This window comes from Carassius auratus, linkage group LG28B (genome assembly GCF_003368295.1).
Source record: "Carassius auratus strain Wakin linkage group LG28B, ASM336829v1, whole genome shotgun sequence".
In the NCBI taxonomy this organism is placed as follows: Eukaryota; Metazoa; Chordata; class Actinopteri; order Cypriniformes; family Cyprinidae; genus Carassius; species Carassius auratus.
The window spans coordinates 2,929,637-3,001,725 of NC_039293.1; the positions used below are offsets into that span (position 1 = coordinate 2,929,637).

Sequence of the window (72,089 nt, forward strand, 5' to 3'; positions counted from 1 at the left end):
AAACTTTGTTCCGAAGTGCAAAATCCTTAAGAGGTTCTCAGTGATTTAATGATCTATAAATTATTAGTTAGTTTTGGTGTTATCTGATCACATGGCAGTTCTTGCCGAAGACTGGCAAGTTAAAAACACCTCGAAGGCAGTTCTTCTTGAAGTATTTCATTCGTAAGAATTGCAACGAACACCTACAATAAGTACAATTTACTAGCCTCTAATGAAACTCGCATACACAGAAATGCACAAATGACAGATTCAGCAATTTGTTGCAGCATGTGTGCACTTCAGCTTCATGTGTTTGTTTTCTGGGTCTCTCTTGTATTCACGTTTAACGGGCACGGCTGGCATTATTAAACCACTGGCAACAGCACTGGAAATAAACAAAGCACAGCTTGAGTGAACTAAATAAACCCAGTTTCTCCGTCTTTGTCTTCTGAGCGGCTGCTATCAGTGTTTATCCGTCTCTCTCTATCTGCTGTGCAGTATCTGGGTGTGTTTTCGGAAGAGTGCATGATAAGGTCACCATGTGTGCAGCTTGTGTGCGTTTATGGACATCACCTCAGCTGTCTGCCATGGAGGTCCGACACACAAACACCACATGTCCTCCGTCCCGTCGTCTCTGTCCTATCCTTGCATTCCTGTCTTCTCTCTCTAAAGCAGACTGGATTGGTCACCTGAGCACGACGTGCGGACTTGTCAAGTGTTTATCATAGCTGGATGCACACGCCAAGACATCGGGCCCCATATAGCGATCATCGCTGAGGGCTGCTGAGTTCATACCTCGAAGAAACCACAAACATCAGGCGGCTCATCTCATTCCACACATACCACACAACACTGAGAGAAGCAGCAGATCTCATCCCAACACTGGTGTGCTCAGACTGGATTTGATGAGCCAGATTTACTAAACAGAGCAAATTAGCGTTAGAGTGCAATTCCATGAGTACTGTCAAACGATTAATCGTGATTAATCGCATTCAAAATAAAGGTATTTGTTACATAATATCTATGTACTGTCAATCTGGCCCTAAGGCATCAAAAATGAAATTCACATCCCATGTTCACAATGATACTGAATCTGTGGTGTGTGTGTTTTTTTTTCAAGCTAGATGCCGTGACGTGATAAGTGTGCTAATGTGTGATAAATTCAGCATGCTAAAATTATCCATGAATACAATGAGCCATTATCAGCGCATGAATCAAGCTCTGTCACTGTTCATTTATCACCTTTAATTGTTGCATGCACATTCCTTAAACTATCTGATGTATGCATCCCTAAACTTGGCAGATGAGTTCATTCAATTAAAAATACTTGCGTGCCAATGTTGGGGTTTGTAAGATTTTTTTAAAATGCTTTTGAAAGAAGTCTCTTCTGCTCACCGAGGCTGCATTGGTTTGATGAAAAAACAGTAATATTGTGAAATTTATTTAAAAAAATTAAATCGCTGTTTTCTATATGGATAATATAAAAATATAATATATGTCTTTTTTAGAGTTTTATATCAGAGCAGTGTATTGTTAGTTTAGAAACATACTGTACTCTATTCATGTGAAACTCTACTGAAATCAGATGAGTCAAGTTTTCTGTGTGCATCATGTTATTTGAGTTCCTGGGGGCCACACAAAAGAGGTGCTCGACGCCGCCCCCTGTGTGTGCCAGTCAACATGTGCGGTGACTGAGAGCCACTGAAATGAAGAAACAAGCGGAGAGATTCCCAGCCTCTCCCATGGGAACGGACCACTCTTCTCTCTCTCTGGTAACATGACATAACTCTTCTGACTGTCATCACAGCGGTTCCCACTCAAATTCTCTCCCGTTCCTTCACACTAGTCCTATCCACATGGATAAAGGGCTTTCTCTCTGTGAGGCTAATTTCATTTTTCATATTTTTGCAGAATGCCTATTTTTAGGAACATTTTTTGCATTGTGAGTTTAATAAAATTAAAACAATTAATTAAAAAGTTAATTATAACAATTGACTAAAATTAATTAATGAATACATACTGTATATGAGGAGTTTTCTTTTTTTTATAAAAAAGGAACATTAAAAGATAAAATATATTTAGCAAAAAGCCTATTTTTCATAGGAATTGTTTCACATTGGGACATTATTTTCATGATAATTATGTGCACTTTCCACCAAATTCTCAGCTTTAAATAAAAAAACTAAAAAATGTAAATTACAAATTACATTTAAAGGATCTGTCGTGGCATGCTTAAATCATAAGAAATAGATCAGCTATATTTTGTAGAAAGCATATTTTTAGGAACAATATGTACGTTTTTAAAGCATTTTAAAGCAAGTAAATGTACACAGCAATAGTAGAATGTGCAAGTACAGTATGTAAAGCAAATAAACTGACAAATAATTAAACAGTTAGTTAAAACATTTGTTTGGTAACATTTAAAAATGAATAAAACAACTGTTAGATATTTAAAATGAATGAATACACATGCATTCATCAGGAATTTATAAACAGGAAAATATATTTAGCAGAAAGCACATTGTTTATGAATATTTTCTTATTGTGACATTATTTTCATGATTAATTTAATTTTCTCTCCCAATTTTCAATATTGCATTGCAAAAAAATATATTATTTAAATCATAAAATACATTAAAGTACAGTTTTCCTTTTTGATGTACAGAATGTATGCACATTTTAATCAAAATACACTGCGCCATTTATTTTTTTATTTCATTAGGATAATGTGAATTTGAGGAGGAAACTGTCATGCAATAAAATCTTAAATGCTCCAAAATATTTGACTTTTTCTTTATACATTTCAAGTCATTTTGATTTTGGGGATGAAATCCAGCCAGCTTTTTTTCACGAGATTCTCCCATTTGCAAGCATTAACAGGAGTCTCTAGAAGGACTGTGGGAACCCTGAGTAGGTGACATCTCATGACATCTGACACATCCCAGGCCAAAGCGTGGTGTTGATTCAGTGGGCTCTGGTTAGGGGTCAGGGTCTATCAGCAGGAGCGTCTGCCTCTGTTTAAACCACTTCTTCTTTAACCATCAGCACTTAGCAGGCTTTCCTCAAGCTCTCTATCTCTGTCTGAACTCTTTATTTCTCATTTATCAATGAATACGCCACAGGAAGAATCGCCAACAATTGAGCGTGTCATTATATGAGCAGAGAGGACCAGGTGGAAACGTCATTATGGGAGTCAGTTCTATAAATACTGACGCACTGTCATCTTCACTTGAGCGGGTGCGAGACAGGAGTTTGGCATCTGGACATTTTTACACTACACTGCTCTGGGCCAAGCACACTTGGAGCTGTAATGTTGAGTCAGCCTATGGCCGTAAAAAACCCAATGAATTTCTGTCGCTCATGCTAATGGCCATCTCTAAAAACACTAAATGTGTTTCACCACTTCCAAACTTTCAAAGCCTCAGACTGACTCTGAAGAACCAGGATAAACTAATACATTTAGATATTTTACTATAGATAGCTTTGTTAAGATACAGTTAGTAAGTAAAGCATGCAAAGCAAGTAACCACAGCAAATAAGTATGTGAGTAAAGCAAATAGAAATAATAGGGAAAAAAAGCATGCAAGTATGCAAGTTAAAGTTCTAGAAAGTGCTAAATTTAGACAAAGTCTAATTTTAATATATATTAATACATTAATTGTTAGAAATCTAAAACAATAGAAAAAATGTGGAAATTTAAAACCGGGAAAGAAAAGAAAAGGAAGAAAAGAAAATGTATGTTTTCATCGTTGCACTAAAATTCTTTGTAAACAAACAAATACATATTACAGAAGCAAAATTAAAAAGGAAGTACAAAAGATGTTATAAAAATATAATGCAAATATTTTTGGTTTTATTATTGCATTGTTTTTATTTTTAGATTTTTATTAAACAAACAATTCAATAAATAAACAAAAAGAAAAGTTTATTTGATTTGATTGTTGTTTTGTATTTTGTGTTTTTAATGCGTTTTTCATCTTTGAAAGGAAATTCCTTAAATAAATAAATAAATTTTACAGTGACAATTAAAAAAGAAGAAAAAAAAAATCTAATGGAATATGTTTTTGCATATGCAAATATTGTTTGTTTATTTTTTTTGCACTTTTTTATGAAATAAATGAATAAATAAATGAGGAACTTAAAAATAAAATAAAATAAAAAAAATAAAAGCCTGCTTGCATACTGCAAGTAGTTTTGCACAGTTTTATTTGTATTTTTGTATGCAAATTCTTTGGCAATACAAATGTTTAAAATGCAAAAAAAAAAAAAAAAAATTGTTATGCCAAAGAACTGAAGCTAAGAGAAGCTGAAGAACAGAGACTGAGAAAATGATGTCTAGGACTATAGCACTGGTGCATGATGAAGAAACCTCAAATGTTTATTTTAGTGATGAGTAATGACAGACGAGTGTTTGGATGTGAACGTGGAAACAACACACACACACACACACACACTTGCATACTGAGCTGATAAACACATGAAGTGTTCCTCGGTCCCGCTGACACCTGTCACATACTGAATCCTTCAGAACCATCAACAGTCTGTCTCTACAGTCTAAACTTCCCCTGTTCTTACGAGATTTACTGCACCTAAAACCCAAACCAGCGAGCGCAGTGGTCTTTCATCTGAGCCCTGGAGACATAAACACACCTTACACTGAACGACAGATCCATCATCAGTGACATCAGATGGATATGTGCCGCATAATGCACAATATAAACTGCATAATATATACTTCTGTCAAAAAATAGCATGCACCATTTCAGAAACCACCAGTTGTGTACAGTATGTTTAATTTAAACAGTCACAGAAATACCATGCACTCTATACTTTGAACTAGTGGAGGTATGGTAGCTCTAAACAGCCAAAGAGAGATGCTATGTTCTCCTGATAAACTGCATGAGAAGGATTTATCTTGTGTGAGCAAACACAGTTTAGCCTGGTATCGTCTGCACATCGGATCTGCACTAAACACGCATGAAATCATTTATCTGTTCCTGCCGTTCAATGTAATGTGTTACAGATGTGCTGTCTACTTGTGCGCTTCATATACTGCAAATACACATCACAGAAAGGATATATGGGATGGATGAAATACTACTGGGAAGCTGACATGCTAAAACTTGGCTGAATTGCATTTTGCTATTTCATCATTATGCATGCAGCTTGTATGTTTGAATGAAAGAGAACATTTGTAGTCTTAAAAACTAAATATAACAAGGAAGCAGTCTCATCACTGTGATGCAGGTCTCAATAGAGTCAGTGTTACTATTTTAAACTGTTCGCAAGCACACGGCAGCTGGTGGTTTATAGTTCAGTTACTGGACCATCAAGAGCTGCGAGGGAAGATTTCAGCATGAGAATCACGTCTTGAGAGCAGCTTTCTGTGGTTTCGGGTTCATAACACATGCCCTTAGATGCACTGACTGTAATAGAGACTGCAGGACTTCAACAAGCTCATTTAAATCCATTCACAAGTAACTAAGAGATATCTGCTGATTCTATTAAGAACCAGAAACTACTGAACTTCTGAATGATAGAATGAAAGACAGACAGACAGACAGACAGATAGAGACAGACAGACAGACAGATAGAGACAGACAGACAGAGACAGACAGACAGACAGACAGATAGACAGATAGAGACAGACAGATAGAGACAGACAGACAGACAGACAGATAGAGACAGACAGACAGACAGACAGAAACACAGATAGAGACAGACAGACAGACAGATAGAGACAGACAGACAGACAGACAGATAGACAGACAGATAGAGACAGACAGACAGAAAGACAGATAGACAGACAGATAGAGACAGACAGACAGAAAGACAGATAGACAGACAGACAGACAGACAGACAGACAGACAGATAGACAGACAGATAGAGACAGACAGACAGAAAGACAGATAGAGACAGACAGACAGACAGATAGACAGACAGATAGAGACAGACAGACAGAAAGACAGATAGACAGACAGACAGACAGACAGACAGACAGACAGATAGACAGACAGATAGAGACAGACAGACAGAAAGACAGATAGAGACAGACAGACAGACAGATAGAGACAGACAGACAGAAAGACAGATAGAGACAGACAGACAGACAGATAGACAGACAGATAGAGACAGACAGACAGAAAGACAGATAGAGACAGACAGACAGACAGACAGATAGATAGATAGATAGATAGACAGATAGATAGATAGATAGATAGATAGATAGATAGATAGATAGATAGATAGATAGATAGATAGATAGATAGATAGATAGATAGATAGATAGATAGATAGATGTAGGACACACTACAATTAAGTAAATTAAAGGTATGCATAAGCACTAATATCGTGTGTCTGCGAATGAATAGCCTATACTGAAAGCCTTTAAATAATGTGGTATATTTTTACTACAGTGATGTAAATGAAGGCTATGCAAAAGCAGAAATGTCAGCGCGTGTGTCTGCGCATACCGGTCCAGCGAGTTGAAATGCAAAAAAAAAAAAAAAACCCGCCGGGAGCGCGTCCATAAGCGTCGCCTCGTTTGACGCGCTCGCGCGCTCCCGCCGCTCCTCCCAGAGTGAAGTTAAAGCGCGAGGCGAGCGCAGCTCTCCGGAGTCTCTCCGCGGACACTCGGACTGAACTTTCCAAAGGGACTCTCTATCAAAACCACTGCATATCAGCTCCACTCGAGCATACATGAGGCGTATTTCATATTGTTCGGAAAGAAACGCGAGTTGTTGGATAAATAAACGCAGGACAGACGGAACGCGCTCGGTGCGTTTACCTCCAATGCGCCGCTGATGCGCTCGAGCTGGTGAGTCAAACTCAAGTTTAAAGAGTGGAAATGACGAGAAATAACACTTCAGTTTTGTGTTAACACAATGGATGTTGATTTCACAGTGTTAGTGTGAACATTCCTACATTACCGATCTCACATTAATGTGTAGACGAACCCTTATGTAGCCTATTACAGCTCGTGTTTACATTATGCATATAGATTCATTTAGCTGGAAAATGAGCAATAGCCCTATTGCTTTTTATAAACAAGAAATGCTCTCTGAGAGTTATCTTAGATGCGCTGCAATAAAGTTTTAAAGTTAGACTGAAACTTGAATCGTCCGTTCACGGTTTTACAAACACTGCATTGGTTCAGAGCGTTTCAGAAGGTTTGATGCTAGTGCACTTGAATGTAAAGTGTGCATTCTTTTTTTGTGCATATTACCAGCAATGTGCACAAGCATAAAAACTACTATTCAGCAAAAGTCTGTATTTAAAGGCTTTAAAGTAGGGGTCTTAATATGGAGACAAGTTCTTAATGCTTCATTGGAGGTTCTACAGGTCAGTTTTTGGGTTTTGGGTTTCTTAAGGCAATGGTTTTCTAAAGAACTAAAGAAAAATTCTTTATAGAATCTAAAACAGTTCTTCTATGGAATCCGGCTGCAAAACCCTGTTTAGTTCAAATTAGAGCCTTTATTTTTAAGACTGTATATGCCTTTTATACACTTACACACACTCTTAAATGCCATATAATCATTGTGGGATAAATGAAAAGCTCTGAACGACCAATGCAAACGCTGGTGAGTTCAAGTGTTTGACCGCAGCTGGACAAAAGCATTGCATCTGGACCGCGCCGGCTTCTATTTCTCTCAGAGAAAGCGTATTTTGGTGCTGTTTGCTTTTATTTTAGGAGTTGGTTTCACATCAAACTCTGGCAGTCGAAAAGTTCAGCAAACAAATGGCCACAAACAGGTTTATTTTGGTCCGCTCAACAGGAGTTCAAAGGTAGTGCTTCGGCTCAAACTCATTTGTTTAGTCACACGGGCGTAAAGGAGATTAAATGCTATTATTTCTGGTTTTACAGACTTTATTTCATGTTTCTAATTCTTACTCAGTGGCGTGATTAGTCCAAGAGAGGGAGGAAGCCATCAACTATCCTGTCTGGCTCATAAAACTGTCAAATAAGAAATTAAGTGATACGATTTTTATATAATACAGACCTGAGAGCAGAATCAAAGCAGATGCTCTTCTAAAAGCAAGTAATACATTTAGGTTATAAATAAAGAGAAAGACAATGTACCCATAAATCTTACAATTACATTAAATAGATTCAGATGTTAAGAAGTTTCTTTGGTGTAAAAAATAAGACTTTTAAACACAATTTCAGACCAAAAAGAGACCAAATCTTGACTTCTAACCGTGATCTTTCCATTAAAAGCCTAAAGGAAATGTGAAACACATGTCTGTTAGTATCTTGGGTATTTATCTCTGCCCGTGTAATTGTAGATTTCGGCGTTAGTTTATGATAGCAAGCTGATATGGAAAGCTGGCGCCTCGTGAGCGGTGTCGTTCAAACATGTGATAATCATCTTTGCGTGGCTCGAAACAGATGCAGAATGCCGTTTAGTCTTTAATTGCATTTCATTAAGTTCAGCGGATAGCCCGACTCTATACTCACAAGCAATAAAATCCTTCGAAAAACACAACTGAAAGCCCCATTCAAAGCTTTTTTTGTCACAGAGAAGTGTTTGTTTGAGCACCAGGCTGGACTTTGAACTTTGCTTTCCTTTTCTTGCACAAAATGAGAAGTTTTGTTTTGATTGCATCCTCTTTCCTCGCTGTAGGCTTCATGGATAATACATAAAATGTCTTAATGCATATGTGAAACCGCATAAACTAATACGAATCCGAGTCTGTGGACGGAGAGCAGAGTACCTTCCTGTGTGCGTGCAGTTCAGGGTTTCATACTTTCTAGTGGCTTCCTAAATTCCTTGGCACTTGCAAATGTCGAAGAGAGGAGATTGTGTAGACGTTGAGAAGACAAAGCGGAAGGTGAGAGGATATGAGAAAGGATGAAACTAGAGGGGAAAAGCAAATATATTTCTCTCTGTGAGACTTCATTAAAGGAACAGTTCACCAAAATGGAAAATTAGATCAAAATGTACTGTCCCTCAGGCCATCCAAGAAATTGATTTTTTTTTCTTCTTCAGGAGAACAGATTTGGAGAAATGTAGCATTTCATCACTTGTTCACCAGTGGATCCTCTGCAGTGAATGGGTGCCGTCAGAATGAGAGTCCAAACAGCTGATAAAAACAGTTTGCTTCTTTCAAACATGCAGCTTTTCACTTTACAAGACATTAATTGATAAACTGGAGTCATTTGGATTACTGTGTTTGGACTCTCATTCTGACGGCACCCATTCACTATAAAGGATCCATTGGAGAGCAAGTGGGGGTAATGCTAAATTTCACCAAATCTGATGAAGACACACACTCATCAACATCTTAGATGGTTTGAAGGCGTCTAAATGTAATTTTGAAACATAAACAACGACCACAAAACTTGCACTTCTTGTTGTAAATTGTAAATAAAAGTCTCTATAAGCTTAAAGTAACCTTCCATGAAGCAATAATGTAAAACAATAAGCTCCTGTTTTGGTATCATCTGATACATGGCTGCGTATGTGGCAGATCTAGCTCCTCGTGCCAGCTTTCTTCACAGTGTCAAAATAACATCCCTATGGTATTTCCTTACCGTCCTGTCCAAACATCATCACTCACAGCTCAGAACAGAACCACAGGCTTTCTGTGCTAAACACACACACATCTAAAAGTTCCCTTGAAGACCACCTCCTTGTGTCTGTGCTGCAGTATTTCTTAATCGTGTCATGAATGCAGGACGTAATACTTCTGTCTGTCTCTCCTTATAAGGCTCCTCATAGTCACTATTACTGTTGCGTTCATTGCCAAGTACTAAATGTCAGTATGTAACTCCTCTCGAAGAGTTTGTGGCACTGACAAATCATGCAGCTAGTTATGGAGAAGTGTGCCACTTACTAAGTAATCAGGTTTACTAGGGGCCATATCTATGGGGATAGCAGAATTGAATAGAGATTAACAAGCTAGACTTGGACGAGTACTCAGAAATATAACACAGATTCTAAAATACAAGATTCTAAAAATTCTTATATAAAATACTGAAAGGTTCTAAAAGATTCTACAGTATTAATACATAATACAGTATCTATTATGGCCCTGTTTACAAGATGTAATATAAGTCTCAGGTGTCCCCATGCAGAATGTGTCTGAAGTTTTGGCTCAAATTACCCCACAGATCATTTTGAAAACGCCTTTTTTGAGTGGACGTGGAAACAAGATGTATTAGTGCATGTCTCTTTAAATGCAAATGAGCTGCTGCTACTGCCCCCTTTACCAGCTCTTATCTCAGATCTCTACCAAAAAAAAAAACATTGGTTTGGTTTTGATCATCATGATGTCTATCGCACTGAAATCATGCATTTTAAAGCCACATCAGTTTTTATGTCTCATATATGGCTTCCTGAGCGCACACATCTGATGCATGTGCACAGAAAGAGGCAAAGTTTATGTTAAAAACACGCATAAGTTACAAAAACACAGTCAGTTATGTCTGTGGAAAAAAACTGCATGTTTATATTAAGTGACAGCAGTGTAATATACAGCACCTACTGCCGTCTAAAATTCTACAATTAAAAATGTAAACAAATATTCTACAATAAACTATTTTAAATACTTTAAAAATATATATCATAAAATATTCTATGTTAAAAGATCTTTGAAGATTTTAAAACAAAAGATTAACAAATATTCTATTTTAAAATATGATAAAAGGGTACATTAAAAGATTCTGCAATTAAATAACTGTAAATATTCTACAATAAAATAATAATAAAAAAAAATCATGTTATTCAGGTCATAAAATGATTCTACAATGATTCTACAATCAACTGTTAAAAGATTCTAATTAAAGATTCAACATTCAAACATTCTAAAAGATTATAAAATACAAGGTTCTAAATGGTTGCTTTAAATGTGCATCTAATTTATTCTCCAGTAAAAGACTAAGTACAATGCAATAATAAACCCATTATATGACAAGGCTTTATCAGTAGGGCTGGCAAAATCTGAATGTGTGTTTCAGTGTTCTTGTTCCCACATGATCGGATTTGTGGCATCTTACTGATTTTGGGTTCCCTTTTACACCAATTATCAGTCCGTTCTCTGTCGGCCCGTCCGTCACAATGCAGGATTAAGAGGTGAAAAGTCAGGCAGGAGGTGAAGGCAGTGGAGGGGGTGAAAGGCCATAAAGAGGACGGAGAGACAGAGTTATTCAAACAGCAGGCGGCTCGAAGGAGTCGACAGGGCAGAAAAAGCAATACTTGTGAAAGAATGCAAAGGGAACGCAGTGTGAGGCCAAACCTCATCTCTAATTGCACGCATGCAACATGGCATGTCTGATAGGAGCTTTTAAGCAGGAGCTTTCAGGATCTTCCAGGTGGCTTCAGCGCTCTTAAATCAATCCTCCGGCTTCAAAGAAGCCCAAAGCAGTGCTGACCGAGCAGCCCGACTCACCCGTCACCGCTGCCAAACCAAACCCAAGAAGACCTTGATGGATGGAGCCCAATGATGCGTTCTGAAGAGCCACATCACACCCCGCTATAAGTACACACACATGCGACGGTTTCAGGCCTCTCAGCTGCAGCTCAAACCCCCGAAAACTCACAAACACCGGTCCGCAGCGAATATGGCAGAAATCAGAAAAACGCCGGTTTGTCCACCAAACTATTTCTCCTCAGAAAGCTCGGGGTGGAGGGGGGACACATCCGCGCAAGCCGCCACAATTTGTCCATTTTCGCCAGGCAGTAAAAAAAGAAAATGACTGTAATTACCTCCTGACTGAACTGTAATTAGGAAATGAGCCTTGAACCGAAGACGCAGAGCAGCGGCAGCAGCAGCTCCAGCGACCGCGGCCCTGAACTATCTACGCCGGGTCACAGACGCTATCAATGGCTAATGCGAATTCAAACAAAGCGTCCGATGAACATTAACTCCCCGATAAGTGCAGAATAAGTGTTAGTTTATGATGCTCTGCTCTTGTTCAAATGTTTAGACTCGGCCGTGTGCTGCAGAAGATGTGTGTGGGTCACTGTTTGTTTGAGCGGCCGGCGTCCAGACGTGGAATGTGTCGATGAACTGTGTGTTCGCGCAAACACGCATCCAGCTAGTTTTATCCAGCTAGCCCACCTGAAGATCTATCTATCTCTATCTATATGAATTATATAATATTGAATTATGTTATGAAATTGTTTAGATCTTGTCTCAAATGCACAAAACGTGAGGTTCTCTATTTACTCTCATTGCTGTCTGGGAGAAACACAAAACTCAGATACTAAACAGACTCCAACGGGATTAGCATCTGTAAACACAAGCTAGCAAGGTTAAGTTGTTTACATCTGTAATTCGGCCATCTTGTCAGCGAATCACCACAGAACCTTCCAAACCTGAAAACTTCTGCGTCTCAGAACCAACTCCGAGTCTCTGACAGAAACAGCTAAAATCATATAGTGAGAAGCAGAACGCAGCCGCCGCACATGACCCAGTTAAAGCGATGAAGAGCGAGTGTGCCTGACGCGTGGAGTGTATTCTGGTGTCGAGTCAGACACACTTTGTGCAAATATCCAGTTTCAGGTGTTGCAGAAGTGCAAAGGCACGTCAGCGACTCATATTTAATACTAGAGGCACTGAATCACCCTCTCACACGTTACTAAGAAAACATGTTTGTGCATTAATAATCATCAAATAACAATCCTCCTTAAAATACCAGTGTATCACTGCTCTGAAATAGCCTCTGTTGAGCTGTAACATTCATTCATGAGACTTCAGACAAACATTTCACACTCGTATGTTTCATAAAACGAAGGAAGAGAATGATTTAAAAAATACTGTGGTAATACCATGTTACAGACTGTGATGAAAATCTTCTTCTTTCAAAACCCAATTTCATAAAATTAGGTGAAAATGATTCATAAAGTAATAATATTTTATTTTTAAATAATATTTTACATTTATGACTGGATGTCTTTGTTAGATTTAGCTCACTTCTGGAGACAATTCTGTAACCAAAGTCAAGTTAAGTGAGAACAATAACATTAAAACCGAAGCCACTGAACATGAAGAGCTGACGGAAACAAAATGAATACACATACTTTACTGCAGGAGAAAGACTGCGAGTGAAGCCGTCGGGCTGCATTCCTGCACTAAGTGTGTGTGTGTGTGTGTGCGCGTGTGTGTGTGTAAGATAAACATGCCGGACAGCCTGCAACGCATCACTCGACTGCATTCAACACCTCTAGAATCTGCACTAAAGACAGCTTGCTTTCTTTCCATTGCAAATACAACACTGATGTTGCCTTTACCGGCAGAATGCTACAGTTTACATACTTGACCCTGTATTACCTCAAATATCCAAATCACATTTAAATGAATGCATTTAACAGATGCATGCTTTTGGCACCAGTTTTGGGGAAAGTTACTTTTAAAAGCAATGCATTAAAATATTGCGTTACTTTATAAATGATGAAATGCGTTACTTTGTGGAACGCAATGCACTACATTACTTTCGCATTGCTTATTTGTTTTTTAATAACAAAACCCCAAAGTTATCAGTCACTTGAAAAAGTTATCTGATTATAAAACTCGCATGACTTGTAATGCAGTACACGTGCACTGTTTTGTTTGTTTCAGATAAAGATTATTGGATTACATTTTACAAGAAAATACAATTTCAGTATTTCTACTTCAAAACCTCATGTTTAATTCAGTGTTTTACTTGCCAATTCTGTCAAAACCCCATACACCATTTTTCCCCAGTGCATAAACAGTGGACTTTTTCATATGCTTTATTGTCCACAAGACAAAAATGGTCTGATCATCTAGAAAAGTTTAATGTCCATAGCACAAACTAAACCTTAACATTTAAAGAGATAGATCACCAGAAAAAGCTAATTAAACTTGGCTGAACTATCCTTTAAGGTTAGGGGTCTGTTTAAATCTAGTAATAATAATGCGAAGGAGGTGGTCATCTGTCTGCGGGACACAAGCGTGCAGACAGGCCAGTGCGTGCGCCCACCCTCTCCTCCCCCATAAAGACACTTCCTGAAGCATTCCAGCCCCGACCTACAGTCGGACAAACAGCTGCGTGACGCTTAATGAACCTTTGGCCTTCTCCTACTCTTACAGAGCCTGCAGAGAGAGAAGGACACGACGAGAGAGGAGAGATAAGACCGCGTCCCGTCACACACCCCGGTGAGTCTGACATCTACCTGTCTTGAATGCAGATGACACGTTCTGGAGCATGGAGACTATCTTAGGAGCCAGAATCGAGGAGATGCATAAACGATCTGGCACTGCAGCTTCCAAAACCACACATTTGGCTTGAGCTGTAGCGAAAAAAAACACAAAACATCCCGTCTCAATAAAATCCCATCTGAAATCAGATTGAGAGCTTAATGAAAAGGGGTCTAGTAAGTAAATGTGTGTTTGTGTGTGCAAGCTGAACCCGCGATGCTCAGCTTCGATTCCAACTCTAATCGAACACACCTGAACCAGCCAACCAGGGTCTTTGGGTTCAGTGGAAAAATACAACGCACTCACTCAATTTGCATACTTATGCTAGGTGCTAAATGTTCTTACACTGCTGGTTATGAAAGTACAGATATCTGAGCATGTAGTAACCCAAAAATGTTTTGCTAATGTTCCCATTAATTTACGACTGTTTACGAATGTTATGTTTGATATCCAGTTTGTTTTAAAGACATTTTTTTCGTAGTTATGCAAACGTTAAAGAAGACATTAAAGGAATACTCCATTTGATCTTTTTTGCAAAAATTATGGTTACTTTTGAAACAAGCAGTTAATACCATTTAAAAACGTTAGGCGAATATCAATCTAAACGTTTTTGTTTTTAAAAAAGTGCCATGAACAATGTTTGAGAGGGTTATTAAAGACAAGATAACGTTTAATGAACGTTCTATTAAAGAGCGTTTGTTCATAACGTTGAGAGAACCGTTAAGTAATGAAAACATTTTTTTTTTACGTTTTCTTTTGGTTATTAGAATGTTGGTGAAACGTTCAATTAACACTCTATTGATGTTACATAGTTCAGAATGTTGAAAGAATCTTTCCAGAACGTTAGCCAAAGTTCTGCGAAAGCTGGGAAAACCTTGTAAATACTGGGACAAACTACAATGCCATACAATTGTATTTTGATACAACAAACGTGCTGTATATACAGTAAGTGTTAACATCTAATTTCATTATTATTCATTTTTAACTTACACATTTTCAATTCATATCTGTAAATTGAAAATTTCTACTGAATTGCATTCCTTGGTAACTTTCTACAATTGAATATTAGTAAATGTTTTGTAGCTCAAAAATGTGTGCTTAGATCATAAGCGTGGCTTCAATTCACTTCGAGTCACTTCGGATCAAAGTGTCTGCCAAATGTAATTGTGAAAAGGAAAAAAAATAAATCAATGAAAATATTTAGAGAGAGCGGTCGTGGGTAATATAAGCTGAAAAGCTTGCATGTGTGATCTATTAGCACACGGTCTTCAACATGCTGTGATTGCACTGGGATGCACTGAAACTCAACTTACTCATCTACTATTGGAAACATACTGCACACAAAGTGGGATTCAGTCTAGACTTCCAGAACCAAGACTGACTAGTGAATTCTGGAGCTGTTAACAGTGAAAGCTGGCTGTAATCGGCCCTCTCTGCCTCCAGCTGTGGTTGTGTTTGTATAAAGATGAGTGAGTGTCTAGTCAAGCATAGAAGGGATTCACAGCCTGGTCGAGCCTTGAGCCCGTTTAGACGATGGGGGTTCCTGTATTGTACTGCCTGAGGTGGGACAAGGGCTAATAAAACACAACTCCCCTCACCCTGTCATGGCCTGTCCCAACAGCCCGGGGGTCACTCACTAATATGTGCCCTCCATTCCCTCTTGACCTGGACACAAGTCAAGGCTCAACTATAAAGTGTTGCATCGTATAGCATTTATTTCCAGCTATAGTGTGTTTATAAATACACACACACACACACACACACACACACACACACACACACACACACACACACACACACACACATATATATATATATATATATATAAACTGAATATATAATATTGTTGACAATATATATAAATAGAAATATATATTTTACAAAATCAATTAGAAAACTAAAATTAAATATATATTATTTTATTCTATTTTAAGCCAATATGAAACATAATAAATAAATAAAAATATAAAAAATTTAGTTTGTTGTTTGTTTAGTCAAAGTTTGTTGGATTCTATTTTAAGCACAGGCAAATGTGAAATATGATAAATAAATAAATATTTAGTTTATTGTCGACAGTATATAAAGTTTGTATATAATAAATATAATATATAATATTTTTATAAAGCAATTTTAAACTAAAATATGTATTTTTGCATTCTATTTTAAGCACAGACTGTATTCATTTTATGCAAATATTAAATAAATAACTTTATTGTTGACAGTATTTAAAATGTTTGTATAGGTATACTATATAATAATTAATACATTTGTATACAACAATTAAAAAAACAGAAGTTATAGACTGTATTCTGAAATAAATCAATACAATTAAACTAAACCAGAGAGAGATGCAGGTGTACAGCCCTGTAAGTGAAGAGAGACGGCAAAAACAAAGAGAGGGACGAAGCGATTATGTGTTGTTCATGTACAAACACTCAAACATTCCTGTAACTAAAAGGAATTCGGTCTCAAGTCGTCTGAAATTCTTTCCTTTCTGGAAGAAGCATCTGTGTCAACAGGACATATTTAGTTTAGCATAAAAGCTGAAGCGGCGTTACTCGATACTCGGGCACATAGTGACATCCTGCTCCTATTTGTTTTACACTAAGCCCCTGTGTACACGCCGTGGTGTGTTCGTGTTTGGATAAGTTGCTTGAGCAACGCTAAGAGTTTGTCTCGATGCATTACCGCCGTTTGCAGAAGAGTACAGCGAAGGTGTTGAATCAGACCAGACATACAGCACAGTGACCTAACCTAAAAACACACAACTGAGCTGTGCACGTGAACACACACCCTGCATGTACTATACGCTCCAGTGTTTACACTGTCACAGAGGAGTGTGACGGACACATGAACCCTTACACGCTGAAACAGATCGTGTTGTGCTGATGGATGAAGGGGCTCGGGGGATTGATCAAACTGAATGTTCAAAGCAGGGCAGAATGTTTATGGAGCACTTGGTTAGCTGTCTGAGGATATTGGGAAGAAAGAAACCCCTTTTCCCTTTGCACCTTTATGCTTTACTGCACACTGCAAAAATATTTTCATACTTACAGAAAAACAAGCCAAAATACAAATCATTCTTAAATCATTCACTTGAGATTGAAATGGTATAAGATATAAAGTTGTTTTCTGAATTTTAAAAAGTGTCCTGCTTTAAATATGCAAAAATATCAAATTTAAAACATTAAATATATTTTATTTTGAAAATGAAATAATACATACATAAGGCAAATTTATATAAATAAACATTTAAATTTTATAATATTTTTATTTAATATTTTTCATATAAAAATAATAGATAAGTGTATTTATAAAGAGTATAATAAATAATAAATGTCATATTATATATATATAAATATATGACATTTAAAATTTTATTTTATATATATTAAATTACATAAGAAATGTTATATAATATATATATATCATATAAATCTTAAATATATATAATATATAATATTATATAAAATTTTAAATGTCTTTATATATATATATATATATATATATATATATATATATATATATATATATATATAAATAAACTTATATGTTTATTTATTCATGTTACAGTAATGAAAATGACTCAGAATTTGTGGCTTAATTTGTTAATGTATGTATAAATATACTAAATATATAATTTTTAGATCTAAAAATTATATATTTAGTATATTTTTACATACATTAACAAATTAAGCCACAAAAGTAATTTTTTTATTACTGTAACATGAAAAAAGTGATTAATATGTAATTTTGACATTATTTATACAGTACATGATGGAAGTTGTTGAGCTGTCTTGAATGAATTAAATTAATCACTGTGAATGAGATATCTTCCAATTTTTTTCATTTGAATTAAGTTGTTCTGATGACATTATTTTTTTTACGAACATTTAGCTACTGTATTTGTACTGGAAGATGAAAATCTGTTATAGAAAGGCATTTGTTGTGCTTCTGTGGGTGTTCTTTAGGATCCCGGAGCACTAGAAAGTGTTACAGGCTGCAACATGCTGATAGTCCCGATGTCCTCGCATGGATGGAAACCACAGTCCGTAGCTGGTGGCACATCTATCATCTGTCTCTGCGCTCTGTGGGGTCTCACGTCAAACAATGCCGTCTATTGTAACCCGTGAGGATCCACACGGCATGTTTATCTTTTCCTCTATAGCTATAAGACGTTCATGTGTGTTTGTGTGAGTTCTGGAAACGGCCCCAGGGCAGCCAGACTCAAAAAAATCACCAACGGAAAAAAGAGGCAAGTCACACAAGCAGATTATCAGTGGGCAAATATCACAGTAGGCTGGAATGAGGAACAATGCAGGCCTACCGATGCTGTCAACAGTAACACATAAAGACATTCCTAGACAATTACACGATTACATGAGCTGCTGGCTTTCAAAAGACCAGCCGGTGCTCATGTGCCTAGCCTACATGCTTCTGAAGACGAGTTTTGAGTGTGGTCTTCATCAGATAACACAGATGGTGGGCTAATGATCATCTGATAGAGGAGCTGTCAGACGCCTGTGCATCTTCAGATTCCACACATTCTTTCCAACAATACGTGTGTTTGCATGTGTAAACAGGCACGCATGACATCCACGGCGAAGAATGCCAAGCGTTCGCCTGATGGCGACTTTCTACGATGTCCGTCACAAGCGACGTTACGGGCGAAGAAGAGGTGGAGGTTCTGTTTTTTTGCAACCCACGGAAGCTGCGAGTACATGAGCCGCAATTTGCTTAGTTGATCGCTATCAAAAAAACAATGGATAAATAGGAAGCGCGTGCGATGGCTTGTTTGGATGGCGGAACAGGTAGAGTCACTTCGAACTAATGTTTGGAGCTGCGAGGAAGTCACAGAGGTATGGATGAATTTAACACACAGCGGGTTACGTAAGTCGATCCTCTGTTAACCTTCTCGTTGGCCGTTATCTCTCTGTATTAAAGTCTGTGGACGTTAGAGAGAACAACATCTCTCCGGTCCACACATTAACACTTCAGACCTCAAGACTGCATGTTTAACACTGCGCCGCCTTCCTGACACTTAAAGGGACAGTTCAGCATTTTGTCATCATTTACTCACACTCATGTCGTTTCATATGTTGTTGTGTGACTTTCTTTATTACGTGGAACACAATAGAAGATTCTGAAAATGTATTAATAGTTTATTTTATGTGTCAAATCACGCAGGCTTAGGATGGACATGTAAAGAAAGGACATCAAAACGTTCATTTTTGGCATCCGCATAGTTCAAGATCGCACTGTATTATATTTAGACATCTATAACTACCAGTGGGCTAAGAAAAACAAACTTGTTTTCACTTAATCTGCTCATTTTATTTTGCTTCATTACAGTCATGTCGCCCTGTTTTCAAGACTGTCTCCGGGGCATATCATAGCTGTCAGTCGTTTAAGAAAGAAAAATAACATTGCTGGCAAACTAGATATGTGCACTTCAAAGGCGGTCACAGACCAGTGGTGTTCTTGTGTAACCTGAGTGAACCTGAAAGGTCCCGTGTTTACCTGTCATTGAGTGACTTTTGACCTTTGCAGACCAGTGGAATAAACCTGAAGCCCACTCAAATGAACACCAATCTGATTGCAGACCGTGCAAGTTATTTAGTTCATGAGTTTAATGGCAGTGTAGACACTTTCCCAAATGGATTGTAACAATCTAGATCAAGAACAATATCTAGAATGATGATTTGTGGGTCTCATAACTATTTAAACACAATTTTAGCCACAAAAGAAAACATGTTGGTAAATCATAATTATGACATTAAAATATGAGATACTAATTTATAAATATGAGATAAAAGATGAAATGATAAGATACTATGAGACACTCATAATTAAAACTTCTTATCTCATAATTATGTTTGTTGTGGTTTAGACTTTTAATCTCATATTTAACCTGGTCATAATTTAGACCTTTTTTTCTCAATCACTTTTTAATCATAATTTTGTCGATGTAGACTTTTTAACTCACAATTATGATTTTATCTCACAATTTCAATGTTGTCTTTTTTTTATATAATCTTAATTTTAAGTCTCATAATTGAGTTTGTTGTGATTTAACTCAAAATTATTCCTTTTAATTTCATAATAATTCTATTTTGTCACAATAATGTCTTTTTATCTCATAAAGACTATCTCATAATTTAGTTTTTCGTAATTTAAACTCATAATTATGCCTTTTTATCTCATGATTTATTTTTTTGTCACAATAATGTTTTTTATATCTCATAACTTTTGATCTCATAAATGAGTTTTTTGTGATTTAAACTCATAATTATTCCTTTTAATTTCAAAATAATTATATTTTGTCACAATAATGTCTTTTTATCTCATAATGACTATCTCATAATTTAGTTTTTCGTAATTTAAACTCATAATTATGCCCTTTTTATCTCATAATTTATTTTTTGTCACAATAATGTTTTTTATATCGCATAATAACTTTTTATCTCATAATTTAGTTTTTCGTAATTTAAACTCATAATTATGCCTTTTTATCTCATAATTAATTTTTTTGTTACAATAATGTTTTTTATCTCATAATAACTTTTTACCTCATAATTGAGTTTGTTGTAATTTAATCATTCTCTCATAATTATTAATTTTTAGCTCAATTTTAACTTGTATCTCATAATTCTGGCTTTTTATCTCATAACTGAGTTTGTCAATTTCAATATCTCAATTTCATTTTTTTAATCTCACAATCTCACTTTGTCATAATTATGACTTTTTATCTCATAATTAATATTTTTTTAATCATAGTATGACTTCTCACTTTTTTACTTTTTATGCGCTAATTATGACTATTTCATAATTACGATTGACCAAAGCATGACTTTTTTTTAATGAGGCAGAAAGTTAAATACATTCCATGCACAGCAGATTCTTAGCGAGCTAATCTGACTGAAGTATCTCTGTGACATGGAGGTGCGCTGACAGCAGTGCTTTGAGATCATTGATTATTCAGTGCTGATGGAGGACATCAGGGCCAGGCATGCATCAAGACCTACACAAACGTGAAATAAGAAGTGTGCGTGCCTGCTAGGAGCCTGACATCTGGCCTCAGCAGCAGACGCACTGCTTATTCCTCAGAGCGTGTGCTTGGAAATCACTTTCCTTTTGGATTGCTCGCTCTAAAGTCTAGGGCAGACATCTGAAGTCTGTCCGTCCCTTTCTTTCCGGCCGCCCACATGCAGTCTGACACGGGCCGGGGCGTCTGCGCAGGCACACGTCTGGAGCGTTGGGTTTCAGCGCAGCCCCGAGGGCGGCCGCAGGATGAAAGCACCTCATCTCTCGCCTGCAGTGAAACATCTCTCTCGAAACAAAAGGGCCTGATGAGATCCGATTACAGCCTAAACAGAGGGTCCAGACATGCCTCCAGCAGCACACAGATGAGCAGCTAATTGAACGGCGAACACTGTCGATTCTTTGTTTTGTAAATGAGTGTGTCAGGCTGAGGTTGTGGGCAGAGATGGTTATCAGCACCACCATGAAAGATCCAGGGGATCGTTTTCAGTGCAATCACTGTGATATGATCTAATCGTTAAGGGTTTATGCAACAATCTCAAAACTCTTATGAAAATGTAGCATGAATCTTTTATGTTTTGTTTAATGGTCCCTGTCCAAGCAATTATAGCTAGCCTGGGTTTAAGAGGAATAGTTCACTAAAACAAATGTAGTTATTAAATCTAAGAATATATACAGTAGTTTATTATTATAAAACTATACAAATTATTTCTTTGAAATTATATATATTTACTATTTATCATTTGAATATATGTGACTAAATATATATTTTTTATAAATAAAAATATATTTTCAAACTGCAAATAATTAAATGTTAAATAAAAATATATAATTACATATTTATTAAATGTCAAATTTTACTAAAAATCATTGTAATTGTTAAAATTATTGAATATTATATTTGTTAATAGATCATTATGTGAATGTGACAGTGTGATTAGAATAAATTAAAATTGTATTCAATACAAATTTTAATTTATTTATTAAACAGAAATATTTAATTTTGCAGAATTTGAAAATATATATAAAAAAATCTATTCATTATTAGGTTTTACTGTATTTAAATATGGGGCAAAATATAATTTTAATAACTTAAACATATATTTAAAATGTAATAATATATGTATTAAATGTGCCTATTTGGTCAAGTTTAAATTATTTAATATTATAGAATTCAATCATTCTGTATTTTAATATATATGTCTAAATAAAATGTTCATAGATTAAAACCATTAAACATATTGATTTAAAATACTTTTTTTAAGATACTGTAAAATACAGTATGTGATTTTGAATCACATAAGGACTTCATTCTGCCACACCAAGAGTGACTGTATTATTTAAAGTCTTCTAAGGTAATATCATAAAATGAATAGAGCGAATGAGTCATATGGACTAGTTTTACGGTCACTGTATAATTGTCATGGTACAGAAAATGGTAAAAACACTTGAGAAAATATCTCCTTCCACAGAAGAGAGTCAGTCATATGTGTTTGGAGCAACATGAAGTTTTGTGTACTACTCCTTTAAGTCCCCTCACAATGCAGAAAAAGAGCAGTGTTTTATTCAGACAAGTCTTTTATGTTTACAGCAGTCAGTAATGGCAGTGACGAGCTCTTATCCAGGTCACGGCTGTAAATCCTGAACCAAAAGAAAGCATTCTTCAACTAATGATAGCCACGGTTCACTAAAACATGGACAAGAGAGCAGAAGAGCGCAGGCGTTTGTATGGACGTCCTATTCATCAGTCAGTCCAGCCTTCAGCCATACCTTCAGCTTTCATGTGTGTGGTTTTGTTGTGGTCGCATGAATATATCCGAGTGAGTGTTTAACCCAATGAACTTCAACCGAAGCCTTCTTTGTCCTGTTTAAAACACGATACTCTCTTCTCGACTGAATCACTATACGTTCCACAACAAAGGGAAAAACACAACATCAGGTTTGGCAGGTATAGTCACATTACATAACACTGAAACTCTTCTCGTAAATAGTAGCTGTTTCTGTGTGAAGATGATCATTTCCCTCCTGCGTCCATGAATCAGTGTTTTATGAGTGCATGATGTCAGGATGAGGGGTGTAGTGGTGCATTGTGGGTAACGGGGTCCAGCTGACAGGAAGTCTCACAGAGAAAGGGATGTGGAAAGAATCAAGCCTTAAGTATGTAACTCTAGCAAGAGCTCAATGACTGTAAAATCCTATACAATACCTTGCACAATAATCAATTGTGACACAAAACGACACGAGATGCTGTCACAGACCAAAATAAATGTAATGGGTTGATTTCTGGTTCAAGCCTTGGGCAATAACGTCCTTATCATCAACTTTTATCAACAGATTTTCAATGGCAAATGCATTTCTTTGAATGAAACAGGCCCATGCGGGGATATGCAAAGCACCAGGCGCTCGAACGACGCGGTTGATGATGAAAAGAAGGAAAGAGATGTGCAAATTTTCAACTAGTATATTTTAGAACAGAATTATCATAGTCTCCACAAAAAAAAAAAAAAAAAAAACGAAAACAAAAAGAGGCCTTAGAAATATACATGTAATGGGAAAATGCCCCATTGCAGACCATTTGTAGAAGTGTGGTTAAAGTAAGTGGACTGGATGAGTGGAAAAGCGTGATGTAGAGCTGATAGTTGGCTGTGATGTCCCTTGAAGCCACACAGCAGGAGAGTCACTCCGAGCAGGTCTGATGATATCTGTGTGCAGGACGGGGCTTTATCAGGGATCAGACTGGCTGACTATCACTTCTTCTGATGCTCTGGATCGATGCGCACCAGGATAAACATCAGCAACAGCTTTATCTTCACGCCTGGCCTGCGTCGAGCCTCGTCTTTCTGCAGATGAGCCGCTGCTGCTTCACAAGTCTGTCCTTTAGAGATTGAGTACCAGCATCTACACTGAACAAATTGTTGCAGTTCATCATGATCGCACAACTGGAAGTTATGTGGAACCTGCAAGAAGGAGTGAAAGCGATCTTCCTCTATAGTTCAGGAAGGGAGGACTGGGACACCTCTATCAGACCCGGCAGGTCTCTCTTCACATGATGCTGTGAAACACTACGCTTCTGTCTGAAGGCCTTGTGCTCTTGAGAGACGGACGGAAGTAGACTTTGCCCTCTGACTGCAAATCCATCACAGAAAGCCTTTCATCCCTCAGTCCCTGTTTTTCTTGCTTGTATCCACTTTCCCTTCATGTTTGAAAACACCACCCTGATGTTCAGCTTCCTTATCTGTGAGTCTTCCCCTGGTTTACGCCTCGTTTTTATCACTTACACACTCAGCCTGTCGTCTTTTAGTAGTGCCTCATTCTTCTTCTTCAGAGGCAATATCTTAGTTTGGATTCTTAACATTATCTTGGTTCTTGAATACAAGTCATAACAAGTCAAAAAATAACCAGTTTATATATATATATATATATATATATATATATATATATATATATATATATATATATATATATATATATATATATATATATATATATATATATATATATATATATATATATATATAAAACAAGAACAGCAACATTAATAATAATAATACATTTTATTAATGAGATTATAATAAATATTATAAGAAAAATATTATTATTGTTAAAATAAAATAGAAAATTCTAAAATAATATTATAAATTAATAATATAATATTATACAATATTATATAAATTATATATTTATTAGAATAAATAATATTGTTATTATAAAATGCAAATAATAATATTTAAAATAATATCAATAATAATAAATAATTGTATAATACTACGACTAATAATAGTTATGCAATTTTATATTAATTATATTTGAATATATACATAACATTATTATTATTATGAATCATAATAATAATAATAATAATAATAATATTAAAACAATCAATAATATTTAAAATAAATCACAAATTACATATGGATATCATTAACCCTTAATATGAGCTGTAGCACTTCTAAAAACATTTCTGCTTTCTTCATTTATTTGGTCTACCTCTGATATCGCACAAATTCAATTGAGGACATTCCCACGGTACTCTGAAAGCCAAACACCATGGGACAGGGGTGACCTCCGACCCCCTCATGATTAACTGCCCATAAAGCACTGCGCTCCACCTGTTATCGGGGTTATCTGGAAGGTCTGCGTGTTTTTTTCCCATCACTGCCTCCAGTAAAACAACTAATCAGCTCTCACGGACTGTGAAGCACCACGCATCGCTGGACGGAGAGCTGTGGGTGAAGGAAACCCTTAGGGTGCATGTGTTACTCTTTCACTCACCCCCATTGTAAAATCTTGTAGATTCCAACAAGATAGATCACAGCTAGAAATCATTGCCACAACAACAGGTATACGGTGCCAAAACACGTCAGAGAATCAATATCGATGAACGTCATGCCCTACTGAACCTTATGTGATCTTCTTTCCAAATTCTGATATTTCAGACACATTTTTCCACTTTTGTGTCGAGAAAAAGTTTCATTAAATAGGAAAAATGCAGTCGGACTAAAACAGTGCACACATATTGTAATAAGCCGGGGATTAGTTTCAGAAAAGTATGCGTGTGCTTGGCTGCGGTCCCGAGCTTCTTTTTTTTCCTGCTTTATTTGCACTGAGCATCAACTAAAGCCAGTATCAAAAGACAGCCAGCAAGTCAATGGGACACAGCAGCATGAATGTCTGAACCTGATCCACTGCTTTTTAGACAGAGAGGGAAAAAAAATGAGAAGAGAAGCAAATCATCTCTCTCTTGGGAGGACTGTCCCAGGCTGAACTTAAGAAACCATGTGCTGCTGATGATGGTGATGTAAGGATTACAGTTTCCTCAACACAAACGAACTGCTATCGTGAGGTTTGGGGAAGTGAGTCATGTTGACTCGTCTTTGTATCACATGTACAGAAAGATAGTACCATGGTATCACTGTAAAAAAAAAAATAATATATATATATATATATATATATATATATATATATATATATATATATATATATTGAGTAATTGCGCCGTGTGATTTTTTTTATTTTATTTATTTTTTATTAGTGGTTTTGTTTGTTTGTTTTTTAATATGTCTGTATATTTTTTCATTAATTTTTGTATTTTAATTTAATTTAACGTTTAGGTTATTTTAGTGCGTTAAGTTGCCTTGGCACCTAGCTGATGTATGTATATATTTATGTGTGTGTGTGTGTGTGTGTGTGTGTGTTTTGTTTATTTAAATGTTAGGAAATAAAGGTGAAATATTATTATATTATAATAATATTGTAAATATAAAAAAAAATATTTTAAAAAATATAAAAAATGTCAAAAGCACATAAAATTACTAAAACAAAAACAAAAAGGAAAACGTAAAAATAAAAGATAATTCAAAATTAAATTATTAAAATTAATTGATAAATGCTAAATTTGTATCTGAATGAAACTAAGATAACACTACTGGTCACTGTTGTTCCTGTCACATTTAAGAACCCATTCTCATTAAAAATGCATGATTTCCTGTCGCTGTCTGCACGAATGTACCTTAAAATATAATAAACAAAAAAATATCCAGATATTATTAAAAAGATCTAGAAACTTGCACTGACCTCACAAGAAGACTAGCAACTTTCTGTTAGCCAACACATAATACAATATGCCTAAAAAAGCGAACTTGATTCTAAAATATTTCCTATTGTAAATAACTGCAGTACAACACCGGGATCAGCAACAGGGCAACAAGAGGGATGCTTCAATAATGCAGCAGGAGGGAACAAAATGATCCTACTATCTCTCTGTACTATCCAATAAAACAGAGTGAGGGAATTTCACCTCAGTATGAACTTCTAATATAAAACCCCCCACACTGTCCCAGAGAGAAACAGAAGAAGCAAAATCGTGAGGGAGAACGAAACATCTCCAACCCTCCTTTCAAGGCCAGATATGGCAGCGACTGATCTCACAGCAGATGATAAACCATTTCCCCAGCTTACTTCAGTCTCCTGGCTTCATAGCTCTTTATCTGTCTTATTCTTGCTCTCCTCCCCGACTCTCACGTTCCTCCCTAAAGGTGTCTGAGCTCATCTGATGAGCTCTGTGTCAGGCTTTCATGGTCAAACCTTTGTAAAATTTGAGACACACTTGACTGTTACTGGCACAAACCAGTGCATCCCAAGATCTCAATATAAAGCTGATGAATATGAAATGACTAAACGTTTGCAGAAAGACACAAAGTGTAAAAATCACTCCCAAAAAAACACTCTAATGTAACAATGTGCAACAGTGATTCAGTATGTGTGCTGAAAACTACGATATAACTAAATGTCCAACAAACAGCTGCGATTAGAGATGCGCCAATTCAAATATCATTCAATTTTGTTGAAAATAAATTAAAAATTAAACACTAAGAACTACAATCAACTGTAGCATTTTGAGTCCAAGATCATTCATAATTGCAGTCCCCAACTCCAAGTACCCCAACTCGAATCAATTGTTTTACATGTTCGATTAAGCATCACAGATTATGAAAAATGGAGAATAATTATTAAATCTGCTAAAGTTTACATCAAATAGCATTATTAAATTATAAAATGCATTTTTTTTTTGAAGACGAATTAAGTCAACATCACCTTTAAGTCCAGTATGAGGTTCCAGCAGACCCGTACGTCACTACCACAATCTATTGTTTGAATACAACCATGTCAAAAGACCTTGCCTTTGATCACCCTTTAAAAGCACTTTGTGTAAAGCAAGCCTTTTACTTGACCACATAAAAAGGCTGACCTCACAGACTCGGGAAAGCAGAGAAACAAACACCATGGCATGTACTGCAGTATGACTTGAATTTTGTTAAGAGAATGTTAGAAACCAAATAGTAACTTTACCAGGTTTGACAGGTTTGATCGTTGATTCATGCCATTTCTAAACTCACAGTCAAAGTTCAAAACAGGTGTATAAAGATACAATGTGAAGTAAAGTGTGCAAATGTTTACTTTGTTTTCTTGTTGCATTGCAGGCTTGAAGGGGTGAATGTAGGCAGCAACATGAAGCTCTGCCTACCTCTACTGCTGCCCCTACTCCTCTATCAACACTTGTGGTCCCCGGCATTGGCCAACTCCTGTCCGAAGGACTGTACCTGCCAAGTCCAAGACTCCATATTCTGCTTTAGCCGCAAAGAAAAGAAAATGCCCAGCGAAATACCCACAACAACCAGGAATCTCTATGTGTTCAAGAACGGCATCGAGTCCCTTTCCCAAGAGGATTTTGTTGAGCTGGACAGCCTAGAGATGCTGGATTTAAGCCAGAACAAATTGACCGAACTGCCAGATCGTGTGTTTCAACCCCTGTCCTCTCTCCAGAACCTGGACCTGTCGGCTAACCAGATTGTCCACATATCCAAGGACAGCTTTGCTGGACTGGAGTATCTGGAGAGGTTATATCTATACAGCAACCTCATAGAGAGCATCCATCCTGCTGCTTTTGATGGCCTACAGCAGCTGCTGGAGCTCAAGCTGCAAGGAAACAAACTGACAATAATGCCTGCCCTGAAATTGCCCTCTCTGCTTCTGCTAGACTTGCGGTTCAACAGCATCCCATCACCAGGGCCAAATGACCTCCAGACACCTAAGTTGGAGTCATTAAAACTGGGTGGGCTGGGGCTTAGCAGTCTGGATGAGGAACTCTTGGGGAGCTTCAAGAACCTCCATGAGCTCGACATCTCCAACAACCAGTTAACAACTTTTCCAGGGGTACTCCAGGAGGCAAGAGGCTTGGTTTCTCTGAGTTTGGCTGGGAATCCCATGGGACCTGTGAAATGGGAGGACTTTGAGAAACTCTCAGAGCTTCAGGAGCTGGATATCAGCAATCTAAGCTTGCAAGGGTTGCCGGAGACCTTAACCCTGCTTTTTCCTCACTTAAAAAGACTGAGCGTTGCAGAAAACCCTTTCAACTGCCTTTGCAATCTGGCTTGGTTTCCTAGTTGGCTGCGAATCAAGCAAATTCAGTTGAGTAGAACGGAAGAAACACGCTGCCACTTTCCTCCTTTAAATTCTGGGAAAGTGCTGGAGAGGCTCTCACACCGAGAATTCGGATGTCCAGTTACCACAACAGTTACGACTCGGACAGTAAAGACCACTGCAGTACTTCCTGGCCCGGTCACCAATTTACCAAGTACCACTCATGCCAAACCTAGTGATAATCCCTCTACAGAACCCGGTAATGATCCTCCACCTCCCACCCCAAGTTCTACTATCGACCCTGACCTAAGATCAACCGTTTGCCCACCCAATATCTGCCTAAATGGAGGAACATGTTGGATGGACAACAAAAGACGTATGGAGTGCTTTTGTCTACCTGGAACATCGGGGAGATACTGTGAAAAAGAGGAAGTCCCACTACCCCATACAGAGGACCCTACTGTACCAGAACCTGAAATAACAGCAATATTGGTAACTAGCTCCTCAATACTCTTAGACCTTCACCAGTACATAGATATGCGCCCCCAAATACGTGGCGTTAAGTTAACCTACAAGAACCTTTCTGGTCTGGATAAACGTGCCAAGCACCTCAACATCCCGGCCAATTACCCAGAATACACAATCCGTGGACTTCAGCAAAACTCTACGTATTCTGTATGTGCCAGTCCATTGGGTGAACCCGGGGATGTGGACAGAGTATGCATAGAAAGCCAGACAATCAGTCAGCAGCTAACTCTCACTGGAGCACGACTGGAGGATGAACAGAAGCTCACCACAGTGCTCATCCCTGCAGTCGCCATCCTTCTCCTGCTAGTCCTGGTAGCCGTGGCTGTTGGGGTAGCTTGCTACATGCACAAAAAGAAAACAAAGATGCACCTGGAGTTAGAATGTGATCCGTCACAGGTGGAGCTGGAGGGTCTGGAAAATGGGGAACTACCCCAAAAGCAAGAGATTATCTCCTGTCCGTCAGCAACACAGAACGGTGGCTTGGACTATGAGGCACCCCTCATGCAGGATCAATGTACTGCGAACAACAACAAGAACAGTTTGAAACCCTCATATTTCTGATAAATGCAAAAGGTTTGTGACTTGCATGCTAAAGCATGGACAATACGGCCTTACAAGGTACCACCGTGGACAGTGAGATCAGCCACCAGGTTCTTTGTATAGGGATGGTGGCATTTAGTTGATTCCTGGGGCAATCCTGTAAGGGCATTTCTGTCAAAATTACATCTTCCTAAGTGCCTTTTATCATCTGAAAGAATTTACATGCCAAACTTTCAACCAAAGATTTTGTTGCATTTTAAAATGGCTAAAAATGTAACATTTTAAAATTGTACAAAGGGCATATGGCTGACTGAAACAATGTAGGTGAAATTATGATGTGTAGCATCTGTGTGTAGCTCTTAGGAGCTGCACTAACTGTGAACTTTAAGCCCTACATGTTAGTAGGTAATTGAAGATATGGACTTAAGTCACGAGGCTGACTCTTATGATGCTTTGTGTAACTGATAAGCATTGTTTCTTTGTTTTATATTTGTACCTTTTTTGTAAATATTTTTGTACAAATATGTGACTGTTACCAGGCGGCTGCTCTTCCCCCATATCTCATGATTTAAAAAGCAGACAAAACACTAGATTAAAAACTTTGAAGATTAAAATTTACTTGTACCACCGAGTGAATCAAAGGCTCAGTTTGACAGTCCAAGCAGTTGAAAGTCTACCCAGATTTGAAACTAAATCCCTCCTCTATTTTTTAGCCCCTATCCCCCTTTGCCCTCAGAAAAAGAGACTAAACTTAGGTTGAGCAAGAAGATTGCTGATTCAGAAGCAGATTAATACACATCACGCTCTGTTGTAAACACAAATTAGTCTTGAAATATATCATTGGAAGCTACAAACTGGTGGGACCTTTTAAATTATTTATTTATATACCGAAAAAGGGGTTGTTTCCAAGACCAGTCTGCAAAATTAGCCTTTGCACTATTTAGGTTACTTGGCAGAGATTTCCAGTCACTTGCAGTCAAGACCATTTTGAATTAAGGCAGGTTTACTTAAACACTAAAGCATATGTTTGGATAGCTTTAAATATTAGCAGTCTAAAACAGCAAACATATTTAAACCAATCTAAAAACACGCACTCCAACTCCCAACTCTCCAGAGTTTACCATTCACGTGCAAGATATAATGAAAGAGCAAAAAACAACCTGGCAGTCATTGATGACTCTTTTCAACTTAAGAAGTTTAAGAATCTTAAAGTTGACCATAAAATGCCAAACTCAGAAGAGACAGTGGGAAGCTGTGCTGATTTACCTCTGTGAGGAAATGTTAGTATTTTAGCACTTGCTCTACAACCTGTCAAATCGTGTTCCCGCAAAAAAGTAAAAATAAAAATATTTAGTTAATCTGAAACCTGCTTAAAAGAAGGAAGATTTGCAATTGAACGTAGTTTTGTTGTTGTTGTAATATCCAAACTGGAAAAAAAAAAAATATCTCAGCAGTATGAAGTATTGAAAATATTTGTGAATATTTTTGATAAGATCTGCCTCTTATTTTCCCTGTTTAATTTGGGAAGCTCTTTTTTTTATACTTTTTTTCCTGCCTATATGGAGATGTGTGTATATGTATGATGTGTATTTTCAAAAAGCTAAAATAAACTACAGTTTCATATTCTGTTTCTCGCTCAAGCTAACTTGTCAATTAGATTCACTGACGTTGAATGCATTTAATGTGTTTTTGGTAATAAGATTTTATAGACGAAAACACTTTTTTTTTTTTTCTTCTCTCCAGAGAAGTTTGCACACTGAGAGCGAGCTCTAGCATCTTCAACACCATCTGCAAGCACGCCACCCAAAGCAAACTTTTATGAGGAATTTTAGGGTTTGAGTGCCAGGGAAAGGTAATAGATTTTCCCTTTCTGGAGAAAGCTTGAGGTAAACAGGAATTTTTATTAAAAACAACAATCACTTAATCCAATAGGTGCCGTTTGGCCTCCATCTACGTCACTGGACTGAAGCTAATGAGCATTGTTTGTTAATACGCACATCCTTAGACTGACCACCCACCTGTTTTACAGGTATATTTGGACGGGTTTGCAACATACACTCCCACCAGCTCCAGAATCTGCTTATCTGCAAGCATCCAGCTGCAATCTGTTGTATATTAAACCTGTTTAACAACACAAACACATAAAACAGCCCACCGCCGTCCAGCACTAATAGCATTTCCATTTGTAATGAGTGGAATCATGTCAAACAATTAAAAACAACAAAAAACTCACACAGCTAGAGAACAACAGCCAAGGCATCAGATGGAGGCAAATTTGGCCAGAAAGGGTATAAAGCGCACGTCAGTCAGAGGAACAGGCGCACGCGTGTGTGTGTGTGGATGGTGGTGGCCATCTGAATGTGTGTGTATGTGCATCTGTTTTCCAGCTTTTCAATAAAAGGCCTCCTTTATTCTGTGATTTTAAGAGAGCTGGTCCACTGGCCGCGCTCCAAAGCTAGACTCAAACTGAGCGGCTCAAAGGGACTATTGTAGACACCCAAGCTGACTTTTTCAAATTATCTTCCAAAAATTCCTCAGAAAATTACTGCTGAGTAAATATTGTTCTGCTTTTTTTTTTCTTTTTCTTTTTTAATAAGTCAAGCTGCACAGGTTTTGTTTTTCAAACTCAATTCGAGAGTGATGACGCCAGGCCTTGACACACAGGGTCGTGTGTCTTATGAAAAGACACCCCCCCCCCACCACACACACATTTTTGTCCTGGTTTATGCCTCATTCTTGCCGTTACTGTTACAGCAAACCTACAGGCACTAAAAACTCAAATGAAAAGATTGTATGCCACCTTAAGAATGTAGACATTATAATGTGCCTTATAAGACAGAGTATTTAAAATGTGCTTTAAAAAGACTGAAACTGAATTATGAAAAATAAGTCTAAAGAAATGATCTAACCTGCTAACCCTCTAACCATTTTGGGATGCAACAGTGAATTGTTAAATAGGCAGAACATTTTCATATTTACATCAAATAAACATAAAAAAAATAAAAAATAAGAATAAAATAAAACCAATATAATTTCAATATATTGTGCACACTTATTTCATCAATAACTGGCACCAGGGAGTGTTATTGTAGTATTATTTATATATGTTTTAAATTTAATTTAATTTAATTTAATTTAATTTAATTTTAATTTAATATGTTTTATAGTTTTTAGTACCATTTTTAATTTTGTAATTTACTATAAAAAATGTTTTTTTTTTTAGAAATATTAGACTAAAACTAATTTTATTTTAGATTTAATTTTAATAATTTAAGTACTACAAATTCAAGTTATTATATTTCAGTTATTGGCAGTTATTGGCTTCTTCTCAAATATTTCTATTTAGCTTTTTATTTCAGCTTTTTTGCTTGTTCTTCAAACTTAAACTTCAAACTAAATTTTTTTTTTTTTTTAGCCTTGATTTTGAATTCAGCTTTAGCTTTATTAATATCACTACTTCATATTACTACTAACGTATTGTATTTGTTATTTATTTGCCATTAGTTTTAGAAGTTTTTGCAATATTTCTATGAGCTTTATATTTATTTTATAATTTTAGTATCTTTAAGTTAAGCTTTTTTTGTTGTTGTTGTTGTTTTTTTTAAGTTTCAGGTTTTCCATTTAATATTGACATTATGATTTAGCTTTTTTTTGTTTCAAGTAAAGAAAAAATAATCTAATTACTAAACAAAAATAAGCAAATTTAATCAAAGACTGAAAAATATATTCATACTAAAAACAATGCAACTATGTGAACGCAGATTACCGCTTAGTTTAATGCAAAATAGCTCAAGTTTTATAAGAATGCATCTTGTTTTATTGACTATTTGTACTAGCTTGTAAGTTCTTTGTGACCTGAGGCAGTTGTTTGATACAGTAGCGGGAAAACAGACCGCCAACATCCCACCACATCACATGACTCACGGTTACGCTGGAGGAGATTTTGCCTTTGCTCTTATCAGATTTCCTGCAGCAAAAGCTAGTTCACCAGCAGTTCAAGCGTTTTTCAAGATATCAGAATAGAGATGTCTCTCAAGTAAAGACATTTCCCCCATATACACACCCTGCTTAGACTCTGAAAGGGGCTTGAGTTGTACAGATTGTCCTCTCGCAGGGTTTGAATCCGGCCCCGGGGCCACGGACCACAGGAATGCTGATGCTAGCATCGCTGATAGAGAAGATGGGGACTGGGAAGACTGGAATGATGAAGACAAATAGAGAAAATGAAAGAATAATGACAGAAGAATGCTGTGAACACTGAGCTCCGCATGAGGCCTGTGGATAGTATGAACCGCAAATGTGAAAGAGAAGGATGGAGGGGGATTTCACTGAACAATGGAGAGGAATAAAGGCATGAGAGGAAAACGAGCTCAAACCTCGGAGGTTCTGGATCCAGGAGATGCTTCTGAAGGGATGTCCACTTAGCAGCCTTTAAATCAACAATTGTGCTCCAGTAATTTTAGTGTTTGAGTGTTGGCCAGTAATTGTATGCATCACACAGAGAAACCATTGACCTGATTTAGTGGTATTATCATCTATCTCATCGTTACACTAAATGTTGATGTTTATTACACCAAAACTCTTCCACAAAAATCCATCAGTTTTCCTCTAAAGCCATTTCTTTTATTCAGTGCTTTGTGGTTTTATTCAATTTCATCATAAAAATGGGTGTCCAATCAAACTCATTTATTTTAGTTTATTTTAGTTAAATCTCTGACATCTTGACCATTTCCTTAAAAGAGAGAACAACTAAATTGGTAGAGCTTTACAATAAAGTTAACATTAGTAATTTAATGCGTTAGGTATCATGAAGTAACAATGAACACTGCTTTTACAGCATTTAATAATATTGGTTATTGTTAATTTCTTAATATACTAATACATTGAAATCATTTCTGTATAAATTATAAACTGCTGTATTATTATGAACAATTAAATTGTTAATTATTCACTTAACATATCATTTTTAATAAATAAGAAAATTAATCTATCAATAAATAAATACAATAAATAATACATATAATAACTGTAAATGTTAATGGATATGTAAAAATAATAGTAGATTATTATAAATTACTTTAATTATTAATTAAAGTAAATTAATATACTTATTTACTATACTTATATACGTCATTGTTCGTGATTGCAAAATTATTCACAGGCAATATGACAAAAAAAGACAAGGATGTGACAACAGAGAGCAGAGTTTTGAAACTTTTATGATACAAGCCCTCATGTTTTGCTTGTATATAGAATTGTAACTGTAATACTTAGAAGTTCTGACACATCACTGTACTTCCACTGGCTCCCTTTCACAACTGTCTTAATAACTCAGAGTATGTAAAATCTTTGAAGTGTCCCCCGTCAGCACGGAATTATGACCAATGTCTATCTAGAGTGACATAAAGTCGCAAGAATTCTGATACGAATGTTCACAGTGCAGGTGCATTGCAAAACAGACCTAAATCAGATTTGATACCACACGGAGAAGTGGCACAAATCAGAATTGAAAAGAATCATATGTGAGCAAAAAAATTTCTTGGATTTGGGCCACATTTGCCTACAATGTGAACGTAGCCTGCACTGAATCACCTAAAACCACATCATCTGAGACTGTATCACTTGAGACTGGATCACCTGAAACTGTATCACCTGAGACTAGATAACCTGAAACCAGATAATCTGAGACTGTATCACCTGAAACCAGATCACCTGAAACAGTATCACCTGAGACTACTCAACCTGAAACCAGATCACCTGAAACCAGATCACCAGCGACTGGATTACCTGTGACCAGATCTCCTGGAACCAGATAACCTGAAACCAGATCACCAGTGACTGGGCCAACTGAAACCAGATCACTTGAGACCGGATCACCTGAAACTGGATCATCTGAGACTGGATCACCTGAAACCAGATCACCAGCGACTGGATCACCTGAAACCAGGTCACCTGAGACCGGATTACCTTAGACTGGATCACCTTAAACCAGATCACCTGAAACCAGATCACCTGAAACCGGATCACCTGAGACCTGATCAACTGAGACCGGATCACCTGAGACCAGATCACCTGAGGCTTGATCACCTGAAACCAGATCACCTGAAACCAGATCACCTGAAACCGGATCACCTGAGACCGGATCACCTGAAACCAGATCACCTGAGACCGGATCAACTGAGACCGGATCACCTGAGACCAGATCACCTGAGGCTGGATCACCTCAGACCAGATCACCTTAAACCAGATCACCTGAAACCAGATCACCTGAAACCGGATCACCTGAGACCGGATCAACTGAGACCGGATCACCTGAGACCGGATCACCTGAGGCTGGATCACCTCAGACCAGATCACCTTAAACCAGATCACCTGAGACCAGATCACCTGAGGCTGGATCACCTGAGACCGGATCAACTGAGACCGGATCACCTGAGACCAGATCACCTGAGGCTGGATCACCTCAGACCAGATCACCTTAAACCAGATCACCTGAGGCTGGATCACCTCAGACCGGATCACCTTAAACCAGATCACCTGAGACCGGATCACCTTAAACCAGATCACCTGAGACCAGATCACCTGAGACCAGATCAACTGAGACCGGATCACCTGAGACATGATCACCTGAGGCTGGATCACCTCAGACCGGATCACCTTAAACCAGATCACCTGAGACCGGATCAACTGAGACCAGATCAACTGAGACCGGATCCCCTGAGACCAGATCACCTAAGGCTGGATCACCTCAGACCGGATCACCTTAAACCAGATCACCTGAGACTGGATCAACTGAGACCGGATCACCTGAGACATGATCACCTGAGGCTGGATCACCTCAGACCGGATCACCTTAAACCAGATCACCTGAGACCGGATCAACCGAGACCAGATCACCTCAGACCGGATCACCTTAAACCAGATCACCTGAGACTGGATCAACTGAGACCGGATCACCTGAGACATGATCACCTGAGGCTGGATCACCTCAGACCGGATCACCTTAAACCAGATCACCTGAGACCGGATCAACTGAAACCAGGTCACCTGAGGCTGGATCACCTGAGGCTCGATCACCTGAGACTGGATCAACTGAGACCGGATCAACTGAGACTGGATAACGTGAAACCGGATCACCTGAGACCAGATCACCTGATAATGAATGAGCCGAGATGGACATTAATTCCAGTGATAGACGGGGTCAGTGATGACTAGAACAGTTCTGCTTAACTTACACAGCTGCTCCAAATCACTAACACCCATCTAAAATCTTCCACACGCTATAAAGGAAGGTTTAAAAATGATTTGCAGGTTTGTTGTCAGGATACAGAGCAATGCACTGCTGGAAAAGGGTCTGTGACTCAAGGAATAAAAGCATTAATGGCCCACACATAATAAAGCTCAGCTCTGCTGCCAGTTCCAGGCGTAGCCCGTCTGAAACCCAAAACACAGCACTCTCACCTGGAGGACCGCATCGTGTGCTAACGGGTGTTCATGTTAGCGTGGGAAAGCCTGCTTTTCGTTATCAGACATTCGTTCTCAATTCGGTTATGTGTTTGGCCTAAAACGAAGAGCCTTCAATGCACTGTAATCCAGCAGAACGTGACCTAGAATAGAGACAGGCAGTGAAACACAAGAGTTGAATATTTTTCACATCTGCATCGGCATTATCTCACAGCTTCTCAGAGGTTTCAACACAAATCAGCACCAGGCGAGATGAAGCAAGTATGAGCTCACGAAGTTGAACTGAAAACAAATGACACAAGCGCATTTATTGATGTTTAGAACGTCTCACAACCTAATGACCTGGACCTACATCAACAGAGCCGACCGCAACGAGAGCTGATTCACACGTCTTCTCACAGACGTCTTCTGGCCCGCTACGGTTTTGGGTGAGGAATGTGGTCTTGGCAGACCAGAAGTTTAAACATCAGCTAATTGCCTCAGCCTTCCCTTAAGGGCAGAGAAAGACCACCTCCAGAACAGCAAAACCACACTGTTGTAGTCTAATGTAGTCCAATTAAATAATACAACTATTATTATTATATTATCATTTCAGTTCATAGATTTATGTATTAATAAAAAAAGAAAACATAATTAAAAATAAATAAACAACAAATATAATTTTTTATTTATAAATTAACAAGAACCTTAGATTACAATTTAAATGCATTAAACTTATATTAATTAAATACATAAATAATTTAATTGTTCTAAAATAACTGTATAAGAAATAAATGTAATAAAAAAATAATTTCTAAATTAATTTTAACCCAGACCAGTGAATGCAGAATTTTTTTTTATTTGAAGTACCAAATACCAAATGCATTTACTACTACTAATAAATTGTTATTATCATAATTAAAAGTCGATACATTTATATATTCATTAAGTATATAATAAAATGCAGTTATAAAATGAATAAATGTAAATCTTAACTGATAAATGATCATTAACTTAGATCAATAAATCAGTGACTAATAAATCATTAAACCACTTACTGTTTTATTTATTGAAATATAGAAAAATATATAATTACTTATTATTAGTAGTAGTAGCTTTTTATTTCAATATATAACATTTCTATATTTATTTTAAATATATAAACATCCAATTAAAAATAAATATATAATTTAATATATTTAACTATTTAATTTTAACATCATTATTTAAATTCATCAAATGTATATATTTATTAAATACATAAAAGTGTAAATGTTACTTGATAAATGAACATTAACCTAGATAAATCTGTGATTAATAAATAAATATAACTGTTATTAAATCAATATGTTGTTTAATATAATACATTTAATTTAACCATTTATTTTAACATGAAATTAAATGTGTATATTTATAAAATCCATAAATGAATGTAAATGTTAACTGATAAATTAAAATGACCCTACATCAATAAACACTGTAAAATCATTGATGTCACAGATAATAATGTTAGCACAAGTATTCTCATTAAATCTGAATAATAATACTGCAGTGCTTATTGCAAATAAAGTCATTTCCTTTTTTTATCAGCTTTTTTTACAGGCAGTTCATTTCTGCTTTACAATGTGTTCTTATGCATTTTTTGCATGGCTAGTTCAATACCAAATGCCAGCTTCAGCCAGTCTCGTGGTGAAAAATTAAAAGACTAAGAAACATTGTGAAGGGCAAGAGGATGTGAACAGCCTCTGCCTACCTTCAGTTACAACAAGAAGCCCGAGGACACACATTTTTGCACTGTGGGTGACTTGAGGAACACACACACACACACACAAACACACACAGTGTGGAAGTGCAAACACAGGCCTCATAAAGCAGTGCACCTAGAGGGGCTCAGAGCGTGACAGAAGGAACACGGCCCAAAAACACAGCCTGCAGTCATAGATTCTGCTCATGAAAGAACAATATCTTATGTGTGTGCTTGTGCGTGTGTGCGCACGTGTGTGTGTGTGTGTGTGTGTGTGTATTCGTACTTCACTGTCCCTCACAGACAAAGCCTGAGCGGGATTCAGAAGCAGCTGTGTCGGACCACACAGACACAGACACATAAAGGGCTCTTCTCTTGTGTGTTAAAACTGAAAATACAAAAACATCCTGAAAGCTTGTGAAATCATTAGGGTTTGGAACTGAGGACCAGAACTGAACACAAAAAGAATCAGTGTAGTCAACCAAATAGTTCAGTAGATTCAGAACTGAATGAGTCTTATGAACCGTTGCTTTTTAGTGAATCAAAACATACTGTACCACGCAACTAGTGAAGTTTAATTCCTGAACAAATGACTCTTATGAGCTGATTCTTTTAAGTGGATCAAGACCATGCAGCACAAACAGTGTAGTCTGATTCCCAAACTTAAGACTCTAATGCTTCTTTTTAGGGAATAAAAAGCATACAGTGCAACTTGTGTAGTCCGATTCCTGAACGAATAACTCTTGTGATCCAAGTCTTTTTAGTGAATCCAAATCCTACACCTCGATCAGAGTAGGCTGATTCTAGAAAGAAAAAAATGTATTATGATCTGGTTCTTTTTAATTGTTCGAAAACTTGTGAAAGAATGATTCTTATGAAATGGTTCTCTTTAATGAATCAAAACCCAATGTATCATCTGACTGACTCTCAAACAAATGACTCTTATGAACTGATCCTTTTTCCTTTCAGTGAATCAAAAACACGCACCACGATCAGTGCAGTCCAATTCCCAGACAAATGACTCTTATGAACTGGTTCTTTTTAATGAATCAAACACTATAGTTCAATTCCTACATGACTAAATGAGCTGATTCTTTTTAGAGAATCAACAACATAGAGCGTAGCCTGACTTTCAAACTAATGACACTTCTTGGTTTGCATTTCCATTTTTCCAGCATTTCTTTTCTTAGATTTTCCTGTCAGAGGGTCCTTGTAGTGAACCAAACACATCAAAAAAGAGTCACTAAAAAGTCTAAAAAGAGTGTGTTTTGATTCACTAAACAGAACCTGTTCATAGGAATCATTTATTAAAGATTCAAACTGCACCAGGCACAGTATATTTCCGATTCACTAAAAAAGAAACGTTCATAAGAGTAATTTGTTCAGGAACCAAATGACAGATGTTTAGTTTTAGTGATCGCCCGTATTTCTTCTGAAGCACACAATTGCACACCACAATTAAAAGGATCTTCTACGATTCGCTTATTTTGAGTGAAATGAAGTCGAACTAACTCCACTAACACATGCTTGGGTGGGCCACAACATCAAATCTAGTTAAATCCCAAACTCAACAAACCCACGGCCATCCCACTCTCACATAAAGAGCGTCACATATACCGCGAGCCAGGAGGAGACGTGACCTCTGACCTGCGTGACCTCGGCGAGCGCTTCAACAAACAGACGCTCACATGCAGTCACAGAGCAGGTTGTTGTTCAGAGAGACGCATGTGCTGGACTTTAATTGCAGGAAGAGTCTGGACATTGACATGCTGTCTGAGTCTGATTCACACTGAGAGCATGAATGGCAGCTCAGGAAGCACATAAGCTTTATGAGATGTTGTCAGGCCAATTAAGAAGCAGTTTAAACCAGCAGAACCATCAAACATGAGCACAAGAATGACACTGATGGGGAAAAGGAGGAGAAAGAAGAAAACAAACGCTAAAAATTAGGCAAAGAATAACTAAATCAAGTTAAAGTGCACTCAGAAGGGACGTTTTACTCGTCCTCATGTCGTTCCAAACCCGTATGTTGTTATTTTTTCCGTGAAGCACAAAAGGAATAATCTTTACAAAGCTCATTTCCACACAACAATATATTTGAAGTCTTCTGAGGACATACGATAGCTTTGTGTGAGGAGCTGATGAATTGTCTGTGCTCGAATCTCATTCTCCAATTGCAAATCTTAACCGACAGCTCGTGTTTGCTTACAGCGCATTAGAAAACCAATGCAGTTTTGGCATCAATTGCATCAAAACAAGTCGTTTTTTTTCATATTTGTACTATACAATGGTGAATGAGATGTGACAGTTTAGGAAGACTGTCAGTGAATAAACAAACTTTTTAGTTTCCTCAAGCAATGCTATCATGTGACTTCTGACTCTACTGTAGCAGATGGGTCACATGGACCACTTATATGATGCTTTTTAAAGCGCTTGTTGGCTAAAGTCATTTGTTTCTTTAAAATGTCTTCTTTTGTGTTAAATGCAAAAACAAACAGCTTTAGAATGAAACGAGGGCAACAAAATAATGACAGAATTAATTCTCAGCTTTATTTACTGTAAAGATGATACATTTTGGTCACCAAATAATAATAATAATAATATTTTTTTAATTATTTTTGTATAATATTTGATATATTTAGATACTTTAGACTTAATAATAATAAAATATGGATTATACACACATATATATATAATGTAACAGGTTTCTTACAGACTTTTCAAGAACTACTTCTTTGGTTTTGAAAGACTAAAATCTCACTTTCATTATTATCTTTCAAATTGTAATAAACTAATAAAACTAAATGGTACAAATAAAGTCCAATGCAACGACTGTGGCAAATTTAACATTTGAAAGGATAATATGATAAAGTTATCGCTTTTCTTATTCAAACTGTTTTTCTTTTTCTTTTAATGAATATGATTGACCTCAAGAACGAAAGCTATATCATACACTTGGAAAATGATGAGTTATTTCACCGCTTATTGACACTAGCTGTGTGACAATACACTTAGCTCATGAGATGAGACATAACACAGGTATTTGGAGACAATAACAAAATATTTCTCTTTTAATCACAAAAAGTAAAACGATGCATATTTCGAAATGTTTTATTTAATCTAAGACTGTAACTAACAATTACTTTGGTAATAAAGCAAAAAAAAAAAAAAAAGAAAAACAACAATAACTTCAAAATCCATTCATATGCAATACACAATCTATGAAAACAAATCTTGATATCTCATGCACTGTTGCTTCTCCAGCAAATGTATCTTATGTCTAAATAAAACTGATTTCTGCAGTGCGTCCATTTGTCCAGGAGACATTGAGCAGTCCTCTCTCGCACATCTATAAACACGGCAAAATGGGCAAAAATGGCAACCACTATCCAGCTTTAAGATGGTTTTTTGTTTGCGAGCTCAAGGCCGTGCGCTCCACCAGCCCACAGCACGGCCTGGCTCATGAGTGTGTGGTTCAGAGCGTCTGCTCTCTCTGTAATAAACCCACCAAACACAAATACCAGCGTCCACTCGCAGCCTGACGCCGATCCACTCCCCAGTGGAAAATGCAGATCAGCCCTAATGCCCCTCGTCTCACGGGCTCACGGACGCTCGACCACAACAGCTTCTAAATCCATCTCCTGAGAGAGAGAGATGAGGCCTGGGGAAACTCTGCTCCCCACCACAGCATTTTTACCTCTGAAGAGATGTAATTTAAAATGAACCGCAGAAAGGTCAACACTGGAGCCAGCTCCTGCAGCCAGCATTCTTCATTTCCCGTCCTCGCTCGCGTGGATAGGTGTCTATTTATTCGGGGTCGCGTCCAGAAAGGTGGTTTGTGGAGTATGGGTTGAGATACGTGTCGTGTTGGTGCGTATGCGCGGTTTCTCTGCTGCTTTAAAAAGAAGTATTTCTTTTTTAGGCTCTTATGTTTTCCATCGCGCTCAAATCGAGGGGCAGTTTTGCTCCGGTGGGCTTCAGGACGCTGTGGTTTCAGCGCCTGCTCTCACACAAGAAGAGCGTTATGTACGGGGAAAAGTCCCAGAAGAAGACCAACACAAGACGAACATTCACAAAAGCGAAACGGACACAGATGAATGCCAATCTCTGCAAATCGCTTCTGCGAGAAGACAAAGAATAATAGACAGATCAAGACATCAAACCGTACTGTCAAAAAAACCCTTTGGTTTCTCAGAAAGTACAGCCAGACAAATGAATCGTTAGTGCTAGTGAAGCGTGATAGACACACACTCCAAACTCCATGCAGTCAGTCATCTTCCTCACCTAGAGACGGGGAACACTCACACCAGCAAAACTGAGAGTGTGATAGAGGGACTGTCTACCAATACTAGTATTTATAGTCCAACATTATGACCTTTTTTTTTCTTCTGTAGAACACACAAGAACATATTTTAAATAACACTGGTGACCAAACAACATTAGAGCTAACTGATTTCCATTGTATGGAGAGAGAGAGAAAAGAAAACTCTAGATGGTGCAATCTGACATAATTACATTATTACCACATGGACCAGCTCATTGGTTCAATGAGCTCGCTGCTCAACATTCAAATGCTTTAGCATTGCAGCCCACTTCAGACACCCTTCACCATCCCCAGCTCCACCTGTATAGATCTGCTACAGGGTAATTTGATGTATGTTATATATGGGGGTTATTTCATATATATATTATATGTGCAACAGCAGTAGTTCTTACATGCTCACAGCAGCATGTTGTGGATGTATTGCCATTAGTGAGTCTCAATACTTGCTCTGTCACAGCAGCGTTTCAGATCTACCATATGTATTAAAGGGCTCATATGATGTTGCTAAAATGTTATGTTATAATTATTTTGAGTATTTGGTGTAATGAAATGTGTTTATGAGGATTAAGGTAAAAAAAAACAAAAAAAACATCATTTTCCACATAATGCCTTTCTGAAACGTGTCATTTTTTACAAAGCCCGTTGGCATGAAGAGTGAGGTGTGCTCTGATTGGCCAGCTATCCAGTGCATTGTGAACGGCAGAATGTTTTAAGCATGGAAATGTTATGCCCCTCAACATATACTGTTATGGTGCGTCCCATATAGTGTGTCAGAACACCAGTGTGACAGGACAAAAACAATAAAGACCATTGCAAACGAGGTATTTGTTGCATCCAGTGGGGACATAATTACTGATTATAATGACTTTGTTTTTACGCATTGCATATCGCGGGGATGTTGAAGGAGTGGCAGGGGCTTGCAGCAGAATGAGCCATTTTAGGAGGTCGTGAACAAGTCTTAACTTTGATAAAGAATATCTCTTTGGGTTTGAGACTGTAGTCTTTGCAACTCTACAGATCTTCTTCATGCACCAAGAGCTTGTAACACTTCAAAGACAAAGGAAAATTTGAAATCGCATCATATGACCCCTTTAATTTATATCACCATGCTAAACTCTGTTGTCTCTGTTGAAATATAATTTCTACAGTGTTCTGATGTCTTAAGCGCTGATCATCTTTAAAATGAGCTTCTGATGTCATAATAAACAGCCGGTGACCTCAAAGAGGAGTTCTGATGTCATAATCATCAGCTGATCCAGGGGTCAGATTTAAAGTCTTACTCAAACAACGCTGCCTGCAGCCAAAGTGAAATAAAAATGACTGCAAAGACCAAAAACACACTTGGAGGCATGTCTTTGGGTAATAAAACAGGCGTAAAAAACTATAATCATACAGGAATGTGGATGTGACACTGTGATTTGTGTTAGTCTGTGAGTGATACACTGCATGTACGTATATCCCCATACATCTGTTTTATAGCACCTAACTTTTGAGACAGCTTGATGAAAACTGGCTTTCATCATCGTTATCAACACATGCCGACTGAACCATCTACATAAAATCACAACACATTAAACATCCACAAATAAGAATAAGATAATGCTTAAACTTCACATTGAAATACATTTCAAGCACAATGAACAAAACAGAGAGGAAAACTCATCATGAATGACCGCTGCTGTTCTTTCAAAAGCCTCCCCACCTTTTCTTTTCATTCTCCTTCTCCCAGCATGGGGAAATTCTTTCGTTTCCCACCCACGTCCCACTTGGATGAAGTTGGGAATCTCATTAAAGTCCTAATTTCTTCCGCTCGCCCTCCACGCAAGTGGGTGAATGACTTATGCTGTCAAAACATCTTGAGGACCTGACAGACAGACCCATCTACACCAACCCAAGGAAAACTTCAGCACATTTCTGGTGACCTCGGAGCATGATGGGCAGGTTTGTGCACAAACACTCAGACTAAAAGTGCATCGGATCACTAGAGTAATCGACCGGCTGTTAAACTGACACTAATATGTTTCTGGTATACCAATAAACAGCATCAGATCACAGAGTCACACACTTTACCTTCCTGTCAGGCGCTAAATGCAACATGTTTGCTAATAACACAAACGCTGGCATGAAGTGAATGCTGGTAACAGTAACAGACACATGAAAGGAAACTCTCACTTCAACCATTGATTGTGTTTGACGTTACAGAGACCAAAAACAGATGAAAATGCAAAGGTAGTCGGACAATTTTACGGCATTGGTTTTGGCGATTTATTAGAAGGAAAATCTAGATCATTACTTCCAGATCAGTGGTTTTCGACAGGTGCGTCATGACTCATGAACCAAAAACTGGTCGCCGGTCTGTTCTGACGTATACGGTAGAAGAAATCAATGCTAAACGCAAATAATACAATGCTATTAACCATATAGATCTCTCCAACATGAGGCTGCAAACAAGAAAGTCAATATTATAATCAACCTGTTTAACAGACAGACAAAACACGGATAAAACGATACGAAATAATTCCCAGTTCTAAACAAAACCAGTGTCGGGACAGTTTAAAACGCCACATAAGAATAACAGAAGCTCAGCAGATGGAAGAAGAACCAAATTCTAATTAAAACCATATTTGCGGAGGGGGGAAAAAAAGGTGGAAAAGGGAGCATTTTTCTTCCTTTACTTTTTGTTATTCTTTTTCGACGGCACAAAAAGGAACTTATTCCACAGACACTTACAAAATACCTGTGGGACGGATACAAAGACGCCAGGGATTTATGGGGGATTGCAAGCGCCAGCTGTCAAATATTTCCACATCCATCTTTCCGAGAGGCCCGAGAGCTCTTTATTAGTCCTCGGCATGCGCCCTTTAATTGGAATCCCATTGCGTTTGAGTTGGAGGTCACCAGGTAAAAAGCGCAGACGTGGGGGGAAAAGCAGCGAGTTTTTGACATCTTACGCAAGCTCTGGAGAAAAGATTGAGCTGCGGTACTGTACTGGGCCGTATTCGGCGGCCCATTTTTTCCACCTCAACCTTTTCATCCCAAAACGTCTGCCCATCACCTCAAACTCTTTATTTCTCTAAACTAAAGCCCCTGAAATGACTAACAGCTTCCATTGACCTCAAAACTGGGTCGTTTCACCTCAACACCTGGACTCTGAATCCTGACGTGAGTTTCACATCCAGATCTGAGCAAGACCACAGCTCTGGCTCAATCCATGCAAAGTAGCTCAAAAGAAAACCAACTGACGGCAGAAAAGAGCGCCGAGGGAGGAAAATGGGACTACTGTATGCTCGGCCCAACACACGCCAAATGTAAACACTGCGTTCCCCCTCTTTCTGCAGCGCTGGTACTTGGAGTACAGCTGCCGGTAATCCAGGCCTGCCGGCTTCATCTGGGTTTGATTTGAGAAGCGGGGAGGAGGGGGGCGTTTATTAGCCAGGCTCCTCAATCCGGCTGATTAAAGCCAGTTTGGATGGATTACAGCAGATGCCTGAGCGTGCCGTGGCCGAAGCAGGAGCAGAATGAATAGGCAAGTCAAATAAACCAACACCACCCAAGCCCCTGAGACCCTGTTAAACACAAAAGAGACGTAGAGATCCAGGACTTGACAATTTTGTCCGCTGTCAACAGTTACAACACATCGTCAGCAGAGAAAAAGCGAAAGGCTTTCAGTCCTCTACAATCTTACTAATAAAGGGAGATCACACTGTGATGCGTTTTCATTCCCCAAGGAGTCTTTCGGTGATCAGTTCTCAATAGAATGTTGAAGAACATTCTAAAAATCATTTTCCATTCTAAAGATTCTTTTGTGAAAAAGAAAGATTCCATGGATAGTCTGAATGCAACCATCAATGCCAGTAATGCCATAATAACATGTTTATTTTTTAAACGTATGAGGTGGAGTTTTCTTTTTTTCTTTAGCTAGAGTGCAGCTTCCATGGTGCACACTTAATTTGTAGCATGAATCAAGAGAAAGTTCCAGGTATCAATATTTTACATAATTTTAAAATAGAAACGTTTTTATTTTTTAATGACAGAAATTACATAACAATTATACGTTTACAGAATTTTTATTGTTATAGATATCGTAATTGTATAGACGTTTTGTTGAAATTACAGAAATTATATGGCAATAATGGAACCTTATTTTTAAGATACCATGGTACTGCCACAGTTCTTATAGCCTACACAAATAAATGAATAAATAAATAAAATTAAGGCTGTCAGATGATTAATTGCACTTAATTGCATCCAAAATAAAAGTTTTTTGTTTTGTTTACATCATATATGTGTGTGTGATGTTTATATTTATTATGTAGCTTGGCTGGTCCTGTGACTTATAGTCAGGTGCGACTTATTTATCAAAATTAATTTGACATGAACCAAGAGAAATTTTACATTGAAAACATTACCGTCTACAGCCGCGAGACATAGAGCGCCCTCTCGCGGCTGTAGAGGGTAATGTTTTCTCTTGGTTCTCGGTTCTAAATTAATGCGACATATGGTGCGTTCAAGTCATCTCATTTAGATTGTATTTCCGAGTTGAATGCACATGAATGCCACCACGATATCGTAAATACTAGTGAGGAGCTCGGGATTTTCTTTACGCCCCGATCTGTACGAGTTGGGGGCGTGTCAGTGAGTTACATGGCAGAATATACATTACTTAAAGGTACTTAGCTGTGATATTGTCAGGCTTTTCTATTTACAGCGCAGTAAGTTAATCGACGATGCATAATATGATGTCATTATAATATAAAAATGCAACTTGTAACAATAAAGTTGGCAGCGGCTTCATAAAATAATTTAAAACATTAAAAAAACGATGTATACCTAATGCACATTTCTTTGTTTTTAATTTTCTAGAACAAGAGTTTGAGAACATTGTTGTATTTTTGTGTTTTTAATTAAGAGAAAGTACCCATCATCTTTCCGACGAAAGTGACTTGAACGCGAATGCCATCGTAAGCACGACTTCCCACCTCTTGCTACAAACTTCCCAGGAGGACTTGAACGCACCAATATAGTCCAGTGCGACTTATATATGTTTTTTCCTCATCATGACGTATTTTTGGAGTGATGCAACTTATACTCAGGTGCGACTTATAGTCCGGAAAATACGGTAGTATATATTTTGAAAATATTTACATGTATATATTTATATTTGTATAATTTATATTATACATAATTATATTTAATATATAAACACATTTTTTCTTAAATATATACATGCATGTATGTGTATTTATATACACATAATAAATATACACAGTACACAACCATATATTATGTAAACCAACTTCTGTGGTTTTGAAAAAGAATTACATACAAACCAAAATATTGAAAATAAAAACATTAATTTCTAAAATAAAAACATTATTAAAACACATATTAAAAATCTAAAGATATTTTAAAGTTTTTTTATGGTTTTGCAAAATAAAATCAGTATAAATATTTATTTAATTTAAATTCATTAAATTAAATTCATTCATTTCCAAAATTAAACAATTATATTTCCAGGTTTTCTATGGTTTTGTAAAACAATTATTTGAATATATAAAACTAGACCTTACTCATTTCCAAAACAAATCTTAACATGAAAATTCCTATATATATATGTATATATATATATATATATATATATATATATATATATATATATATATATATATATATAGGAATATATATATTTATACAATACAGACCAAAAGTTTGGAAACATTACCATTTTTAATGTTTTTGAAAGAAGTTTCTTCTGCTCATCAAGCCTGCATTTATTTGATCAAAATATACAGAAAAAAATATAATATTGTGATATATTATTACAATTTAAAATAATTGTTTTTAAATTATTATACTTTAAATGATCATTTATTTCTGTGATGCAAAGCTGAATTTTTAGGATCATTTTCACATGATCCTTTAGAAATTATTCTAATATGATGATTCATTATCAAACAGTTCTGCTGCTTAATATTTTTTCAGAACATGTGATTTTTAGGATACTTTGATGAATAAAAGAAAAAAAAAACTGGTCAGTAATTTGGGGTCAGTAATTTATTTATTTATTTATTTATTTTAAATAAAATCAATACTTTTATTCAGCAAGGATGTGTTAAATTTATAAAAAAGTGATAGTAAAGAAAATATATTATTAGAATATATATTATTAGAATATTTTTTATTTTGAATAAATGCAGTTCTTTTTAACCTTTTATTGATCAAATATATTAGACAGCAGAACTGTTTCCAACACTCATAATAAATCAGAATATTAGAATGATTTCTAAATGATCATGTGATAGACTGGATGTTACATGTGACACTGAAGAATGGAGTAATGATGCTGAAAATTCAGCTTTGCATCACAGAAATAAATTTTTTTTTTTTTAAAGTGTATTCAAATAGAAAGCTATTATTTTAAGTTGTAATAATATTTTACAATATTACTGTTTTTTTCTGTATTTTTGATCAAATAAATGCAGGCTTGATGAGCAGAAGAAATTTCTTTTAAAAACATTAAAAATAATAATGTTTCCAAACTTTTGGTCCGTACATATATATACATATATAGGAATTTTTATGTTAAGATTTGTTTTGGAAATGAGTAAGGTATAGTTTTATATATTCAAATAATTGTTTTACGAAACCATAGTAAACCTGGAAATATAATTGTTTAATTTTGGAAATGAATTGATTACATTTTAATGATTTTTTTTTATAATGAGGAAAATTTTAACCAACCTTTTATGGAATGGAAAGGTTCAATGGATGTAAAAAAATTCTTCATGGAATCGTGCCAATAAAGAACCTTCATTTTCCAGACTGTGTTAAAGCTGTGAGAAACACTTAAACATCTCCAGTGCTTCACAGTTGGACACAGATTCATGCGATTGCATGTTAGCAGTACACATGGATGCATATATTTGTGGATATTTGCAACAACTGTGGACAATTAGCAAGCGAAACTCAGGCCTCCTGCAGGGTTTATAGTTTTTGAGCTACATGGGTAGCAGACAGACCTCCATATAAAGAAACAAACAGCCACTAAACCCCCTCTCCATGACCAACTGCCTGTCTGTGTGTGATTGTCCACCTGAGTTTGTGTCCTCGAGGAAGAGAGTCTCCAGAGAAAACTACGCTGCCAATGTTTACTCAAAAAGCTGGTTGCAATTGAGTAAAACTGTAAAGTTTGCTGATTGCAACCGGGCCAGAAGGTCCAATTAAAGTCATTATAATTATGTTTATGAGGTGGGGGTGTGGACACAACAAGCTCCAATTGAGATTAAAATCTGTTCAATATGGAAAACAAGCATGAGGACTGCTCTATTCCATACCAATTAAAACACCCATCCATTTACCACAACTAGTCCAGCTTCAGCCCCACATATGGAATATACAGATGCAATGCATTTATTACAGAATCAGAGTAAAGTCACTACGTGGCAAAAAAAGAGGTGAGGGAAGTGTGTGCGTGCATATGTACGAAATGAGCAGCACTTGATAGATAAAATAATACAATTATAAACAAATTATAAACAAAAATAATTAGAAATGTCTATTATTATTCAATCTAAATGTTTAATAAAAACAGTAATGGTTATTTTTATAACTAATAATTAGACATAAAAATGTAAAACAATTACAATAAAAAATGATATTTTTATAATTATCAAATATAAAAATATATATTGAATGCAAAAAACAAAAACAAATTATTAAATAAAATTAAATAAGAAATAACCAAGTAAAATAGATATCAATAAATATACTTTTTTTTCACGTAATGATAAAATTAAATTAAATTAAATTAAATAGCAATGGGAACCCCTTTAAAAAAAATAGAAAAGATACCTTTTTAGTGTCATATTTGTCAGTCCAGGATTTAATTTGACTATTTACACAAACAACAACTTATCCAGAACTATTGCAGAACTACAAACACGCATAATCAGCCTTCTTCCCATCCGTTTCTGAGAAAGAGCTCGTAACTGAAGATCAATCGCACCACAGTGTTTGGCTGCAAAGTCAATCACAACACAAAACAGGCAAGACCCATAAAATGGTTATTAAACAAAGCAAACAAAAGGGTAATTCCTCTTCAGGGGCCTCAGGAGGGCAGTTACTTGTGGCTAATTTCATTTATAAACACAAAGAGCTTCAGCAACATGATCCTGCCTCAACTGACTCGATGTTTACAGCGCATTATTGCTAAAAATCCACATCCGATTACTTTATCAACCAGTGAGCAAACAGGACTGTTAAAGCCAGTGCATGGACCATCACTTCAGTCAAACTCCTGCGACTTGAGATGTTTTCTGCAGTCTGAATAAAGCACAAGAGCACCGTGATGATTCTCAGCGGGAGTGCAGTGATTATCTGGCTGGTATTTCAGCGGTAATGCGGTGAGACATTAGTTTGCGTCGCAGCCGGTGCCAGAGAACGAGATCAGGATCTAGCAGTATCTCTCCTGGCTCGTTACGCTACACATTTTTAGATAGCGGACAACAGCTGACCTCCTGGTTTTTTTGCTAGTGAGGGGAAGTGGTGATTGCATTTTCCCCCTAATTTACTTCTTGATTCCAGTTTGAGCTGGACCGCGACCAGCCGCGCAATTAAGTGCAGAGAAACTTGGCTCTGCTGGAAATAAGAGTAATAGAGTTGATAGAGGATCAGCTTTCACTCAATCCGCTCTGATATGAGCAGATTATGAAACATAGTCACTGGAAGCCTTATTTTTGGGAGCGAACTGAAGCGTTTACGGCTGTCTATGCTGGTGTTGACATAAGGAAAATGGAAGAATGCTGGACAGCTTGACACCAGATGATCTGTCTCCGCTCTGTCAACCAGTAACACAACAATGGCAAATACTTCATCCCTCCTCCAACCAGTCAAGAGCAGATTCACAGATGTCTCACATGTTTCAGTCCAAGCAGTCGAATAAAGTCACAATCTGGCTGTTGCAACAATCTCCACCAATGAAGCACCAAGCATAAAAATACACATTTCCATTGCGTTCCATTGTTTCTATTGGGAAATGTTTTTTTAGATAACTGAAATGTTTTTAATGAAACAACGGTTCTTCATTGGGAAACCAAAAATGGTTCTTCTATGGCATCACTGCAGAAACAACAACTTTTGGAACCTTCCATTCCACAAAAAGTTCTTTTAGAACATTCAATGTAATTCATACTAAGAAAAATGGTTCTTTTAAGAACTGATCAATGAAAAGGTCATTTTCTGGGAAGAATTGTCCTTCTATGGCATTGCTGCAAAACCCCCCATATTTTTAGTGTGAGGTATAAGAGTTTTCTTTATGAGGGGGATTTTGTGTGTTTTCCACAAGGCCAGACCTGGAGAGCTGGGTGTTTAAAACTCTACTGCGTAAAACTCAAGCAAACAAAGCATTATCCTTAGAGAATAAGCTCTGTGTGTTCCTGTTGGAGGATCACCTCTCTGCTCGCCCCATACACACCTCTACGGCTGTCCAGAGCCGTGTAAACAGTGTGTTTCACTGCAGGGTTTCTACTGTAAACACACGGGTGCTGCTCGCCATCACGACCAGAGCGCACAGCCACGCTTCACAAATAAACTCCAGAACGCAGAAACATGCATGAACATGTATTCCCCTGATGACCCCAACACACTGCAGAAACACAGAGAGACACATTATATTTTTTATTTCATAAAATGAAAATGCTTTTAAGCTTTCTTTGCTGTTTTCGTAGAGATAGAACAGAGAGTTCAGTACAAAGTACAGTATAGAACTGAATGGCTTGTTTTGTTCCTCAACGAAACCTCTTCAAACACACTGTACAACAGAAAAACAGCCTGATAAAGTCTGACCATTGACTGATGTCTGTGAAAGCACTAGACACTGTTTCTGAAGCTGGAGTATTGATGGGACGGGTTAAAGAGTGACACAAGAGGAAGGAGGGTCAGTGTGAGTTTGGGTGTGGAGGTGAACATCTGAGTTTGGATGTGAGCACTTCATCCGGATGGAATCTTATCTCCACTCGTGTTAGTTCAGGAGGAGTCAAAGCACACACATTCATCATTTCCTATAGCTTTAGTCATCCGGACCTGAATCACCAAATCTGAACTGCACAAAAGACTCAGTTGTGTTATGCTTTCTAGGACAAGATCCATTTGTCTGCCTGGCCCAAACCCACATTGGTACTTTTGAAGAACCTTTAACACCCATGGAACATTTCAAAAGCACCAAAGGTTATTTAAAGTGGAAAAAGGCACTCCAAAAAAAAAAGAAAGGTTCTTTTAAGAGATGTTTACTGAAAGGTTCTTTGAGGAACCAAAAATGCAATGCATTGCTACAAAAAAAAAAAAAACAAAGAGATTTATTGTAGAAGCTAATTTATGAAATTATATATTAGGCAAATAATGAATTATTAGGCATGCAAAATACACTAATGACATGATTGGTTTGACATATGATACTCTCATAATATTTACAACAAAAACTAAATAGTTAATATGGTAAAGTAATTCATATATATATATATATATATATATATATATATATATATATATGTGTGTGTGTGTGTGTGTGTGTGTGTGTGTGTGTGTGTGTGTGTGTGTGTGTGTGTGTGTATATATATATATATATATATATATATATATATTACTTTTCATTACCAGGGTTAATATATTTAACTACGGCTGAAGCTAAAAGTAAAACATGTATTACCACTTCTTGAATACAATAAATGTTAAATGAAATAAAATACAAAAGAAACTTCTTATCCACTATAGCATTATTTTAATGCAACTGAGATACTCTAATAATTTATCAATGATTTGACATTAACTTTTTGTCATGTATAATAATTGTTTATTCATTTCAAATAACCAAAGTATTTACTGATTTAGTTAACTATTATAATTTGCCATTTCTTTGCAACTATAAAACACCAATAATATACTTCTATTCAAAACCCAATCCACGAACACAACTCTTAATATTCTACACAGTGTTGCTTCTCGTTTTCATGTATCAAATTGCATCGACATTTTGTTATTGTGATGAACTGTGACTTAATATATTGCTACACCCATGTAAACGGCCAATAGCGGATAAATTCAGCAAATTAGGCCAAAATGATCCTGTGCCCTAGATTAGTTCTCAGACAGGTGGGGCTTCAGAAAACAAGCGTTCACACCAACCAAACAACAAACCGCTGACGTCAAAGAGGCAAGAGCTCTGGTGTGAAACGGCCTGAATCTGTGCTCTTCATGCATGCGGTCTGGAGTTCAGATGCATGCATCTATCAGCAGCGCACGCACACGCCCAGCACATTAAACCACTCTCAATATATGTCCCTCAGGGGGGACGTAGCTCTCGGGCCTTATTGTGCTCCATCCGACCTCATCTGGAAGGTATGGAGGTCTTTGGTTCACATCCAGGAAGAGATACGGTTACTGGATGAGGACCAAACATATTCAGCCTCGGGGTCGAGGATGTGCAAGGAGAGAATCACAGAACATGGCTCAGATCTGTAATCGCCCGCCATAAACAGATCAACAGTAATGAGGGGACCTTTTTTGAAACTTGATACAAAAGATGCACTTAATTTTAATGTCTGGAATTTTTCAGGTAGTACATTAAAGCCAGTGCATCTCTGAGGATCGACAAATCAAAGTGAGAAGGAACAAGAGCTGAAGACAACAAGACGTGGCAGGAGTCCCTGGTCTGTAGAACACACACATTCATCAGTCTGTGTGAACTCTCAACCTCTCTTTCTCTCCGCTCCCCCTCCTCTCCCTTTGTCCTTATCGTTCTCCCTCTGTGAACTGGCTTGGCCAGGCCTCTGAACGACCTGCAACAATGTGTTCGCAACGCTTTGAACAAACACTGGCAGGACTCGTCCTGAGAGAGAGATCGCTGGAAGAAACTCAGGACTGGAGATTGAGCTGACTCACGCTTCACATCCAGCCAAACCACACGGCACAAATCAACCCGTGATTAGAAAGGAAAACACACCGAGGCCACCGATAATGTCAGATCATTTCCCATGCATTATCAAATATGTTTATCTTTCAGAGATGAATTCAGTGTCTGATCAAGTTTCTGTTATTAATAATGTTGTTTAAACAGCCGGACAAACTTTTTTGTGACTATAACAGCAAATCTGATCATTTCTGACTTTGATTCTAACAATATGCGTTCAAATTATATGCAAATTATACGCTGTGGAATTCTTGATTCTGATTGGCTGGCAGGCACTCCAATAATAAATTAATAATACCAATAAAATCAATCGTTTTAAAAGCTACAACTGAATATAGATATTATGTAAATATATATATACACACATACTGTATATTGTGCATTCACTTCAGTGTTATTTTTAGTGTAACAAAAATACTATAGTTCATTATTATACTGTAATTTAATTTTTTTTAATTATTAATTATTTTTATATTTACATATTGTTTTTCATTTAAATGTTTAATGTTGAATATAATTATAATATTTTTATTTGAATATTTAACAAATATCTTTATATTTTACATTTTAAGTTTAGTTGAATTAATATTTATTTATTTTATTTTTTTGTGCAGTAGGGTAAACTAAATGAAAATGAGAAATGTTGCCTTGGACACTAGCTAATATAGCTTACTTTGTTAAAATTACATTTGACTTCGTTCTTTTTATGTACTTTTTTTTTTTTTGGTTGCACAGTTCCACAAGTTTTACATTCAGACACTTAAAGTTTGTTCATTTCTTGAATACTAACAATACACTTTAAAGCCCTTTAAAGTATTCAAATTATAGTTTTAATATCTTATGCAGCACTGCTTCTTGTTTTCATTGAATCAAGAATTTTGTTTCTAGTGCATTGATGCCAACTTAGGCTGCTTTAAAGTACTTCCTTACGATTAAGCATTCATACTCGTTGACAAAAACCTGAAGAATATCTTTGTTACCACATGCACATGTGTTCATCTTGTGGTATAGAGTGAATAATTGATGCCAGCCTGTGTTGCATTAGAACAGAAATGTTCATCCAAGCGTTTATTTTGTTCAGTTTTTTATATTATATAACAGCACATGAAGGTGACGTCAGAGTACTGCACTGTTAGATGCATAAGACTGTACCTGCTAAGAATATAAACATAAATACACCCATTGTCATGATCCTGCCCTCGTGTCCTTGATTTTTCCTAGTCTTGAGGCAGGATCATGACAGACCCATGTTTTGTGTACAAGCGCATGGCCTTGTCTTTGGGCCATGTGCTTGTGTTGTCTCGTTCCCTTGCCCCGCCCCCCTTGTTAACCTAGTCGTGTCTTGATTGTCCTATCTGTAACACCTGTCGTGTCTTGATTAGTACCCCTATTTAGATCTCCTAGTGTGCTCTGTTTTGCGTCGGTTCATTGTCATTGTGATTGTACCTCAACTGTGTCCTACAATTGTGATTGTGTGTGAGATTGTGCTGTACCCGCTGAAGTCCTTGTATTACCGTGAGTGTTTATAGTTAGTATTTAGAGTCCTTGTTTATCTTGTCAGTCCAGTCCTGTTTTAGTTATTTAGTCTTTACCTTGCTCCGTGTTTTCCCCCTCGTGGGTTTTGTTTTCCCCTTTTTGTAATAAACCCTTCGTTTGAGAATCCCTGTCTGCACCTGAGTTCCTCCCTTACCAATACCTGACAGAATGAACCGACCACCAAGGAACTCAGCAGACAGGAGGCAATGCTGGATGGCATCAGCCAGCCAGCGAGATTGTTTTGAGGGCTCTCGCCTTGTGGTGTTCCGGGGGACCAGGGGAGGTCGTTCCGGGGCGAGAGGAGGAGCCCCAGAGGTCCCCACCTACCCAGCTGCCGGCGATCCCGGAGGGTCGTGTCCTGGTGGTGGCAACCCTGGGGGGTCAGGCAAGCCCCTCCCAGAGTCCTGAGGTGCCCTCCTCAGCCAGCAGTCTCCCCATGAAACGAGGGAGACGGTTTTCATGGGAGTCAACTTCTGAGTCTTCGGCGTCCGAGACTGCCCTGCCCGAGACCAAACTCCCCCAACCTGCCTCTGACCCAGCTGTGGCCTCTGCACCGCGCCCAAGGAGGAAGAGGAGGAAGAGGGGGCCTGCCGGTCCTGTGACCCTGTCTCTTCCCGTGCCAGCAGCGGAGAGCGCTGGCGTGCCCGTGCCAGCAGCGGAGAGCGGTGGGCGTGCCCGTGCCAGCAGCGGTGGGCGTGCCCGTGCCAGCAGCGGAGAGCGCTGGCGTGCCCGTGCCAGCAGCGGAGAGCGCTGGCGTGCCCGTGCCAGCAGCGGTGGGCGTTCCCGTGCCAGCAGCGGAGAGCGCTGGCGTGCCCGACCCAGCAGCGGTGAGCGTGCCCGAGCCAGCAGCGGAGAGAGCTGGCGTGCCCGTGCCAGCAGCGGTGAGAGCTGGCGTGCCCGAGCCAGCAGCGGTGAGCGTGTCCGAGCCAGCAGCGGTGAGCGCTGGCGTGCCCGAGCCGGCAAAGAAGAGGGCAGTATGCAAGTCGGCAGTCGTGAGAGCGCAGGAGAGTGCCGCGGCCGACTCTGCAGCAAAGACTTTAGTTCAGTGTATCTCATCTCGTAAGGAGATGCCAATTGTCTTAGCGGCTAAAGCCTTTTCTGATTATTTGTCTAGTCTTGTCCGTATCCTAGAAGTCCCCGTCAGTCCTGTCTTGTCCCCAGACCCTGTCCCTAGAAGTCCCGAGTGTCCAGCCGTTGTCTCCCCGTGTGATGTTGTCTCCCCGTGCCCAGCTGATGTAGCCCCGTGTCCCGTGAGTGTTGCCCCGTGTCCCGTAAGTCTTGCCCCGCGTCCCTTGTCCGCTCCTATCATGTCCCCTGCCAGTTGTCCCGAGACCCCTCCCCGCCCCTCACCACCCAGACCTGCCCGTACCCCCGTCGTCAGCCTTCGTCCTCCTAAAACTCCTGCCCCACCCACTCACCCTGGTCTGCCCCCCATGAACTTTGTGGTCCCGCCCCCTCCCCTTCCCTGTTTGTTTTTTTTATGTCACCCTAACCCTGCCATTGTGTTTTCATGTTTGCCTTTGTTATTATTAGTCATGTCTTGTTGGTTTGTGTCTGTGTCCCAGTCTGTCATGTCAGTCATGTCCCGTGTTTGATGTTCCCTTGAGGAGCGTCTGGAAGCCGCTCCTTAAGGGAGGGGTTCTGTCATGATCCTGCCCTCGTGTCCTTGATTTTTCCTAGTCTTGAGGCAGGATCATGACAGACCCATGTTTTGTGTACAAGCGCATGGCCTTGTCTTTGGGCCATGTGCTTGTGTTGTCTCGTTCCCTTGCCCCGCCCCCCTTGTTAACCTAGTCGTGTCTTGATTGTCCTATCTGTAACACCTGTCGTGTCTTGATTAGTACCCCTATTTAGATCTCCTAGTGTGCTCTGTCTTGCGTCGGTTCATTGTCATTGTGATTTGTACCTCAACTGTGTCCTACAATTGTGATTGTGTGTGAGATTGTGCTGTACCCGCTGAAGTCCTTGTATTACCGTGAGTGTTTATAGTTAGTATTTAGAGTCCTTGTTTATCTTGTCAGTCCAGTCCTGTTTTAGTTATTTAGTCTTTACCTTGCTCCGTGTTTTCCCCCTCGTGGGTTTTGTTTTCCCCTTTTTGTAATAAACCCTTTGTTTGAGAATCCCTGTCTGCACCTGAGTTCCTCCCTTACCAATACCTGACAGAATGAACCGACCACCAAGGAACTCAGCAGACAGGAGGCAATGCTGGATGGCATCAGCCAGCCAGCGAGATTGTTTTGAGGGCTCTCGCCTTGTGGTGTTCCGGGGGACCAGGGGAGGTCGTTCCGGGGCGAGAGGAGGAGCCCCAGAGGTCCCCACCTACCCAGCTGCCGGCGATCCCGGAGGGTCGTGTCCTGGCGGTGGCAACCCTGGGGGGTCAGGCAAGCCCCTCCCAGAGTCCTGAGGTGCCCTCCTCAGCCAGCAGTCTCCCCATGAAACGAGGGAGACGGTTTTCATGGGAGTCAACTTCTGAGTCTTCGGCGTCCGAGACTGCCCTGCCCGAGACCAAACTCCCCCAACCTGCCTCTGACCCAGCTGTGGCCTCTGCACCGCGCCCAAGGAGGAAGAGGAGGAAGAGGGGGCCTGCCGGTCCTGTGACCCTGTCTCCTCCCGTGCCAGCAGCGGAGAGCGCTGGCGTGCCCGTGCCAGCAGCGGAGAGCGGTGGGCGTGCCCGTGCCAGCAGCGGTGGGCGTGCCCGTGCCAGCAGCGGAGAGCGCTGGCGTGCCCGTGCCAGCAGCGGAGAGCGCTGGCGTGCCCGTGCCAGCAGCGGTGGGCGTTCCCGTGCCAGCAGCGGAGAGCGCTGGCGTGCCCGACCCAGCAGCGGTGAGCGTGCCCGAGCCAGCAGCGGAGAGAGCTGGCGTGCCCGTGCCAGCAGCGGTGAGAGCTGGCGTGCCCGTGCCAGCAGCGGTGAGCGTGTCCGAGCCAGCAGCGGTGAGCGCTGGCGTGCCCGAGCCGGCAAAGAAGAGGGCAGTATGCAAGTCGGCAGTCGTGAGAGCGCAGGAGAGTGCCGCGGCCGACTCTGCAGCAAAGACTTTAGTTCAGTGTATCTCATCTCGTAAGGAGATGCCAATTGTCTTAGCGGCTAAAGCCTTTTCTGATTATTTGTCTAGTCTTGTCCGTATCCTAGAAGTCCCCGTCAGTCCTGTCTTGTCCCCAGACCCTGTCCCTAGAAGTCCCGAGTGTCCAGCCGTTGTCTCCCCGTGTGATGTTGTCTCCCCGTGCCCAGCTGATGTAGCCCCGTGTCCCGTGAGTGTTGCCCCGTGTCCCGTAAGTCTTGCCCCGCGTCCCTTGTCCGCTCCTATCATGTCCCCTGCCAGTTGTCCCGAGACCCCTCCCCGCCCCTCACCACCCAGACCTGCCCGTACCCCCGTCGTCAGCCTTCGTCCTCCTAAAACTCCTGCCCCACCCACTCACCCTGGTCTGCCCCCCATGAACTTTGTGGTCCCGCCCCCTCCCCTTCCCTGTTTGTTTTTTTTATGTCACCCTAACCCTGCCATTGTGTTTTCATGTTTGCCTTTGTTATTATTAGTCATGTCTTGTTGGTTTGTGTCTGTGTCCCAGTCTGTCATGTCAGTCATGTCCCGTGTTTGATGTTCCCTTGAGGAGCGTCTGGAAGCCGCTCCTTAAGGGAGGGGTTCTGTCATGATCCTGCCCTCGTGTCCTTGATTTTTCCTAGTCTTGAGGCAGGATCATGACAGACCCATGTTTTGTGTACAAGCGCATGGCCTTGTCTTTGGGCCATGTGCTTGTGTTGTCTCGTTCCCTTGCCCCGCCCCCCTTGTTAACCTAGTCGTGTCTTGATTGTCCTATCTGTAACACCTGTCGTGTCTTGATTAGTACCCCTATTTAGATCTCCTAGTGTGCTCTGTCTTGCGTCGGTTCATTGTCATTGTGATTGTACCTCAACTGTGTCCTACAATTGTGATTGTGTGTGAGATTGTGCTGTACCCGCTGAAGTCCTTGTATTACCGTGAGTGTTTATAGTTAGTATTTAGAGTCCTTGTTTATCTTGTCAGTCCAGTCCTGTTTTAGTTATTTAGTCTTTACCTTGCTCCGTGTTTTCCCCCTCGTGGGTTTTGTTTTCCCCTTTTTGTAATAAACCCTTTGTTTGAGAATCCCTGTCTGCACCTGAGTTCCTCCCTTACCAATACCTGACACCCATAAGACGTTTAGCAGATGAAGACGTTGTAGGATGATGTCATCGCAGGGTTTCTGCAGCTGCACAGAGCCATTTATCATCGCGTTTGGCTTTATGTAGCAAATAAACAGTGGCTGACGTGAAGGCTGTGAGGTCTTTTTGACACCTCAGCTGGAGTGTGTGTGTGTGTGTGCCTTTTAATAACGTCACAGCAATCAATCAATCATTGGACTGTATCCTGCATATTTATTTGATCAAATAAACACAGCCTTCATGAGACCACTTTTAAAAACATAAAACAACAACTTAATTACAAAGTTTTTACACACAAGTGTGGTGTGCCTCAGCATTGCCAAGATGCAAGTCTCCTGCTCAATTACAAACAAGTGCAATAAGTTCCTGAGATCCATCTTCCTCTCAGAAACACAGACACGTGAGCGAAACGGCCCGAGAGCGCTGTGTTTTCTTGAGCTGAGGAACAAAGCTCGGCATCCAGGATCCAGCTCACGCTAAACGAGCCGAGATCAAATAAAGTCCATGCCTCCGCACGGCAAACAGAAACCCCTTCAGAGAACGTTTGAGAAAACACACCGGAGAACCCGAGATGATAAAAATAACAGCAATAACACCTGAACGCCGGGAGAAAACCAAAGCTCAAAGTCAGCTCCTGGCCGAGCCGGATTTATGTGGAGCCGCGCTCCCAACCAAAACAAGCTGAAGGGCCACAGAAGGGCTGTTTTCTGCACAGACGGAGAACGCAGCTGTGTCACTGACAGAGAATGTCGATCCACCCAGCGAGAGGACTATCAGGTGTCCTCCAGCACATGTGGGAGCAATTTCTTCTCCCGCACTTCAGACGCTTGTGGCAGAGAGATCAGTGAGCAGCAGGCCTCAGAAAGTTTGTGCGACTTCATATTTTCCCCTCTGTGTAACCATCTCGCTCCTTTCATTGCTTTTCCAGCCGTGGATCGCATCTGTCATTGATGCTGCTGCTGCTGCTGACCTCCGTCAAAGTGATTCAGCATCAGATTTCCAAACTACTCTTCTGCTGCTCTGCTTTTGAAAAATGCTGCTAAATGCCAGGCATGATGGGGTTGTTTGACATGTAACAGTAGTACAGCTATTTCTGCTGCTGAATAGCCCCATGTTTTTGAACCCTGAAGTCAAGATGAAAACAGAACCAACCTTATTAACGGTCTTTACACATGGTCTTATTGTGATCTCTCAGTGCATGTTATTTTATATGAAATGTAATGCCTGACTGATCACAATCCATTTGTGATGTGATAAAGCAGGATACAGACTGGTCTGTTCTTCACATACAGCATAAATAAAAAAACTGAATAATAATTAATAAAAATATATATTATTATTTTTTTAATTACTAAATGTTTTATATTGAAATATTGGGTCTATGAGATAATTTATTTTTTTAATTTTTTTATCAGCAAGGATAAATAAAAACATAATGCTGCGATATGTTTCTATTTACTATAAATGCTGTTCTTTAGAACTGTTCATTCCTGAAAAATATTAAATAAATAAAAAATCTACAAAAATATGAAGCACCACAACTGTTTTTTTTTTTTTGTTTTTTTTTTTACATTGATAGTCATTAAAAAAAAAGTTTCTTGAGCTGCAAATCAGAAAATCCAGAAAACCTTCAGGAAAAGATTTGTTTTCTGAGGTTGCATATCTATCAAAATAAATGAGTTTATGAGATTTTTTTTACTTGTTTTAAGTATAAACAATAATTAAAAATATATAAATATTTATCTTGAATTATGGATTTTTAGACAGTTATACAGGAAAATGACAAAAACATGAATTAAAAGCTTATTAACCCTTTAACTGTCACCCCGTCTCGAATACGGGACGCCTACATTTACTTCACTATATTACAATTAAATCTAATCTAATCATGACAAACTGTATATCGTTGGAAAGGTCTAAGACTCCCAAATATATTTTACCAATGTTTTTTGTTAAAAATGATGTAGGAAAAAAGTAATAGATTCATTTCTGACAATAGTGCACCCTCATAAATCTACATTATAAAAGGAGTTTTTATCTTTGTTTAAAAAAAAAGACTTCCTCGTTGCCTTTTTCTCTATCACTTTTTAGAAATCATCAGAAATTATTTATCAACTGAAAACTTAAAATCTCAAAATGCATCCTTTAAAACCCATTTTAAAATCAGACATTGCATTACCATGTCAATGGTACATCAATATAATTTTACAAAATGTAAGTTTTGATCGTGCATTATAAAGTCTATGTTCAAAAATGTGAGTGACAGTTTTAAAAAGCAATGTTTTGCAGTATACTGCTTTATAAAACTTGTTGTTTTTGTATATTTTGGAGCTTGATGGCACCCATCCTCGTTCACTTTCATTGCATGGACACACTGGTGTCCTCTTGCGTTCTCCAGAAACTGTGATTATAGTTGGGACTGTAACATGAGCGTGTGCTTTGACAGGGTTAATGAGCAGAGCGGGAGATATTCACCTGATCCACGTCCTGATTAAAGAGCCTCAGTTTCCTGTCCCGGAGTGATTTGGACGGCGTGTCTGGTGTACGTCACTCGCGCCGCATCTGGGATTGTCCTTCCCTCTCAACCTGTGCTTTATTTCGCTCTCTTTCCTTCCTCTAATCAGACGTCCTTGATGTTTTCTTCAGCGTTTGTTGTTTAATTGGGATAAAGCTGCTCTCAAGCTCTGTTTGCAGTGATGGCGACCCCTTCCCTCTGTAAACGTTCAGTTGGCGTAACACGGACGGAGTGAAGAAAACTGAATTCGAGGGGAACGGACAAAATGCAAACCGTCCATTTAATTCCTCCATTTCCTGCCCAGTCTACTGCTCCTTCGTCTGATGATTAAAACCATCTTCCTGCTGTCAGCTGCTATTTTTCCTGCACCAAAACTGCATAGTTAAGAAAGATGGCATAGATGGAAGATTTAGGAAGCGTAACGGACTGCAAGTCTTTCCAGGAGACCCAGAAACTTTTGCAAACAGCTGTGAAAGCATCTACTTGTTGTAGGCCTCTATACAGTATATGTCGGGTCGTGCCAACACGTGGTTTCGGTTCAAGGCGTGTGTTTGTGTGCTTGGGACACACACACACACTCACACAAACACACCAGGGTCAGGATCTGAGCTGATCATGCTTTGTACAGTAACAGAGACGGCTTTCTCTGAGCTCCAGTGCCTGTGGCAGACACTCCTGACCTTTTTGTTTAGTAAGCACATGAAACACACGCTCCCTTCTGAATACTGAGAAGAAAAAATAACAAAATATTAACACAACAAATAATTACATTGTTTAGTTATTTATTTTAAAACATATTATATTAAATAAATATGTATTACTTTATTTATAATACAAGGACTGAGTAGAACATGCTCCCCCTCCTGAATCCAGACAAAAATAATAATTCATGCATATATAAGACATTAATTTGTTTATTAATGAATAAATAAATAATTCAGCAGCATGCAATAATTATATTATAATAAGTATATATATATATATATATATATATATATATATATATATATATATATATATATATATTACATTACATTTTTTTTATTTATTCTAAACAAATATGAAATAATTCAATGGTGTTTAATATTCAAATAAATAAATATTTATTTATATTCAATTTAGGACAAGAACTGAAAGAAATACGTCTGAATACAAAAAAATAAATAACGTTAAATCATTTAATAGCACTTAATAACTAAATAAATTTTTATATTTTATTTAAATACAATTACTGAATGACATTCGATGTCTTATAACAGTTTTTGAAGGTCTCTCGTTGTATTTAACTAAGAGCCAAATGCATGACAGTATCTCAGCTCATTTTTTCCAATGTATTTTTCGAGAGCAAGCATGATAAACGCACTTTGTTATGGTCATACAGTATTTTGCACACAGCTCTACATCCAATTGAGCTGAGAAAGACATTAAAATCAAATCAAACATGCTCTCGAATGTCCTCTGAGCTGGTGAATCATTTTCAGTCCAAGTGAATCGACTCACTGTCGAGTCACGGTTCCCAACAAGTTCAGCTGATTTCAGTTTAGAAAATGATTCACTATCTCTGCAAAGATGCTTTGGAGAATAAACAGCAACATGTCTTTCAAATGCAGTGTCCTCACTGGTGTACGACAAACGAACGGTAGAGCAAGACTAAAGCAACTCATGATCAAATGACTCTTATTAGCTGGGTCATTGAATGAATCGTTCAAAAAGATCCGTGTGAATCAGACTCACTTACTTTATGAACCTGAAGCCATTTGAACTGCACTATGTGCACTTAAATCAGTAAAATTACTGATTGCTTATTCATATGGCCCAAAAAGCACACTGAAATGTTACCCGAAGCTATTTTTGCATTGATACCTTCTCCAAAGGAATATAACATGACTCCATTTAATGATTCTTTATGGTTCTCATCAGGAAAGAAGGACAGACACTGATTATAAGATGGATAAACCTAGAATTAGGGCCGAAAGAATAAACGTACAGCACGAGAGACGGAAAATAAAGATGGGACAGCGGAAAAGAAACCCAAAAGGAAAGACTTTGGGATAACCATCATCCCAGAGAGATCAACGGAGAGTCCCAGGACGCCAAACCCACTAGACAGCTAGACAGATGGAGCAGCCAAACGAGTCCATTTAAACACTAAACTGGATCTCCTGGAGATGAAGAAGCACATTATGAAAATACATTATTTTGTTGATTTATGTCGGCTAGGAAAATGAATACTGCAGAAATCAGAAACTCGTATTTTCATACACACTCAGTGTGCGCACTAGCGCAGATGTGCATGCATCACTAGCATATATTTTCATAAACCGCACCGGCCAGGAATATTTCAGTGGAGTAACAAATGAGATGGAGAAATGCACTTGCCATCAACTTAACTGTCATGAAAGCTCATTTAACAGTTCGTGAAATGAACATCAGCTCACATTTATAGAAATGGAGAGCTGTTTTATATATTCAAATTATTAGCTCTAGTAAAGCAGTGACTGATAAAATTGAAAACGTAAAATAAATAGATAAATAAATAAATAAAGTTTCCCACCCTGCTGCTCTTAGATGACTGAATTTCCCATGAGTTTGTATTTTGATTATTGGTGTTTTTCTTTAACTACAGGCACTTTTATGATGTTTATTATAAACAACGGACTGTTAAATAAAGGTCATATTAAAACGCTCTTGGAAGCTTTCTACCACGCCTTCATCATTTATTTTTTGCTACTTTTCAAATGCCTTTTATGTTTAGGTTTTATTCATCCACGTTCCAGACCCAAGACTTCAATGGTAAAATATTAAAATCATAAAAAATAATGGCATTTTCAAAACCATGACCTCATCTAAGAGGAAAAACAAACATAAAGCTATTTGAAATTATTTATATAAATCATTTTGCTCAATCATTTTCTGCATATTTATCGAGGGGACAACAACAGAGAACTTGAGATTAAATGTGAAAGTGAAGAAATACTATGAAATTATCCTTAGCAAAACAGATAAGCTGATGATTTTACATTTTTAAAAAAGGTTACATTTTAATTTCATTCATCATCATGTGAGAGAAATTGTGTGTTTGTGTGTGTGTGTGTGGGGGGGGGGGGCTTTAATGGATAAAACATAAAATATTACTTTAAAAAAATAAATTTTTTAAACTGGGGCAAAACCGTTTGAGTCATCCTTTTTCCTCTACATTATTGAATAAAAAAAAGTCAGAAATGCAAGAAGTTTGCAACTGAAATTGCAAAAAAAAAACACACACACAAAAAAGCCAGAATGGTAAGAAAAAAAGTCCTGCAAGTTTCACAATGTTTATATCTTGCAATTTTAACTTTCTCGCAAATGCAAGTTTGTCACGCAATTCTGACTTAAAAAGAGATTAAAAAGTAACAATTACCTTTTATTTTTATAGTTGAACACATTGAATCAAACATTACATTTCTAAGAAGAAATAATACAATTTTTATTTTTGTTGTGTAAATGTATTCCAATCATCTTACTTACAACTTTTACTTTTCACCTTTTATAGCACAAGAAGTGTTTCATCTCTGAACGTCCACATGATCAAAAGACTCCACAGCTGAAGAAACAGTCCATAAATAAATACCAGCCACCTCTACAACATTGCTGATCTTAATTGGAAATGACTAATAACTGTTGAGATGTAATGCGTGTTCACATGTGCACAGACACACCTACAGCAGGAGCCGCTTGAGGGCTATTTTGAAAAGGCATCTTGTGTGGATTAAAGGTCTGCTCTCTTTGACTGACACAGGGCTCAATTTCTAAACTCTGCTCTTCCTTTGAGACTGATCGGCGTATAATTGCTCACCACACAGACGTCACCGCCTGCCGTCGGAAAGAAAGACAAATATTGGCATCGGACTCAAACTGCCAGATGGAAAAATCAAAAAGATGGGGAAAACCGATCAAATGAGTGCTTTAGAAAAGAGAGAGAAGAGGAAGAATATAAGGAAGTGGAAAAAGTTTGACTATGAGGTGCAGACCGATAGTGATGGGAATCAAATCAGTGACAAAACCATAAAGAGGCCTAACTACTGATCTACCTACCCACTTTACCTACTTCTATATCTTCTGTCAATCTGTCTACCCATCTATCCATTTCTACATCTCCCAACCTATCCCTCCATCCATCAAACTATGGATACACCTACCAAACTACTTATCGACCAATTAATGTATATATTAGTGGTTCCAACAACTAATGAACTAGTCAACTTTAATGCTCTTCCAGGACGCTTTGAGCTTGGCGTCGCTGGTCCTGTAGAGGGCGCAACAGGAGAAGAAATCTTTGAAGGACTTCCACGTTTATGCTCTGTCTACAAACAGTTAAAATAACAAATAAATGCATACTCCGAAAGCGCATTACAAGACCTGTGGGATTATATTACTGGATGCCTGAAACTGATCGTTTCAAACAACTTAATGTACATTTAAGTTAATCACCATTCTAATCTAATGCACTGCTGCACTATAATGCACACATAGACTACAGACAGTAGCTCATGCATCTCACGCAGATCACGTGCACTGAATCATTCAGCGCGGAAATGTATTGTCAACACTGTTCTGCGATTTCTCAATAAAATAGCTCAGAAACTGAAAAGTTCTATAATTTATTTCTTAACTAAATCCCACAGCTTCACTACTAGTATAGAGACGCTGCCAGGTAGAATGAATTCACACACAATTACTCTCACTACTGCATTAATATGAATGTAATCTTTACCATGCTATTTCATCTGTATCTGAACCAGCAGTAATCTAAGAGAAATATAATGACCCAAAGACAAAATAACTGATAAAAGTGAGCTGTCTTCCTATATCTACATCTTCCTATATATCATCTACTCATATATCTACACATTTGTCTATATCTACTTATGCAAATACCTGCCCATATATTTACCTACCCACCTACCCATCAACCTATTTAATAGCTACCCATCTATCTACTCATCTACCCTTTCATCTATCCATTTATCCATCAATCTACCCACTAACCCATCACCCCATCCAATTTATCTACCCATTAACCCATCACCCAATCCATCTATCCATTTATCTATCTACCCACCTATCTACCCATCTATTAGCCCATTAACCCACCACCCCATCCATCCATCCATTTATCTATCTACCCACCTATCTACCCATCTATTAACCCATTAACCCACCACCCCATCCATCCATCCATTTATCTATCTACCCACCTATCTACCCATCTATTAACCCATTAACCCACCACCCCATCCATCCATCCATTTATCTATCTACCCATCTATCTACCCATCTATTAACCCATTAACCCACCACCCCATCCATCCATCCATTTATCTATCTACCCACCTATCTACCCATCTATTAGCCCATTAACCCACCACCCCATCCATCCATCCATTTATCTATCTACCCACCTATCTACCCATCTATTAACCCATTAACCCACCACCCCATCCATCCATCCATTTATCTATCTACCCACCTATCTACCCATCTATTAACCCATTAACCCACCACCCCATCCATCCATCCATTTATCTATCTACCCACCTATCTACCCATCTATTAACCCATTAACCCACCACCCCATCCATCCATCCATTTATCTATCTACCCACCTATCTACCCATCTATTAACCCATTAACCCACCACCCCATCCATCTATCCATTTATCTATCTACCCACCTATCTACCCATCTATTAGCCCATTAACCCACCACCCCATCCATCCATCCATTTATCTATCTACCCACCTATCTACCCATCTATTAGCCCATTAACCCACCACCCAATCCATCTATCCATTTATCTATCTACCCACCTATCTACCCATCTATTAGCCCATTAACCCACCACCCCATCCATCCATCCATTTATCTATCTACCCACCTATCTACCCATCTATTAACCCATTAACCCACCACCCCATCCATCCATCCATTTATCTATCTACCCACCTATCTACCCATCTATTAACCCATTAACCCACCACCCCATCCATCCATCCATTTATCTATCTACCCACCTATCTACCCATCTATTAACCCATTAACCCACCACCCCATCCATCCATCCATTTATCTATCTACCCACCTATCTACCCATCTATTAACCCATTAACCCACCACCCCATCCATCCATCCATTTATCTATCTACCCACCTATCTACCCATCTATTAACCCATTAACCCACCACCCCATCCATCCATCCATTTATCTATCTACCCACCTATCTACCCATCTATTAACCCATTAACCCACCACCCCATCCATTTATCTATCTACCCATCTATCTACCCATCTATTAACCCATTAACCCACCACCCCATCCATCCATCCATCCATTTATCTATCTACCCATCTATTAACCCATTAACCCACCACCCCATCCATTTATCTATCTACCCATCAACCCATCTATCAGCCCATTAACCCACCACCCCATCCATCCATCCATTTATCTATCTACCCACCTATCTACCCATTAACCAATCCATCCATCCATCTGTTTGGTAAAATTTTTTAGCCTGAATGCACTGTAAGTAACTTTGGATAAAAGTGTCTGCTTAATGCATAAATTTAAATTTAATATTAATATTAATATTGATATTAATTTTAATTATATCTATCTATCTATCTATCTATCTATCTATCTATCTATCTATCTATCTATCTATCTATCTATCTATCTATCCTATCAACCAATCCATCATCCACTCATCTACTAATCAACCTATATATCTAACCTTCAACGCATCCATCACGCTACCCATCTATAGACTTATTAACTCATATATCTATTTATCTACAGTACCTACATATTTACTTATTCATCTATTACTAATAAACCCATATACCTACCCATATATCTACCTACCCATCTATTTATCCATCTATCTTCCTACCTACCCCTTCTATCGGTCACGGGGTCAGACGTGAGATTAGCAGGCAGAAGGTTTGCCGTTTAACTAGCTCCATGTCTCCTGCGAGGGAGGCTAAAAATACAGAGAGAAAGACGGAGGTTGAACAGACGTTCACTCTCTGAGATGCTTTCTCACCGGTGTTGACTTACAGCGGCTGGCACTCGACGTCCAAACAACTCCTGCGGCCTCACACACTTCCTGAAGATCTCTAAACCTCCTCATCCAGCAGCACAGCCCATGACCAATACAGTTACATATAATGTAAACACATGTCCGGTGAACATAATCACAGAACATATACTGTCGGCTTCTTTTAAATACCTATAAAGTGGAAGACACAGATTAGCATTCATGAAACTTCTCTGATAACCAACACCGGTGGGAAAGTCGTACTCTGTTAGCACAGACGTGTGCCGTTCGCACGTATGCTGACGCAGCATTTTCAGAAATAGTCCATCACAGGTCGTGTGCTAGGATAACACACAAACACAGCTAACACGTCACAAGTGCTACCCTTAAGCAGAAAAGGTAACCCGAGGATTTCAGCCTCAACCTTTTAAAGGTAGTCTTGGTTTTATTTAAAAGCTGTGTTTCCGGAACAAGCATCGAATCACGACGAACGGACGAGGGCTTTGCCAAGAGGAGGTCAGGGTGTCCAGGGCAGCGGGGCCTGACGCAAACAGAGGGGGAAAGTAACTCAATCCAGGTCCTGTGATTGCTGGGAAAAACGTCACGGTGCAAAAAGCATTAGTGATTGCGAACGCCAAGTCGTTGAAAGTCATATTGAGTCATGAAAAACCACCGGAGGCCACGGCATTAATTTTCATTGAGGCCACATTGCTCAACAGCATCTGTTAAGGCGATATAAAAGGCTAAAAACAGCTTTTAAGAAGGGAAAATAAAAACACAACTTTCTCATATAACTCTCAAGCAGCTGCTCAGGGGAGATGAAAACAGTAAAACTGATAACAAACTGATAACTCGTCTGGATTTAAACAACACATCACACACCGATGACCACGAAGAGCCAAGAACAGATTTCCTAAATCAGGATGCAGAAGATTTGGAGAATTCAAACAAGACAGTGATTGTCAACTAAGTATATACAAGTTGTCTGTCAAAAACTATCAAATAAAATCTCAAATAAATGTTTTAGATTGGTAATCTGGCAGACAAATATAATAATAATAATAGTAATAATAGAAATTTAAAGGAAAACAATTAATAAAAGAACAAAGGAAAATAAATATTAAGTATACAAATAAAAA

The 72,089-nt window shown here is 38.2% G+C and overlaps 1 protein-coding gene across 1 annotated transcript; it reads left to right on the top strand.

The window, feature by feature from the left end:
• The first annotated feature begins 6,368 nt into the window (after positions 1 to 6,368).
• Positions 6,369 to 31,810, top strand: vasnb (vasorin b). The gene is made up of 3 exons (XM_026240178.1): positions 6,369 to 6,797; positions 14,039 to 14,104; positions 28,168 to 31,810. The coding sequence occupies exon 3, from the start codon at positions 28,196 to 28,198 to the stop codon at positions 30,194 to 30,196; it is 2,001 nt and encodes a 666-aa protein (XP_026095963.1). The 5' UTR covers positions 6,369 to 6,797; positions 14,039 to 14,104; positions 28,168 to 28,195; the 3' UTR covers positions 30,197 to 31,810.
• Positions 31,811 to 72,089: the final 40,279 nt, after the last annotated feature.

Coding starts and splice junctions, on each gene's coding strand:
- vasnb (XM_026240178.1), top strand. CDS start 28,196: ATGAAGCTCTGCCTACCTCTACTGCTGCCCCTACTCCTCTATCAACAC.